Genomic DNA, 71,040 nt, shown 5'->3' on the forward strand with positions numbered 1-71,040 from the left:
AACAAGGGAGCATAGCCTATGTGCTGAGGCACAACTCCAGGAAGAGGTAGCCTGATATCTTGCAGCACCTGAGCGCCAGGTGCAGCCAGAACACAGGGCAGTGATCAGCAACACAGCCACCACCCACAGTTAAGTTTCAAATGCTAAATAAAATCCTTTCTATAAAACAGCATCCGTTTCATAAAGTAGCAGAACAACACGTGGTACCAAAAGTGGCCAGAGGGGAGAGCACGGTCTGGAGAACATTTAAAGGCAGCATGTTAAGGAAAGAGGGATTGTTTCAAGCAGCCTTACATCAGAGGAGCTCCCCCCTCTCCCTGCTCCGTAAACCCACCTCCTCTGTAACACAGACCAAAAAAAGGATAGCATAAAGCCACCACTGGAACTCAGGTTAATGGGGAACATAGAGGAATCCTGGATGAGGTTTAAACACTGTTCTATACATGATGGCAATAGGTGCAGGCTCCTTGAGTGGAAGCCCCAAAAGTAGCCTCATTGCTAACTGTAACTGGAAGGGAAGCTCTAGATCTTTTTAACAGCTTCTAGCTGTCCCCTGAGGACAGTGAAGATTTTGATAAGGACACAGTTTCAGACTCATCGCATTCCTAGAAAGAAAGACAGACACTTAAATCTTCTCCACACGAGTGCAAAAGGAAAACAAAGGCACTGAGGATTACGTCACAGACTTCAAGCATAAGAGAGTCAGTCTTGCATCTTTGGGCCCCTAACCAATTCCTTGATTAGAGCTAGGCTGCAATAATCTAATGCTACAGGAATCTTTACTGAGAGACGGTGACTTAACTTTGGAAAAAGCCATAAACACCTGCAAAGCAGCAGAATAGGCAAAACTGTAAATATGGGCTTTAAGCAAAGAGGGTACCAGGGACATGGTACAGGAGGTCACTGCATAGCAGGACAAGGAGACGCACATACACAAAAGTGATAAACTGACACCAATCAATATAAGAAAGGGCAAAAAAAAATGTCTGTGGAAGGGCCATTCCGAACAAACGTGGGACATGTGGAACCAAACTTGTGTACAAACAATGCCCAGCATTTGGACAGAAGTGCAGTGTGTGTCTCAAGTACAACCATTTTGCTAACCAATGCAGCCAACAGAAAATGATGGATGCAATGCAGGAATATGGTGATAGCTCCAGTGAGGAGCCAGTGTACGTTGATACCATAAAGCTGCCAGTAGACAAGAATTGGTTCATCACTCGTAATACTAATGGCTCACAAATCACATATAATGTAGATACAAGCATGGACCCCAATGTACAACCAGCACAATGGTGTGAACTTTAAAATACAAGACCCCACTGACAAAACAGGCAAATGTCCAGACAGCTTATAATGGACTCCGTAGTCCTGTGGTGGGCTGATGCTGGCTCATTCTCACCTATAAGAAAGAAAAGACTAAATACATCTTTCTTATAGGACATAGAACACCTATATTGGGCTTGGAATCAGGTCAACAGTTGGGACTAATATGCAAGCTGATTAATACAGGACACAACTTGTCACAAGGCACCAAAACTTCAGTAGATACAGATACAGATGTGTTCAAAGGCTTGGGAAAATTGGCAGTCATGCATAAAATAACTTTGAAGAAGGATGTAAACTGTTTAAAACACACAGCTAGGAAGGCACCTGTGGCCCTGAGAGGCAGACTCCAGGAAGAACTGCAATGTCTCCAAGCCATGGAAGTAACCGAAAGGGCTGAGGAACCCACAGACTGGGTGCATCACTGGTGACAGTACAAAAGAAATCTGGATTTTTCACTTGTGTCTCAAACCCAAGGAATTAAACACTAACATAAGAAGGGAGCATTATCACAGACGGACCTACATGAAATCTTGAGAGAGATGGCAGGTGCCAACATTTTCACCCTTCTAGATCTCTTAGAGCTCACGGCTGTGTACAGTACTTATAACTCTCCTTTTGGCAGATACTGCTTCAAACTTCTGCCTTTCGGAACCTGGGCTTGTAGAATGGGGCATGAAAATTAAGAGTGTTTAGAATGTGGTAAGTTGCCTGTAGAGCTTGTGCCAGGGTGTTAGGTACGAAATCAACTTTCTCAGCTTAAGATCAAACAGGGTGCAGCTAAAGAACAGAGGCACCAACAGGTATGGAAGGAAAGAGAAAGATGAAGGCATAAAAATGTACTACTATGACAAAACCATGGTGCCTCAGAGGGAAACTACGCCCTGGGGAATCAGTTAAAATTTGGAATAATGGTTCATGGGGGGATAAGGCTGAGGTGATTTGTCCGGTTGCTCCAAGATCACATGAGATCAAAAGAAGGATTTTTGCTGAGACAGAGCCATAAGCATCTCTTACCGGTACCGGTGATAAACGTCCCGGATGAGCTACCTCCGCATACAGTGCAGGACTTAACAGTAAAACCACCTACACACCAAACTAGAAACATCCTGATAATAAGACCTACACTGAGCAAAGGGATGCTGCCTGCTGGGACTGCAAGGGATGTGGACCTATCAGACACAAGATCATTGGATACCTGGGTCGGTTATCTGGGAGACACGCCGCCTTGACCAAGGGAAACTGATGCTGTTCCAAGACTCCCAGCGGAGGTGAGAACCCATTACGACCCAATGGTCAAAAAAACCAAAAAGACTCATTGAAAGCTACTGAGCAGCAGCAGAATTACATCTCCCCATGGTATGAACAATGAGGGTATTGGTTTGTTTGTTTAGTTGTTAAAAAAAGAAAAAAAAAAAAGGAAAGACGTGGAGTATGCTAATGAAGTCATGCATATGCGTGGCAAGGGCCCAAACCCAGGAAGTGGCAGTCAGACACGTTGCAGGAACTGGCAGCAGGGCAGTGACCAGCAGCCCAGCCGCCACCCCCAGTTATGTTTCAAATGCTAAATAAGAGTTCTTGGCACGACAGAGTGTCCCTGCCGTAAAGCAGCAGAACAACACAGCCCGCAGAGGAGAGCGGGACCTGAGCAACTACAGCTGCATTTCCCCATCAAACTTTTCATTTTTGGCCTTTCGTTTTGTTTTCAGCCTCAGGTATTTTGGGATTCAAATTTCCACTGAAAAATTGAAATTTTCTGTGGAAAATTTAGATGCAGATGATTTTTTCCTATTTTTGCTGAAAATCTCCATGGTGAAACCCAACTTTTCTACCAGCTCTCGGTATGATGTTATAAACAGTGCTCATGGCTGCCCCGTGTAGGGCAACGTGCCCAGTTCGGCCTAGACGAGCATCAAGGTGGGGAGGAGAGAGGAAATGCTGGAAGTGACCCTCTGTTTCACTGTAAGCAGTTGCACTCTACAAGCAGCCCCCATGACACAGATTAGTGCAAGTTGCTTCCCTTCAGTGGAGATTGGGTTAATTAGGCTGAGAATAGACGCCTGTCACACTGGACAGGAATATAAACACACGGAACCTTGGGCGATGATCCAACATATGGACCTGGCTCGAGTTCTTGGATGTGATGAGATTATGGGGGAGTTTCCGATTTCAGGACTATGAAGAGTAACTGCCCGGAGAATCCAGCTGCCTGGGATGTGAAGGCTTCTCTAATGCTTCTTTGTTAGGTTGCTAGAGCTCTTCAAGGCTATCGGTGGGGTCCCCTGCTGCAGAGAGAGAGAACATCAGTCACTAAACTTTTCTAGGATGCAGAAACAACAGCCTCCATTCCTGTGTGTGGGACCAAAGGGATCCTCTCGATCGAGCCCCCGATGCGCTGTTCAGCTAGGGCAGTGGGATGACAGGCCCCAGTAGGTCAGTCTGGGGAATCATAGAATCATAGAATATCAGGGTTGGAAGGGACCCCCGAAGGTCATCTAGTCCAACCCCCTGCTCGAAGCAGGACCAATTCCCAGTTAAATCATCCCAGCCAGGGCTTTGTCAAGCCTGACCTTAAAAACCTCTAAGGAAGGAGATTCTACCACCTCCCTAGGTAACGCATTCCAATGTTTCACCACCCTCTTAGTGAAAAAGTTTTTCCTAATATCCAATCTAAACCTCCCCCACTGCAACTTGAGACCATTACTCCTCGTTCTGTCATCTGCTACCATTGAGAACAGTCTAGAGCCATCCTCTTTGGAACCTCCTTTCAGGTAGTTGAAAGCAGCTATCAAATCCCCCCTCATTCTTCTCTTCTGCAGGCTAAACAATCCCAGCTCCCTCAGCCTCTCCTCATAAGTCATGTGTTCTAGACCCCTAATCATTTTTGTTGCCCTTCGCTGGACTCTCTCCAATTTATCCACATCCTTCTTGTAGTGTGGGGCCCAAAACTGGACACAGTACTCCAGATGAGGCCTCACCAATGTCGAATAGAGGGGAACGATCACGTCCCTCGATCTGCTCGCTATGCCCCTACTTATACATCCCAAAATGCCATTGGCCTTCTTGGCAACAAGGGCACACTGCTGACTCATATCCAGCTTCTCGTCCACTGTCACCCCTAGGTCCTTTTCTGCAGAACTGCTGCCTAGCCATTCGGTCCCTAGTCTGTAGCGGTGCATTGGATTCTTCCATCCTAAGTGCAGGACCCTGCACTTATCCTTATTGAACCTCATCAGATTTCTTTTGGCCCAATCCTCCAATTTGTCTAGGTCCTTCTGTATCCTATCCCTCCCCTCCAGCGTATCTACCACTCCTCCCAGTTTAGTATCATCCGCAAATTTGCTGAGAATGCAATCCACACCATCCTCCAGATCATTTATGAAGATATTGAACAAAACCGGCCCCAGGACCGACCCTTGGGGCACTCCACTTGATACCGGCTGCCAACTAGACATGGAGCCATTGATCACTACCCGTTGAGCCCGACAATCTAGCCAGCTTTCTACCCACCTTATAGTGCATTCATCCAGCCCATACTTCCTTAACTTGCTGACAAGAATACTGTGGGAGACCGTGTCAAAAGCTTTGCTAAAGTCAAGAAACAATACATCCACTGCTTTCCCTTCATCCACAGAACCAGTAATCTCATCATAAAAGGCGATTAGATTAGTCAGGCATGACCTTCCCTTGGTGAATCCATGCTGGCTGTTCCTGATCACTTTCCTCTCATGCAAGTGCATCAGGATTGATTCTTTGAGGACCTGCTCCATGATTTTTCCAGGGACTGAGGTGAGGCTGACTGGCCTGTAGTTCCCAGGATCCTCCTTCTTCCCTTTTTTAAAGATTGGCACTACATTAGCCTTTTTCCAGTCATCCGGGACTTCCCCGGTTCGCCACGAGTTTTCAAAGATAACGGCCAATGGCTCTGCAATCACAGCCGCCAATTCCTTCAGCACTCTCGGATGCAACTCGTCCGGCCCCATGGACTTGTGCACGTCCAGCTTTTCTAAATAGTCCCTAACCACCTCTATCTCCACAGAGGGCTGGCCATCTCTTCCCCATTTTGTGATGCCCAGCACAGCAGTCTGGGAGCTGACCTTGTTAGTGAAAACAGAGGCAAAAAAAGCATTGAGTACATTAGCTTTTTCCACATCCTCTGTCACTAGGTTGCCTCCCTCATTCAGTAAGGGGCCCACACTTTCCTTGGCTTTCTTCTTGTTGCCAACATACCTGAAAAAACCCTTCTTGTTACTCTTGACATCTCTTGACATCATGCAAATAAGCTCTGCTCAGTAGCCAATTCCTTGTTGATGCCTTATGAGAATTTTTCATCTATATTACGAGTCACCCCTTCTCTTGGGTGTAACCCAGCTGGGCATCTCTGGGAGAGCCCCGGGAAGAATGCCAGTCACTGCAGAAGAAGCCTGGACGGGGGTTTAAAAAAAAAATCTCTTCTAATTTAATCAATTCAACGGAGTGGCTCTTACACCCGGCCCAGGGACAGGACACAATTAAAAGTTTAATGCTGCTTCAGAGTCAACTAAGTGCAAAAAAAAGCATCTGAAAATATATCTGAGTGCATGAAATTACCTCTCCGCTTCCAAACTCAGAGAACTCCCTAATGGCTGAACCTGTCTGCTTCAAACTTTCACCCAAAATATGCATCCCAGCTAAGAACCACCCTGAGAAATACCAGCCTAGCTCTTAGCCTTCCTCGCGTGTCAGTGCTCCAGCGCTAGGACAGGTGCTGAAAACTCTGGCAGTTAGTCCAACTTTATAATACAATCAACACAAACAGCAGAAAATCGCGTACAGTTTAATAACAATGTCATTCACTTCCTAGATTCTGCTTTCCTCCTATGTCTTGTGATTTACATGCATTTGTATGCGTATGTCACTGGGGCACTAGGTAGAGCTGCTGTTCTGATTGAGAGCAATAATTACTGAGTCTAGAGGCAAGATGGAAAAATAACAACTGCATTTCAGAAGAGCTGAGCGCTAGAGAGGAACTTCTGGGATGTTCCTTAGAACTCCACCCCCGCGTCTCTCCACCAGGTGGTTGAGTGACACCACACTAAGCCAACGAAACACCAAGTGGGACCTTAGCACAAACTCATTGAGGTGGATGGCACATAGTTCTGAGGCCATTCTGAAAGATGCCTTTTCCGAATTCCCCCTTTCCTGGGTGTCAGAAGCCAGTTTCACATACATTGGAGAGCGGATCACTTGACGATTGCCCTGTGCTGTCAATTCCCTCTGAAGAATCTCGCATTGGCCACTGTCAGAAGACAGGATACTGGGTAGATGGACCTTTGGTCTGGCCCAGTGTTGCCATTCTTATGTTCTCATGAATAGTTCTCGCACATATGGGAAATCCCAGCTTTTGTTTTGCCTGCTTAACAATTCCTAATATATTCAATACAAATAATTCTCCCTCAGCCTGGGCAGGCTGGTCCGCACAGAGCCTACCCTGGAGCTCGGTCTTGCTCAAGGGTTAAACAATTCCAAGGCTGGGGCTTTCACCACTTCCCTTGGGAGGCCTCACCACTAACCTTGATGGGAAAGGTTAGTTCCTATCCATCTTAACCTTGCCTTTGGGCAGATCCATTGGGTGACTTCTTGTTATTCCTCCCTGAACCCCACCCTGCAACATCCCTCCCTTTTATAAGATGGCAGCACAGAGTTCAATTCCTGAGAGATCCAGGCTGGATTTATTTGTAGTCAGTTCACCATGCTGTTGTCTCAGGTTTTCATAAGCCTCCCAGCTTGGACAGGGCCAATGCTGGGACCTCTGCTAACCCCCCTGGCCTATCACCCAGTGAGAGTTCAGCAGTCATTTGCATTTAAAAGCCAAATTGGGAAATGTCTGGACTGTGCTTTCAGCAGGTCCCGGTGAGCATGGTGACCTGTTTCCTACACAGCACGTTGGACGGTCTAGATGGGGCCAAAGTTGTCATGGTTTCCATTGGGGGAGCCTTTGGGTACTCACGGGTGACTGTGCTTTGGAGTTGTTGAGGTGAGCGTAAATCAATACTGCAATGTTGCTGTGACCGGCCTCCAGAGCGATGGCCACGGCGTTATTCCCATCCTAGGGAAGAAAAGGAAAAGGGTTCCTCAGAGAGCTCACAGTGGTACAGTTTCAGTAACACAATACTGAGCGTTCGGAGCTTTCAATGCCCTGGAACAGGCAGCAAACGCCAGGACCTGACAGGCTGGGCAAGTTACTGAACTTCTCTCCCAGGTAAAGGTCCGGGGGCTGGCATAAAGGATGGTGTGATGACATAGGAGACAGGTTCTAAATGGGAACCGGCATGGCTTTTAAAAAGCAGGGCCTGCCAGACCCACCTCCCCTCTTGATTTTGGCCTGGCCATGGAGTGCAGCTGCCAGCTTCAGCCGGGTTGGCCCCCTTGTTGTGGGCTGTTTGTTTGAAGGGGTTTGTGTTTCCATGTGCTTCCATGGGGCAGTTCTCTGGCCTGTGTTGTATAAATCAGACTATGGGCCCCTCTGGCCTTGCAGTATCTGAATGTTCGGGGCACAGCTGATCTTTACAATCCTTGGTTTCACGTGCAAACAAGGGCAAGCACTGTGCTTTATTCCCGGTTAGTCCATCAGGCAGCAGAAACACTACCTGAGGCTGGAGTTGATCAATCAGATGCCATGTCAGGTGACTAGGCCAAGTGGGCGGTTTGTGAGCTCCCGACAGGCTGAAGTTTGTTCACATAAAAGGATTAGTCAAACAATCACTGACAGCAAATACACGGGGAACAATCAAACCCTGTTTGTGGATAATTTGCAGGCCAACAAAGGGGAAAATCCCCAGCCCGGAGCAATTGACCCAGCTCTGTCATACAGGTGGCTGCACATCAGAGTATGCAGCATGATGCAGCAGTGGAGAGAACCCAGCATTGTGGTCCCTGGGGGTGAGTGGGGCAGGCAGTGACTTACGTTATCCACAATGGAGACTTCACAAGCTGGCTGGGCCAGGAGCAGCCTCACGGTCTCCACTCGCCCGTGCTCGCAGGCGCACATCAGGGCTGTGGAGCCTTCCTCGTCCTGCAGGTTGACGTCGGCTCCACAGGCCAGCACGGCTTCGACCATCTCCTGCCTGCCGTGGCTGACTGCCAGCATCAGCGCTGTCTGGCCAGCCTGCAAGCAAGGGGAGAGTGAGGGGAGCCGAATGCAAGCGGAGACTCAGAAGAGACCTGGCCTGGTCCCCTCCAGCTGGGAGAGGGGATATTAGTAGCAGCTGGACCTCTCCTAGATAGACATGTCCCCAGGACCCACAGACTCAGACTAGGCCAGAGGGGGTAACGACTGCAGGGAGAGGACGGGGACTACTCAGCCATGGCTCATGTGCCCCACAGGGGGAGGAGGGATTCTTTCCACTTCCCCGGGGTCTTCTCCCCCGTGGACCTGTATGTCTTTGCCCATCCCCCAAGTCTGCCGGTTACCCTCCTTCCCCCCAAGTCCTGGTTCCCTCGGGGCCCCATGCACGGAAAAGGGGCAGCATCACACAGAAGGCAAATCTCAACAAGGAACATGCTTGGTCCTGCCAGCGACAGAGCATGGGGTGCTCAGCACAGAGCACACGCAGGATCTGGTCCGCAGCTGCTGACAGTGACAAGCGCTATTTGGAAAGCTCTCGGAGACTCTGCAGTAAGCTGGCTTGGCTCGTGTTCCTGGCCCCGTGGGGAGCTGCCTGCAGCCAGCCTGTCCCACCCAGAGATCACGGGGTAAAACAAAGCTTGTTTTGGTCCAAAGCAGGAGTAGCTTCCAAAACTTAGGGCAACCCATCAGGGGACAGAAAGGAGCCATGCCACTCAGGTGAGCCAGCCCATCTGCTCACAAGCTGTTCTTTCCAACAATGGAGGGCAGTGGCACGGCCTGGGAGCTCAGCAGGGCTGAATCTGGGGGTTTCGAGTAGAGGTGACTGTGCTGCAAGGAGCGGCCCTGCTCGCGCTGACCTGGCTCGCCTTGGCATTGACGTTTCCCATGCTGAAGAGTCTCCTGACCACGTTCATATCGTCTTCGTGTTCCACTGAGGCCAGAGCGGCCAGCATGAGGGCCGTGTAGCCGGCTTTATTCTGATGGTCAACGTTGCAGACCCCTGCAGAAAGAGAAGTGGGGGAGTGCTGTAGACCCCAGCAGGCCAGAACGCTCAGCAGCAGAACTGCCCTCGGTTCTGATTCCAAGAGCTCGTCTCAAGTCAAGGCCTGCGGCTGCTGAGCTATTGCGCACTGGGACGTCTGCTTTCTGCATGTGCGTTGGCTGCAGAGCACCTCACGCTGGCACTGCTGGGCCACGGCGCAGTCACCAGACCGCATGGCCCCACCTTTCTCAGGCGAGGGGTCAGACCCACTCGCCGTGGGCTGCTCTGCCGTTTGGAAAGGCCTCGTTCCCTTGACGCTGCCCTACGGTCCATGTTTGCTGGGCACGTAAGGCAAACCCAGCCCCCTCCACAGCTGCGGTCCTGCGGGGAACCCCTTGCTGGGTTCCTAGGGCTGCAAAGGAGGTTTGACGTGCTCTGTGCAGCACGGAGCCCTGCGCGGCTCTATGCAGGGCGTGGAGCAAGACTGGGACGGGAGGATCTGCTGCTGCATGGAATGTCCTGTTCTGTTCCCCACCCTGCCAGGGGTGGGCCACGTCAGGGGCCGCAGAAGCTACTTCAGCTACCTGAGCTCATGACAAATGCCTAATGGCTGCACTGAACAGTGTTCTGCACAGGGACCCACTTTCACATGCCCCTGCAATGGCCACTGCCAGGGCTGCGTCTCGCACTCTGTACTCAGGTGGCACCTTGGACTGCAGGTGGGGCACGAATGAGGGCAGCGAGATCAGGCCCCTTGTCACAGCACAGACACCAACACCCCGTCCATGTGTTTGTAACTGCACCCGCCCTGCAGTGCCCCTGGGCAGCTCTCCTGCATCAGATTCGACCACCGCAGGAATCTGCTGGCAGAGGAACGGGGGACCCTGGGATGGATGCTGAGGGCAGGGAAATGCTTGTGTAATAGGTTCATTTTCAGGCCTAATTCACCTGACATGTCTCTGTAACCACAGGGCACGGGCCAGTGTCGCGTTCTACACCTCGAGCACAGGCTAGTTTCTCGGGCTAGAGCCTGGCCACTAGGGGGCGTTAGGAGAGGGAGGTACGGCTGCCAGGAGGAGGTGGTGGGTCAGGGCTCCCGGGTGGGTGTGTTTCCTGGGAGGGCTCGGGAGCAGCAGCCTAGGGGAGCCCAGGGAGCAGGGCAGCTGTTGCAAAGGGATCCAAGGTCTCAGCTCCCGTCTCCTAATGCAGAACCCTCAGCTGAGCCATCCCCACTTCCCAGGCTCAACACAGGGCCCCAGGGGTAAGCAGAAGGCTACTAACCAGTGTCCAGGAGCAGCTGCACGATCTGGAAGTTGGAGTGTGAGACGCTGTAGTGGAGAGCTGTGTTACCGTTCCCATCCGAGAGATTGACCACGTGGGCCAGCATCCCCGGAGAGACCTCCGTGAAGGCCAGGAGGTGGTTGGCGACCATCTCTGGGACAGAGGACTTCTGGCTGGACACTCGGAACCACTCCTGGAGGAGGATGCTGCTGCTGGACAGCTGGGGAAGGAGAACGGCAGGCCTCAAGCTGCGAAATGCTTATCTCCAAGTGAACGTGCTCATCAGCCAAAGCCCTTTCTGCTCTCAACACTTCCTCTGCTAAGTTTCACCCTAACACAAAGCCCAGGGAGCCAGTGTTCCCACGAGCAGCTGTGGCCCTAGGCTGCGCCATCCCCAGTCAAGTCCTCCCATTGCCTCAAATGCAAAGCAGTGCAATTCCTTACACCTCTCCCCCTCGATGACATGGCACGGATCCGAGCTGCACCAAGGCCCTGGAGGACAGGCCAGTGCTGAACCTTCTACACATGGCGCTAGGCATTCCCTGGGCTGGGAGTGGCCATGGACAGGAAGCCCCAGGAGGGAAGGCACAGATTTCTGGAGACATGGGTAGCAGGCAGCAGCTGGCTCTGTACCTGCCCGCAGGGCTTTCCCAGCATGCTGAGGGGATTGTGTGTGCTGGGTAAGAGAGCCCTGGATAAATCCCGTGGGGTTATGGGGATGCAGAGAGCACAGACTGTTCAGCCTCCAGTCTCTCAGGGTCTGTGATGCCTGGAATGTCAGGCTGAGCCCAGCCAGAAGGAGGGGTTAGTGACTCAGACCATGACTCCAAGGCTGCGTGCAGCACAGAGAAGGACAGGGAGGGGTTGGGGTGGGATTCATAGATTCCTAGGCCAAAGGGACCCACGGTGATCATCTCATCTGACCTCCTGCATGACACAGGCCAGAGACCTGCCCAGAACAATTCCTTCTGCACTAAAGCAAAATACGCCCCCCAACACCCAAAGGGGCGCTCCGGGGCGAGTAGGGCGTCCAGCGTGTGGCATGCAGGGGAATGACTAGTCTTCCTTTGTCCTGGCTCACAGATCTTTTCCTCATGCTCAGTGTTGCCGATCATGGGCACCGCAGAAGTGACCACCTAGGGCAAGCCCAGCTGCTCCACCTCTCGGCACCCCCTGCTACTCACCACCTCTTTGCTCTTCACGGCACTGGGATGGCTGAGGTGGTGCTTCACAATTATGCAGGCCTCTCTCATCCTTGGGCTCAGTTCAAACCTGTGAAAAGCAGCGGTAGGACGAGTTGTCTGCAGTGTTACCACAGAGAAGGAGGTGGCCTGCAGAACAGCAGGGGCAGGCCTCGAGTGGGCGCAGATGCTGGCTAACAGCATGATCCTAGAGTTCCTGACGGACATGTGCATAAACATCAGGCCAGCTTCTAGCCATGCCTCAGGGTGCGAGGAGCAGCCAGGAACTGCTTTTCAATCTCTGGCAGAACAGGCTGGGGGGGGCGGTTGCAGCAGTTGAGTTAGTTGCTCATTAAAGCACAAAATGGGAGGTGTGGGGTAGGGGGAATTCATTAGCAACAGACTCAACAGGTTGTTCGGAGAAAAGAAAACGATCCATGTGCTGCTTCCAGGCATGAGTGGAGACAGCCATGACCTCTCCCTCCGCACGCCCTGGCACTACCGGCCAGATGCATCGGTGGCTCCCCTTGCCAGCGGATTTCAGCACCTCACAAACATTCACAGATTCATCTGCTACTTCCCGTTTTGCAGACAGGAAACCGAGGCCCAGACAGGAGGGCCCACGACTCCCCCAGGGTCACACAGGGAGCATGGAACGGAGTGAGGCTTTGAACCAAAACGTCTGGGTCTTAGGCAAGTGCCAGAGCCACAAGATTATCCTTCCTCTTCTGCAGCAGGGACGCTCTCAACACTCAGGTGTTGGGCATGGGATTCTGACACATCAGACATTGGTAACAGCCAGAGACTGGATCCCAGAGTAAAGGCACAAATATCTGATCCAGTGCAGCAGGGAGGGTCAGGCTAGACGGGTCAAAGGGCCGATCTGGATTCCTGCCTTCCTGGGGGGTAGCCCTTATTATTATGCCGTTATTTCCATCATTCAGAATCCCATTTGTGTTCTGCGCGGGCCCAAAGGCTCCCGGACTGCAGCACTGAGGGAGCGTGTGTTTCAGTCTCTGCTTCCCAGGAGCTCCCAGAGAAATGACTACAGGCCCTAGCAAACAACGACACCGGAATGGAGGGAGTGCCCAGCTGGGTTAGACCAAAGCTCCATCTAGTTTAGCGTCCTGTCTCCAACACTGGCCAGTCTCAGATGCAAAAACCCTAAAGTGGGCAATTATGGTATAACATGGCCACAGCAGAAATGTCTTCCTAACTCATCATTTAGTGGTTGGCTGATGTCCAAGGGGTTTTTTATCCATTCCAAGCTTTCTGGGTTTTTTAATCCTAGCCAATGTGGATGTTCTCATATAAACGTTGTATCTATTTTTTAATCCTGCTGCGCAATTGCCCTCAATTATATCCAGAGGCAGTGAGAGTTGTGTAAAAAGGAAGTCTCCCTATTTCCGTTTTAAATTTTCTGCTTTGGAGGTGTCTTTGTTCTTGTTTCAGTAGTGCCCGATCCATCTTTTCTGTACCATTCATTATTTCCTATACCATTATCATGTTCCCTCTTATTTGTTTTCTGTCTAAATTACATGTATCTTGCACCTTGCCATTTATGAATGGTTTTCCAGTCATTCAGGGGAAGGGCTGCACAGGGGAACACATGCTACCCCTTCTCAAAAGTACAGCAAGGCTCTCCTGGACACATGCTCCCCTGATTGCCCCTGGAGGACTTATGGCTTTTCTTGCTAGGAGCCTCAGCCAAGGGCAGTGCACTTCCTCCCTCTGGCCCTAGGAGCTGTTACAGCACCTTTAGCAAACTGGGCGCACCTGCAGATCAAAGGAGGCTTTCTTTGTGCATGCTTCATCACAGATTTCAAAGGGGCAGACTGCTAAACTGAAATCTGTTTTTTCCCCCAACAGAACAATGTCCCCAGAGTAGTTTGCACCCAGGCCTGTTTTCAACTTTCCACTGTTTTAATGAAACCCTACTCAAAACACCGAGCAGGGAGAATTCCCCCCTGCACCCCCCATAACACAGATACAGCTGGCAGAGTTTTGCTCCAATTTCCTGAAAGATTCACCTACTAGCAGAACCCAACCAGGGCAGATGCCAGCCCCCAAGGGGGAATGTTTTACAAAGCTAGGAGCATGTGGAAATGGGGGGAGAATGCAAACTGTTTAGCAACCTTAGCTTCACCAGTTGCCACAAGTGATGGCTCTAACAGCCTCTGCAGGCAGCGCCCAGCTGGGAGATGCTGGCTTGCCCTGGGGTGGGGTGGGGTAGGGTGGGAGAATAAGTTTCAATGGCCGATCCATTTACTAACCAATTCAGCTGAGATTAGGGCTGGCCGGATTTTTTAAACTCAATTATTTTTCCTGTCAAAAAAATACAATTCAAATGTTTCACCAAATGGGTCCAGTTGTGGCCACAAAGAGTCAGAAATGAGATGAACGTTGTGGCTCTGTTTTGTGGTGTTCACTGGGGGAGGGAAGGAATTTTCTATTGCAAAATTAGAACAAAATCATTTCCTTGGACATTTTCGCAGAAATAAAATTGGCTTTTTTGGCCAGCTTGGGCCCAGATTCCCTGGACGCTGCTGAGAGGGAGATGTTTCTGTGGAAGGGGCTCTAGACAACTCCTCCTCCAGCCCCACTCCCCTCTGTTTCCAGGGGGTTTCGGGCTGGACCGCTCTCATATAACTGGGCCTTTCTGACGAAGCTTGGCTGCTAGTGGGTGCCAGGCAGAAATTCCAGCCCTGCAGAGGCTACCCTGCACTTACTTCTCTTTCACCTCGGTGGGGTCCAGGGCTGGTGCGCTCTCTGTCCCCAATTCGTGCTCCCCTTTTCTCTTCCTCTGCTCTGTGCCAGGCTCTGGACCCTCCATGCTGCTCGCAGTCTCACCCACGTTCACACCAATCTCCTCGTCCCAGGTGTTCGCGTCGCCCTCCGCGTCGCTGTCAGAGCTGGTGGGTGAAATCTTCTCAGAGGAGCTGTCTCCACTGTCCTCCTCCTCCTCCTCACTGGACGTGCTCTCGTACCTGCTGTGAGGGAAAGCAGAGTCAGGGCACTGCAGTGAGATCTGCCACCTTCTCTCACGGCACCCGTACTGTGCAGAGGGAGAGCTGGGCTCACGCTGCTCCCTGCCCCCAACACACACATGGCGTATTGCAATCGGGGCAGCTTCTTGCCCGGCTGTGGGACTGGGACGTGGTTTACGGAGATCTGCGAGTGTTGGAGCTTGCACCCTGGCAAGAGATGGAATGAAGGGCACGTACTCCCCGTTCAGCACCCCAACGAACTGCAGACTCTTCCTCCCGCCCTCGGCCTCGCTCTTTGGAAACCCATCCCGCTTCTTCATGATCGACTTCAGGGCGCCTGAGGAAACAGAGATGGGAAAGTCACACGGCGGAAAGCCTAGCCTCGGCACAGACACAGGGCCAGGGTCTTACTCCACCCACCCCCCTACCCCAAGTTCCTGGAAAGGAGTTTGGGTGGGGACGGGAGGCTGTCCAGGAGAGGCTGGGGGTGAGAACAGGCTGGGTTTGGGCAAGGAGGCTTCCTGCCCAGAGCCTGCTGGGCTGGGGGATTCGTCACTTGTAGCTCCGTCTCCCGCCCCGAAGGCCTGGAATTTGTTCCGCCTTTGTCTCACTAGACAGTAACAAAGCACAGGGGAATCTGCTGCTCCATCCGTCTGGACACCCCGAGCTTCAGCAGAGCCCCGGGCTCGGGCGGCGTCCTGCATGTGCCGAGGAGGGCAGCTCTAACCCACAGCACTCGGGGCTCTATTTCTCAATGGCTGCCTGCCCTGGTGTGGGAGCTCCTAGCCATGCCCAGGTCCTGTGCCCCCAAACACAAGCGCACAATCCCTGCCGCTCTTACCCCTCCCCCCACACACAATGGCTCCACCTGTCCTGCTCTGCACAAACACAGCGCTCCCCCTCCCCAGCCTGCAGATCCTCACTCACCCCACAAACCTCTGGGCTGATTCACTGGGGCTGGAAGCACGTGGTTACTAGAATCGCTGTCACATGACCTATGATGAGCTCATCTGCCCAGATGCCTGATCAACACAGCCTCCTCTCAGGTTGGAAGGAGGGACCCTGGGTCTCCTCTCACTGACACCGCTGAGTAGCTCCATTGAAGTTAATGGGACGGTGTCAAACCGGTGTGAGTGAGTGGAGAACCAGGATCCTGGGGGTTCAGGCTCCAGCTAACAGCCTGGTTTCTGCCCAATTACTGCCTGAAAAGAAATGCAAATGGGCGTGTTCTGCCAGGGCCTGAGCAGGGGCGAGGCTTGTCAGCAGGCAGCAGATGCTGGCGTAAGTGACTCACCAGGCCCAGGACTCAGAGGAGTGCTATTGTCCTTCTCCAAAGGCATTTCCTGTGGTGCACACATAGACCCGTGCACGCCTTTCCTGGAGTCCTGGGGAATTAAACGTGAACCTTGCTCCACTTCCACGGTCCCTGTCCCTCCCCGAGGCATGGCGGCCTTAGTGCCACTGGTGACGACAGACTCAGCAACGTCCATCTGGTTTCCGCCTTCTCCGGCTCCACTGGGGGTTTGTTCAGTCTTATCACCAGCCACACCCTGATCGGTTTCTTCCATTGCTGCATCGATTCCTGCCTCTAGATCAGCTTGGGTATCCTTCTCTTCGTACTGGGCTGCTGAATCTGGACCTACAGCAACTTCTCTACTTTCCAAATTGCAGTTGGCTCCAATGCACAACATCAGTGATGAGCAATCCACACCCTTATCGATCATTTCCAAGTGGCTGCCCACCCCCTGGCTCTGCATTGGTACTGCAGCCTCTGCGTGTGCTTCTACCATCTGAGGCTTGGCCATTATTTCCTTATCTATCAAAGTTCTTGGCCTTCTAGAACAAACCTCTACTCTTAACTCCTCAAGCTCCTTAGTCGCGTCCTTCAAGTGCCCTTCCATCATGGTGATGACCTCTCTCTGGTGGCCAATCGTGTGCTGCAGCAGCTCCATTTCCTTCTCTGCTTCCGTAGGAAGCCCTAACAAGGACTCCACGACCCAAACTGCAGCATCCTTGGTCTCAGTCTCTTGGCCGACGGGAATCTCATGGCATGGCTTCTGAGATCGGTAGTAGAACACAGCCTCCTTCATGTTCACCTCCTCGCCCACACCTACAGACTTACATGCTTTCTCCATGGTCCTTGCGGGGCGGGCAGCCGCACTGCTGGCTCGCACGTTCCTGTCCGAAGCAGACAATTTCTCCGTGAGTCTCCTTAATGCCGTGATTTTACTCGCTCGAGCCTTCACTGACTCTAGTTCCCTTTCCAGTTCCGCAGGAGCTTCCTGGCTTGCCCTGGCAACCCCTGCGCCAAGAGACCTGGGTGGAAAGCTGAAAACAGAAGCCTCGCTCGTTTCGGGCAGGGGTGGCTCCTGCAAACCCGCCATCAGCTTCTCCTTCTCCCGTTTCAGTTTGCAGATTTTCATTTCTAGGACTGGGATCGTCTTGACTTGTTCCTCCAGCTCTTTGAGTTGTTTGAGGGCAGCAGCCATCTGCTCCCGCACATGCTGCAAATGCGCTGGGCTGATGTTGGTGGCTGGGGTGCTCCTTCCAGAATTCAAAGGGCTTATTCTCATAGAGCCCGTCGGAGGTGTGGCTTGGCTGTCCCCATTTCCATTCGAAGGGACAGCAGAGGAGGAGTGTGTCTGGTGAAAAGAAGCGGTACTGGAGACAGAGATGCATGTTTTAGAGGGACTGCTGGGTGGCCCAGTCATCTGGGCACCTCTACTAATCAGCAAATGGAGCTGCTCGAGCTCTAACCTCCTACTTGTCTCTTGCAAGGTTTTCTCCACCTGGGGATTTTGCATGAAGGATTTGGGGGCAGGGGGTGGGAGGAGATTTATAACTGGAGTTGGAGACACGGGGTTAGAAGCCTGTTTGCTCAGGGGCTCTCTCATTTCTGAGGACCCAGACTGCGTTCTGATGTGTGGAGATAATAGGAGCACGTTCCTTCCCTCCTCGCTGGCCGTGGATGCCAGAGACTCGGTGGAGGTCCATCCACTGGTGTGGCCACTGGGGCTTCTCAGGGAACTGGGCTGCTGCTTGGGCCCTTTCGCTTTCCGGTACAATGGCACCTTCTTGAGAGTTTGGCCACTCTCAATGTCATCGACATATTTCAGAAAATCGAGGTCTAGCAGGAAGCCGTAGGGGGTTTCCACAGAGTAGGAGCTCTTCTCCCCATCATCCTGATCTCTGTACAAGAAGGGGCCACCTAAATCTGTCAGGAAAGCCAAAGGGAAACCATTGGTACAGTGAAAAAAGACTAAGTTCGTCAAACCCATCTCCTGTCCCTGTCTCCAGAGGTGCTAGAACTAGGGGGGCTGGGGGAGGGGGGCTGCCACACTCCCTGGCTTGAAGCGATTTCCATCACATACAGAGTTTACAGTTCGGTTCAATGGCTCTCAGCACCCCCACTATACACATTGTTCCAGCACCCATGTGTCTGCATGTTCTCAGCTTTTCCTGCTGGACGCAGGGCGAGTGTTTGATGCCACAGAAAGTTCACGTAGGTGCCCAGACTAGACGAAAAGGCCTGGAGCTTTCTCACCTGGCAGAAGATGGGAAGCAGGGGTCTGGAATAACCCCAGGTGCCCTCTGCTCTGGACCCATGTGAGTGTCACACCCAAATTTGAGGGTGAGGATTAATTCAGGGTCCTTAAGAGGGAGGGGAAGCAGCCCGGTCAGTCCATGGTCAGAGGATGCTGAACTGGGGCACGTTCAGCAGGGACAGAGCCATGAGACAAAGTGACCTAGGGCCTGATCCAATGCCCATTGAGGGCAGTGGTGGCAATAGGTGTGGATCAGACCCAGAGAGAGGTTAGGAGTCTATGCTTCATGAAAAGGCCTTCAATCTGGGGTTAAGGTAGAGAGGAGCAGTGAGGGGGTGCTGGTGCCCAGCTCCCCATCCCTGCCTGGTGCAGCTGCCAGTCAAATCAGGTGTATGGCCCAGCCCCGGAGCATCTGAGGGAAACCCTCTGTCATTAGCACGAATGGACAGACAGCGAGGGTGTCTGACCCCCAGGGTCCACTCTCCACTTGACTCAGGTGTGCAACCCTCCCACTGGATTAGCTCTGAATCCCGACTAGAATCATTGTAGAGCTTGTTGGGAATTTTCTGCCACAGTGATTTTCTGAAACAAAATGCAGTTTCCACAAAGTTGAAGTTTTCAGTGGGAAAATCTTGATTTTACCAAAAATTTTCAATTTCCCATCAGTGATCAATCAAAATAAAATATTCCATTTTGTTTCTGTTTGACCCAAACCAGAATATTTCATTTCGTTGAACTGATCCAAAACAGGTCATTTCAAATCTGTTCAATAAAACATTAAACTGCATTTCCCTAAAGCACAGGGCCTTGTAGTTCAGCCTCTGCCCCCTGCGTTCTCTCCGATGAGCCAACCTCCCTGGAGGACTGCATCTCCCATAACGCAGGGTAGATTTCCCTCAGCCCAAGCTGTGTGGTGCATCATGGGAGATGTAGTCTGGACAGGGAGTCTGGTTCATAGGGAGAATGGGAGCATCAGGCTCCTGAAATCCCATGAGGCAATGCACCACAACAGGTCCACGCAGTTTCATGTTAAAATGACTGGAAAGAAGCATTTCGAGTCATTTGAACAAAGTGAAAGGATTCAACATTTCCAAATCAAAATTTCTCAGACTTTCCATTTTACAAAAAAGTTCAAAATTTCAACTTTTCATCCCGATTTGTGTGAAAACAAATGTTGACACACAGGAATTTCCTGCTGGGTAGAAATGCTGGGGTTTGCTCAGCTCTACCAACAGCCCACAGACAGATACGGCTGCAGCCAGGGGAAGCCTTACATAGGGGTGAACTGGGAGAAAGCCCAGGGTACCATTATAAACGGGGCATCTCCTGAGCAGGGATGCCCCTCCCCCTCCTGCTCTGCTGGTGTCTGCAGCCCCGCGGCTCCTGCCCCCTGCCAACTGTTCTTGGAAGCTTCCCATTTGCTGTACGAGGCGGAGGGAGGAGGGGTGCTGATGTCAGGGTGTCCCTTGCCCCCCACCTATGTACCCCATCTCCACAGAGCGGGGTGTGTGTGTGAGGACAGGGCTCACCAAGAGAGGGACGGAGCTGCTGGCAGCTGCTGCTGTGTCTGAAGGAACCTTCAGACTGATGAGTGCCGCTCTCTTAAAGGTCTCCCACACACTCCCCCAGCTCACACACGCTGTCTCTCTCACACTCATCGCCCCCCAACACATACTTATCTTGTTGTTGTTACTTGTTGGTACTTCCTGCAATGCACATATATTCTCTGTCATTTTATTCTTTCAAAGTGCTGTTATTTTAGTGTTTTGACTGGTCTGTGCATTTCGTCATTTTATTTCTTCTCTTTATGCTTTCATTGAATTCTTTGAGTAGTGAGGTCTAAAATGCCTAACCTGTCCTGGCTGGAGTAATTATCATTATTACTGTTATTATCATATTGTGCTTTGTCAGTCATTATTTAAAGTGGTACAGTCCAATAATAGTATCCTCCTAGAATGTAACTTTAGCTTGTACTAACCTTAGCAGTGCCCGTTTAAAAAAAATTAGCTGAACACAGAACTACAGACACTGGGCAGATGAAGGTCGCTTATTTTCAAATTGTATTTTTAGTTATATCTGTAAAATAACTTAAAATTTGCATGAAAATAAACGCAGTTCCAGCTCTGATACCAATAGCAATGATAGAGTCCAATGTCAGTGAGTCACACACATGATTGTGATCGGTAAACGTAAATGCCAAAATAATTAGAAAATTAAATTCCCTTTCTTAATAAAAGAGAAAAAAACCCTTATCACATATGTTAAAATTATGTTTTTAGTGAAAAACAACTGACTACAGCAGATAATGGGAGTAACACAGATTTTAAGCGGATTTTATTTATTTTCATATATCTCTAATAAAGATAGTGTACAAAGTATCAAACGTGTGTTTCTGATATCTAAGTTAAAGCTCCAAAACGGATACTTCAAGGCTTGGGATTCGGAATATTTTGCAGTCCCTGGAATCATGGTTAAAGTTTCCTCCCCCAAATCTGAAATGGTGCCCTGGGTGAGCCAGAAGGGCCATGGGCTCTGGCAAGATGCAGCCCCCATGTGATAGCGCAAAGCCACATGCCGAGCATCAGGCACCACAAGCCACAACCGCAGCGCAGAAAGGTGGCAATACACCATATGCCAGGCCACCCTTACCTCTGCATGGCTGCTGGTGGCGGCGTTGCCTTCACAGCTGGGTGCCCAGCCAGTATCAGGCCACCCTGCCAGTGCTTAATTTGTGCCAGGGCTGAGGTCTAGCCTCTGGCATCTCTTTCAATACAAATTAAACACTAGGGGAGGCAGCGGGGCCCAGAGGTGATGTGGGGGGGAGGGCGGGGGAAAGCCCAGGGAGCCAGTGGGGGCCAGGAGTGATGGGGGGTGGGGCGCCAAAATACAAGTTCGTCCAGGGTGCCATTTTCCCTAAGGCCAGCCCTGGCTGCAGCCTTGGAGGTGCAGACGGCTCTGATTAGTCTGCAGCCCCTGCCATTTGCATTCATGGAAGAGGTTAGTCACCCCCTTTCATCTCCTTCCGTGGGAAGGCAGGGGGTGCCCCATCTCTACATTCAGAGGTGAGCACTAGGAGAACACATTATCTTGGTACCCCTTAGGTAGGAGCTGCCTGTGTCTTTACCTGGGAGATTCTGGTTCAGGTGTATGGGCTGTGCCATCTTCTCTTAGGGGATCACAAAACCATAGACCAGCGGACTGCAAATCTGAAAAGACAATACAAGCTGGAGTGAATTCCCTCCTGGTAGATGGGTTGTGACTCTCAGCAGCACAGACTAGAAGGAAGCCCATCTAAGCCACCCCAACTGCCCTCCCAGCTTCACACCCCAATTCCACTTCATACGTCAAAACATCACAAAGAAACCCCAATCACAAGGAAACAGCCTCCCGCCACGTCACACGGTGCAACCCACCTCCCTCACAGAGCTCTGTGCCCAGACAGACTCAGCGTTCCTCCTCCTGCAGAGACGGCCTCATGGAACACTCAACGCAGTGGGAGCCAGGAGCCTGCCTTTCTCACCCTCTGTCTTCCTTTCCCCAACTCCATTCCGCAGGATTTCTCTTGGCTCCTGCCCTGGAAGTCTTTAGCCACCCCCCACACACTCTAGGCAACCTGCCTCAAAGCACAGCATAGGAGGGTTAGGGGAAATTGCAGCTAGACTCCGCAATGCATTCTGGGGAACAGAGGGAAGGAGGAGACCTGAAGTGGAAACTTGGAAAAGAAAATATAACCTGAAAGGTAAAGGAGGAGAAGACCCTGCTCGGGCCCCTCCACCCTGAACAGGAACCAATTGCATCAGAGAAAGGGCAATCTGTGCCACGCCCCAGCTTCTGCTCAGGACTTGTCAGCTGGAGACCTTGAAGTAGTATAAGGGCTGCTGGAGAGAGCACTGGACTGAGGCTCAGGAGACCTGGGTTCTAGTCCTGGCTCTGCTGCTAGGTGACCATAGGTGCATGTCACCTTTCTGTGCCTCAGTTTCCGCATTTATAAGATGGGGAGAATGACACTGACCTTATCTGTAAAGAGATCTATTGATGAAAAGCACCATATAAGAGGTAGAGATGATTATTAAAATGCTTTACAATAAAGATCACCTTCCCCAAGATCCCTAATGCAAAATCTGTGTGTGGAGAAAACCGTCCTGGAGACAAGGAGGAGGCTTGAGCAAGAGCCGCGCTATCTGCTGAAGACTGGGAGTACAGGGGAATCTGAGACACGGAGAGAGGAAATGACTCACCCAAGGGCACACAGCTGTTAGGGGCAGAGCTGGGAACAGATCTATGGTGCACCCATCCCTTGAATACTGTGTCCAGTTCTGGTCACCTCATTCCAAAAAGGACAGAGTGGAACTGGAAAAGGTCCAGAGAAGGGCACAAAGATGATCGAGCATATGAAATGGCTTTCATATGAGGACAGTCTAAAGAGACTGTTCAGGTTAGAAAAAGAAATGGTTGAGGGGGGATACGATAGAGGTCTATAAAATCATAATGTGGAAAAAGTGCAAGTTATTTAGCATTTCCCACAATACAAAAACAAGAAGGGTCACCCGATGAAATTCATAGACAGCAGATTTAATACAACAGAAGGAAACACTTTTTCACACAATGCACAATTAATCTGTAGAACTCATTGCTAGGCCAAAGGTATAACTGGTTCAAAAAAGAACTAGATAAGTTCATAGAGGATAGGTCCATCAATGGCTATTAGCTCAGATGGCCAGGGATGCAGCCCCATGCTCTGGTTGTCCTGAAACCTCTGACTGAAAGAAGCTGGGAGGGGAAGACAAGGGTGGATCTCTCTATAGTTGCCCTGTTCTGTGCACTCCCCCAAAAGTTCTAGCACTGGCCATTGTTGGAGATAGGAAACTGGGCTACATGGACCATTGGTCTGATGCAGTATGGCCGGTCTTATGAACACGGGTCTCCCAAGTCCCAGACCAGGACCCTGGCCACTAGGCCCTGAGGCCATAGTTAAGGTAACAAAATGGAGGTGGAGGAGTTTCTATCTGAGCAGGGCCTGGGGCTGGCTGGAGAGAGGGCGGTGAAGTGGGACATGATGCACACACTGAAATGAGCTCTTATGGAGGGGCCATTCTCAGCTTCTCAGTTCCCACTGCAGCCTGGCTCCCTGGGCACGAGGGACATTTTTAGAATCAAACTGTCTGCAAGGCCTGGGGTTGTAAGTGCATTTCTGGAATGTTTTCTAAGCCGTTTCTGGAATGTTTGAAAGGCTTTTTGGCCTGTCTCCCACCTCAAAGGGAGGTTTGCTCTCCACTGCTGATGACACCCTCACCCGCAGCGGGGGCTGGGGCCTTACGAGCATTTCACTCTGTGCCTGTCCCGTGCAGCACATGGACAGAAACATTCAGGCCCAGGACACCATGGCCACTTCCCTCCCCACAGCTTAGGAAAGAACTTCAGGGCGGGCGTGCTCATATCCCAGTTCTCCCCCGCCAGCCCAGGCCTCTCCAGCAGCCCTCCCCTCCAGGATGGCAGCGGGGCTCAAGGGATCTCATTGGTGTCGAGGGGCAGTTTGGACAAGGTGACCTGGAGGTTCGGCGCAGGGCTGGCCTAGGCACGAGCTTTGTGTATTGGGACTTTGCCCTGCTTTAAGGCCTTATGGAGCAGGCTGAGTCTCTCTGTTTCAGCTGGGTTCGGCTGCACTGCAGGGGGAACCGGCTGCTATTGGGTTCCTGGTTACAGAATAGGCTGTAGTTTTCTATACCACTCTGGCTACTGTAGAGGCATTGTTGTGATCAAACTGAGGGACACCAAAAGAGACAGCTTTTACTTCCCAGGTAACAGGCCTGCGTCTGTTCCATTCTCTCTGCTTTGGAGAGGACACAATGTTGGTCTTTTTGGGCTTCAGCAACACACATATTGTAATGCTGCAGTCTCCTAAATGCAGACTGAAGCATGAAGAGGCTGGTGCAGATCTTGGGCTGTCTCCAGCTGGGTTGAGGTTGCTTTGCACCCCCAGTGCAGCATAGAGCAGACTTCCTATTAGGGATGTAAAAGGTTAACCGGTTAACTGATAAGCATTAGGCTTACCGTTAACTGGACCTTAACCGTTAACCCCCGTGGTTGGCCGCGCCTGGCCGGCTGGCAGAACCCCAGCCCCAGCCGTGCCTGCGGGACACCATCCCCGGCCATGGTGGGCGGGCTGGAGCGGCCCCGGCCCTGCTGGGTGAGCTGCACCGTGCCCAGCCCCAGCTGCACCGGGCTGGCGAGACCCCAGCCCTGGCAGGACCCCAGCTCCTGCCTCCCCACGCCAGAGTGACATCAGTGAACGGTTAAGCAGTTAAATGATATAATTTTAATCATTTAACCAGTTTACTTTTTAACCCGATATTTACATCCCTACTTCCTATTATGTAGCTTGGTTCCTGCACCAGAGATCTAGTGTCAATCCAGAAATCCTGCCAGGCAAATGAAGATCTCCCACTTTTCACTTCCGGCCTGTTAGTCTCCCTGCTTCGTTCCCAAGGTTTGCTGGATCTAGGGCATCTCCCATCAGTTGAGGGTTGGGTCTTCATGAGGACAGTTGGTGCCTAACTATGGTTACATGAAGAGTGATGGAGGTTTCCTGGATGTCTGACAGGCTCAGAGCAGGAACCATAAATGGAAGGGTGGCCAGTGGGTCGCTTTGGGCCTGAAGCAGAAGCCAGAGACTGCCCTGCTCCAAGTGTCAATGTGGAGGTCGGTGTGGAGGGCTTTCTGTTCACCTTGTCCACGTCTCACCACACTCAGCAGTCGCTGGTTATCTCTGTTGCAAGGGGCTGTTCACGAGCTCTCCACCGAGCTGCTGCTCTATGAGTCATGCCTGCTAAAATTAGCTGCTTGTACATGGAGCAATTCCATACTAGGTGCAGAAAGAGAGAGAAAGAACGCTGCCCCTGCTCCCCTGATAACACAAGAGGTGCCAGAGATGAGGCCTAATCTCAGTCATTGCCAGGGAGGGTGCACGGGAAGGGGGAAGGGACAGTAGCCAGGGATGCAAGAAGCAGCAAATCAGACTTTTGAGGAGCTTAGGCCACAAGAGGGCCTGGAATTCTTCTCACCCTTTGCATGGCCAGATCGTGAAGATGAGGAGGGAGGAGAAGCAGAGGGGAGGATGAGAGGAGAAAAAGAAGAGGAAGAGAAAAGTAAATGGGTCACGGAGGGGTGCACAGCTGAACAATTTTAGTGTTTCTTTTAATCCGTGTACTTGGCATATTGCCATCACAGTGAAGGTTCATTAGAAGATGCCCCAGAGACACCTCCCAGATGCCCCCATCACCCTCCCCAGCTAGCCACAGGACAATCAGGGTAACTCGTTCAGGTCAGAGAAGCTAAACTCGGAGCCGGGTGCAGATTCCAAGGGTGTAGCCTGGGGCTTTATGGAACTTGCATGCTCGCTGCTAAGGAAATGATTGTCTGGGACCAAGACAGGTTGTTTTATACCCAGCCTGAGGCGGCTAGAATGCAAATGACCAATGACGAGGCTGCTGCCCCAGGGGAGATCACGACGTCCAATGGACTCGGCAGGGTCTGACTAGACTCCCACTTGTCTCTTCCCTGTTGGCTCAGGTGGGGTTCCTGTGTTCTCGTGCCCATGTGACCAGATCACCTGACTAGCTTCTAGAGCACCTGCTCCAACATCCTGCACTGATAAAGGTGGCTCAAGCAATGTCCGACCATTCCCAGTGGCTCCTGGCTGCCAGGGCCGGGAGGGGCGGGCTAGCACTATGCATGGCATGAGGACATGTTGAGAACCACACTCCCAGCGCCAGAGCAGGGGCAGCTAGGAGGAACCTCAGGGCGTGCCACCAGGCAGCTGCAGGGGGTGCGGTCTGGCTGATGTGAGCTAAACTAAAGGAGCGAGAGGCACACAGCCTGTAATAATTTTCTGGTGACCACACCCCCTGAGCAGGAGGGTTTCCACAGGTTCAATGGCTTTCCACTTGCAGCGTCCAAGGTGACCTGCAGCAGGAATGGCTCCTTCAGCAGCGCGTTCAGGCCATGCAGATCTGCGAGGACGGGAATTTCTGGTCGTATGGGACTGAGCTCTCCCGGGCCCCAGCAGCATCCCACCCCTGAGCCCATGGCAGGGAGTGCTGGGGCTGCACAGTCGATCAAAGACAGATTTTCTAACCCGATGTTCAGATGCACATGGCGGGCTGGAGTTGAGAGCAAATGGGGATCAGTAACATCGTAGCCAAGGCCTTGCCTCCTTCCCTGCGGCGGGGGAACACGGAGTGAGGAGGAAAGGGGGCAAGAGCACGAGAGAGAGAGGGAGAGATCAGGGCAGGGAAACTGAGCAGAGCTCCAGAAGCGAGTCAGAGAATTCCATGAAATGTGGGGGAAAAAATCTGTTTTTGAAAGAATTCCAAGAAGTGAGTTAATTAGCTGGGGAGCAGGGAACATGCAGTTGTTCAGCGCTGATCTGCTGGAACATCTGTCTGCATCTGCTGGCCGACTGCACCGGCGCTGCAGGAACAGCGATGTTTGCTTTTGTGGGAAATTGCTGGAACAAACAACCCCGCAGTTTGGGGAGCGAAAGGGAGGGGAGTTTGTAATTCCCAAAACCAAGGCCAGATCGAGCAGCCAGCACCCCAGCCCCAACAGCTCATGATAAACTTCAGCTCCAAAAACAACCCTCTTATCAGATGTGATACATCATTGAAAGCCGCTCAGCCAATCACAGCAGAGATGTACTGCGTCCCACAGGCCGCTGATTAGAACAAGTCCATGCACAGAATGCGAAACAAACCCATCCAAAGTGAATGTAGCAGTATCTCAAACATAGCACAGCCCCAGCTTCCCACGGGGGTCCTCCTCCTCCTGCTACACCTGGAGATGAGCACCAGTCACCAGACTTGGCTCCACTTCTGGATTTTGACTCCCGCAAAGGGCCGTGGGGCTCAATCCAGAGTTTGGGGTGAAATCTGCAGCTAGGTTTGGACTCCCCGAAGTCCAGGGATGCTGAGATCTGGGGTTTGGTTTCAACCTCTCACTAGGAACGAGATGTTGTAACACAGCCACGTGGCAGCATATCCCTCAGCTTCAGAGTCTCCTGAATATGCCAGAGCTACTTGGATTCCCCTGAATTTTCCTACACCAAGGATACGTGGATGTGCTGCTATCCACAGTGACTGCAGAATTGTTCCAAATAATGGTCACGCCAAACATGTCAGTGACATGAGAGACCAATGCAGAGGCGATGGGGGTGTGTGTCATGCAAGGTCATGTGCACCCCCAGATTTGCAGCTCATGAGCATGCTCAGTAACATCTGCTGAAGCCGCTGCCCTTACTCCGGCCCTCCCCTCCACCCCATTCTCAGCAGGTACAGGCCATCTTTGGACTGATGCACGTACAGGTTTCACCTGATGGACGCATACAGAAATCTGAGATCTCTAGGCTCTGGCACACCCTGTCTCCCGTGGAGATCATGGGGCTCCGGCATGCCAGAGGAGAAGCCTGTGATTACAGCTGGGACACAAGAGACCCAGGTTTAATTCTCAGCTCAGCCACAGACTGTGTGTGACCTCAGGCAAGTCACTTCATCTCTTTGTGCCTCCCCTCAGCTCCCCCATTTGTGAAATGGGAACAATGATCCGTCCCTGCCTGGCCAAGTGTGGGGAGGACTAATGATTGTGATGTGCTCAGAGCCTGCAGTGATGTGGGGCATACAAGGGTCCAAAAGGCAGGCTGGGAGCTGCCAGGATAAAAGGGGATAAAAATAAGAAACGGAAAAATGAGGGTGACCATTAGGGAAAGACTCTGCCAGCCACCCGGGCAAGGCAGGGGATGGGAATCTCTCTTCAAGGAGGACTGGCACGGGTTGTGGATGGACTAAGAGATCTCCAGCATTATCAGAGGAGATGTTTATTCTTTAAACACTCTGCAGTATGTTTACAAGAAAAACCCAGTGTTGGGGAGGGGGAAGGCAGGTTTCGTCTGATAGCTGCAATACTTGCAGCTGGCAGCAGGGGGCACCACACTCTGCTCCTGATCAGAAAGGAAGAAAATCAGAGCAGGGAAGCTGCTGACAGCAGGACTGGCATCGGCCTGTGGCCCAGACTCTGCATCTGCCCCTGAGAACAGGACATGCCAGCCCAGACCTTGTGTGCCCCCAGCCAGGTCCAGATGGGGTCAGAGCAGGGTCCAGCTAGGCCGGGGTCCTGTGTCCAGCAGCAACCAGGATCAGGTGTTTCAGAGGAAGGTGCAAGAACCCCCTGGTGATCCTGCTCATAGGGAATGTTTGCTCCTACTCCCTGTCACTTAGTGGTTGACTTATACCCTGAAGCTGGAAGGTTAACAGCCCGTCTGCCTAGTGTGATGATGGATGGGCCCATTATCCACAGAAATGTCAATTCTTAGTTTGAATCCTGCTCTAAGTGATATCTTGTGGCAGTGAGATCCACTGGTCATTGGGTGGGGAAAGCATTCCCTTTGATCAGTTTGCTGATCTTTCAATTTCTTTGAATAGTTACTTTCTCTTGTGTTATATATGGCCACGATGGAGGGGCAGCCAGGCCAAACGTGAGTGGTGCTGCAACCCCGTACACCAGAGCAGGTCCCAGCCACCACTACAGGATGAGTGCAGGGCAGGCACGCTCTTCAGCCTCCACCACCTGGGCCCTCCTCTTCACACTGGGCCAGCAATCCACCATTTGGGAAACACTGCTCTATTAAAGTCACGGACACACAGAAATAGCCCAGGTTTCAGAGTAGCAGCCATGTTAGTCTATATCTGTAGAAAGAAAAGGAGGACTTGTGGCACCTTAGAGACTAACCAATTTATTTGAGCATGAGCTTTCGTGAGCTATGGATGCGTCCGATGAAGTGAGCTGTAGCTCATGAAAGCTTATGCTCAAATAAATTTGTTAGAAATAGCCCAGTATCTGGGACTCTTATCACTGGGACAAACCTGTGGAACAACTATATAACTTCTGCTGCTGAAGCATGTAGAGGACTCCCCGGAAGAGGAAGTCTGGCCCCATGGGTAAGGGCATGAGCCTGGGGCACAGGAGACCCAGGTTCAATTCGCAGCTCTGGGCAAGTTGCTTAACCCCAGCTCCTCAAAGGTATTTTGGCTCTTAACTGCCACTGATTCCAATGGGAGTTAGGAGCCTTCCATACCCTTTCGGGTCTGGGCCTTGGCCTCTCTGCCACTCGGTCACCTCTCTGTAAAACGGGGACTGTGACAGACATGGTGATTTCCTGCATTCTGTTGGAGAAACCTAACCAAAGTAAGTTTCAGTGTCTTCCTAGGTCATTGTATTAACAGTGCAAATGTTGAATGTTATTGTGGGACTGTCTGTAGCCCCTTTAAGGGGGAGCCAAAACTACATAACCCTTGGGAAGTGCTTTGAGCGTCAAACGATTTGTAAAAGAATGGGCCAGATAAGACTGAACTGTTGTTGGGTGAGTTTCCCAGGAAATACTTGGGAGACGGGGAATGAAGATTACTCACCTCTGGTCCCGTTCTTGCAAAGCAAAGCCTTGCAGAGAAACCCACTGTCTGGCTGGTTACTTATTCACGGGCTCTGCAGACCACACACACAAAATTGGATAAAGGGGCGTCTGCAGAGTCATGGGTGGGCTTGTTCTGAGCTAGCAGCTGTTATGAACTTGTGACCACAGAAAAATCCCTGGGTGGGGTTGAAAGAGCTGGTCACCAGCCAGAGCTTGGCTGGAATTGGGAATAAGTTTACTGGCATGGGTGGAGGTTCTTATTGTTTTCAGTGTGGTGTTTTCTCTGTAATGCTTTAACCTTAAGAATAAATGTACATGCTTAGAAAGCGCTGTGAGGTAACTTGTGCCTGTGGGTAATTATGCCGGTCATCATAGCCTTCAAAGAGTGAGCAAAAACCTGTTCAGGCCATCTGTCTTGCTGTGGAATAACACAGTGTAGGCAGGGAAGAATGCAGTGGGGAAAAACCTTGGTCAGGAAGGAGACAGAAGCAGTTCTCCACCCAAGAGAGGGGTCATCTGAGGAGCCAGGGACCTAGAGTGGGTTCCCATGCAGGACCACAAGGGGGAAACAGAGGTGCCATTGCCCAGACTATGCCAGGGCGGAGAGCTCTGTCCTACCGCACAGGGTAAATACATTAAAGATTGTGTGGGGCTCAGCTCCTACGGTGATGGAGCCAGGTAAGTACTTTAGAGGAAATCCCTGCCCCTTTGTGCTAGGTGCTGCATAAATGTGACAGTTCCTGACCCAGGGAGCTTAAAGATCAGAGCCACCAGATCTGAGAGGTCAAGAAGAGCAGGCTTGGTGGGGGGAACAATCATAGCAGGGAGCGGTAGTACGGACTAGCTGTGTGACCCATTCATGGGAGCAAGAAGCCAACCAGCAGCCTCAGCCAGGGGTCATCGTCAATCACCCCCTGCAGTTTTCTGCAAGCATCGGGGCAGGTTTCTAGATGTCTGAGCAGCCTCAGACTGATCTGAGTGACCGAGCCATGAATGAAGGTGCTGGGTCTCTGCGGCTAGCCTGCCTCCTAGTGCCACTAACCATTGCAGTGTGTGAACACAGCGGGGGTCAGGAATTCCCAAAGCAGAGGGCGTAGCAGTGCCCAGATAGCCAGCTTCTTAGCCGTTCAAAGGTGCCTGACCTTGGTGCTGAGTCTGGTTGCCTGCACCCAGGGGCCATGCCGGGCAGTGATGCTGTTGCTTTTGCTGATCAGAAATCTCACACCTCTGCCTACAAGGATTAGTCACTGGGGAGCTAAGCAGCCCCTGGGAGCCCAGATCTCAGCGCTCCCAGTGGGTGGACACGGCACAGCTGCCGTGTGGGCTGCTAAGAGAAGAGGAGGGCTTGCTCTCTGGAACAACAGCCAGCTAACAGAGTCGCACCTGCTTTGGGAATTGCCAGCAGAAGAGCTTCAAACCAGCTCCCTCCGACAGCAGAGAATACTTTTTCAGACACGATGGCAATGAAGTGCCCTGCTCTAAGCCCTATAATTACATGGCTAATTACAGACATTAGACAGCAGCCTAATGCAGCCTGCCAGTTCCTTGAGGAATCAGTCACATTCACAGAGAACATGCATTTGGAGCTTGTGGGTTCCCTTGTTTATAGGCCCCACCTGCCTAGAGAAGGTATGACACCTATGGCCAAAGACAGGAGGTTTGTAACCTTACCGCTGCTCATGGGCATTCATTCTCCAGTCCTGTGCCCCTGCTTGCTCCAGCTGTTCCAATATTCCTTCCAGGCTTCACCTGAGCTTTTCGTAAAGGCCTCCAGCCCAGGGGCTCTTCCCAGGTGCACTGCAGGTGCTCCAGACACACCTGCAAGCACAGTGTAGTAACCGCTATCTGCTATGTTTGCTGGACTCCACCCAAGTCCTCGAACGCATCTGGCACATGGCAGACTTGCCAGTTTTACAGATGAAAGGGCCTTAAACCTCTGCCAAGGCCCTCCCTGACCTTCCCAGCTGCTCAGTGAGCCATGCCCCACACGCAGACATCATGGAAATGGCAAAAGTCACCAGCGCTTGGCCAGGGGAAAATTCGCTTGGGATCGGTACCTAAAGGGGCTCCTCGTCCTGCCTGGACGGTGGGGTTCCAGCCTAATCTGCATAGCATCCCCTGCCCTCCCAGTCTGGGCCAGCAGAGACCGGGAGCCACACATGGGGCCGGGATGGAAGGAGTAGGTCAGAGGCAGGGCTGGGGACACTGTCCCTCTGAACTACAATGCCTGGCAGCCAGCCCTGAGTCACCGTGAGAGGCACACACGGCGTCTGGCACCAGCTCCAGCTCCAGAACGGCTTCGAGGTGCAACCCCCGGACAGTGCACAGCTGGGATCCAGCCTCCAGGGGCCAGGGCTTGCCTGCAGGAGGAAAGGTCACAACCGGCTAGCCAGGTGCAGCTGAATCAGTGCTCTGGGCAATGCTGCTGCCCTGGCAGGTGCCCAGACACTGATCAGTATCCAGGAAGTCAGACGCCCCCAGCCAATAGGGCTGGAACAACCTTTGCCAGACCAAGGTCTGACGGGTACGGCCTGGTGCCACACCTGTGGGGCAGCCCTGAACCTCTCCTCCCCCGAATCTGTGTCTGGGTTTGTTCCGCCCCCCGTCGATTAGCCCTGTTTGTCCAGTCTGAGACCCAGGCAGCCGCTCAGGTTCCCACTTCTCCAGGGGCCTGATCCGGATCCCGCTGGGTCTCTCCACTGACTGCAGCGGGAGTCAGATCAGACCCTCAGCCGGCACGATGTCTCCTGGAGACCACTGCTGCCAGCTCCGGGAGGCTCTTCTGGGATTAGGGCAGAACGACATTGAGCTGAGAGTCACTACTTCAGCCTCCAAGCCCGTCCCAAAGCTCTCGCATGCCGCTTGAGCAGGGCTCGGCCCACTGTTATCAGGAGTGGTGTGGTGCAGACAGACCACGCAGCGTGGAGCTCTGGGCCAGGCACTTCCCCCTCCCAACTGCCAGGCAGCGAGTTCACAAGTTAAAGACGAAAGGCCACAGCCAGCTTTGTACACAAGCCTGTTCCGGATAGACGGAGGCTGAGGGGAGCAGCCAGCGCGGAAACCCACCAGTCACCCTGGATTTTCCCCCAGCTGCTGCAAGGAAACACTGTGGCCATGAGAATAACATCACTTTCCTTCCCACTGCCCCAGCTCCGCAGCCTCGTTCCAGCTGGTCCTGCCCTCCAGGTCAGGCTGTGTTACATGCAGCCCTGCAGAATCCCAGTGCCTTCCGCAGCCAGCCCCAAGCAGCGAACAAAGCCCATCAGTATTCTCCCACTTCGTGTCCTCCTGAGCGACGCAGGCTCCCAAACACACTGGATTAGATTTTGCTCCCAGTAACATCCCCACTGAATTCAAATGGGTCACTTTAGATTTACACTAGATTGACAGCACAGTCCAACTGCACCAAGGCCGGAGCTCCCAAATTTTGCAGGGCATTCCACAATGCAGCTCAATCGGGTTCCCTGTTCTGCAGAGGACAGACCGACCAACCTACCATCCGAATGCTCTGCAGCTTAGGGGAAAGCGCACTGAACTAGGAGCAAGGACAGCTACTGACTGCTGTTCATGTTGCTATGCACTTCCCAGCTCTTGCAATCAGGCGAAGCCCCATGTCCTGTCCTAGGCAGTACCATCCCCTCGTTTGATAAACACACTAAATGAGAGGTTACACAAGATCATTTCTGGCAGAGTGCAGAATAGAACCCAGATTTCTGCCACTCAGCCACACTGCCGTCCAGACTGATTGTACCAGATCTATGTGCGTGGCTGTCCTGTCTCTACCCTAGGTTCCCGGTCACATGCATTCTACTGCTGTCTGGCAAATAATTGTGTAACCCACTGGCAAAGGGAATGTCACACACATCCTAATGGTAAGTCCACAAAGAATATGAGTTGCCCCTTCACCTCACGTGGTAGCAGTCTGGGGATCTGAAAGTCCTGTGTTCAAAGCACTAAGGATGGGCCATATGGGGAGAGCTTACAGCTGCCCAAGACAAAACTTCTGGTTTCCCAGTTTCCTCTTTCAGAAAAACACTGATTATTGCATTGACACAGTGAGAAAACAACAGCTTCTATAGCGAGTAACAGTCATGATCTGGCACTTATGGTGGGCCATGCAACAAAGCTCAGATGGCCCACATTCTGCGCATCTGTCAGATGTTTATCCATCTATCTAAGGTACATATCTGACCCTCTCATCACAATATCTGAGCACCTGCCAGGCAGTACTGTGCTTACCCTCCCAACCACTCATGAGGCAGGGCAGGGCAGATGGCAACTGAGACACAGGGAGCCAGTGGCTGCATAGAACCACAGAACCTCAGGATTGGAAGGGACCTCAGGAGGTTCTAGTCTCACCCCCTGCTCAAAGCAGGACCAATCCCCAACTAAATCAGCCCAGCCAGGGCTTTGTTAAGCCTGACCTTAAAAACCTCTAAGGAAGGAGATTCCGCCACCTCCCTAGATAACGCATTCCAGTGTTTCACCACCCTCCTAGTGAAAAAGTTTTTCCTAATATCCAACCTAAACTTCCCCCACTGCAACTTGAGACCATTGCTCCTACTTCAGTCATCTGCTACCACTGAGAACAGTCTAGATCCATCCTCTTTGGAACCCCCTTTCAGGCAGTTGAAAGCAGCTATCAAATCCCCCCTCATTCTTCTCTTCTGCAGACTAAACAATCCCAGTTCCCTCAGCCACTCCTCATAAGTCATGTGTTCCAGACCCCTAATCATTTTAGTTACCCTTCGCTGGACTCTCTCCAATTTTTCCATATCCTTCTTGTAGTGTGGGGCCCAAAACTGGACACAGTACTCCAGATGAGGCCCTCACCAATGTCGAATAGAGGGGAACGATCACCTCCTTCGATCTGCTGGCTATGCCCCTACTTATACATCCCAAAATGCCATTGGCCTTCTTGGCAACAAGGGCACACTGCTGACTCATATCCAGCTTCTCGTCCACTATCACCCCTAGGTCCTTTTCTGCAGAACTGCTGCCGAGCCATTCGGTCCCTAGTCTATAGCAGTGCATTGGATTCTTCCGTCCTAAGTGCAGGACCCTGCACTTGTCCTTGTTGAACCTCATCAGATTTCTTTTGACCCGTATCATCCGCAAATTTGCTGAGAGTGCAATCCACAGCATCCCCCAGATCATTTATGAAGATATTGAACAAAACCGGCCCCAAGACCGACCCTTGGGGCACTCCACTTGACACCGGCTGCCAATTAGACATGGAGCCATTGATCACTACCCGTTGAGCCTGACAATCTAGCCAACTTCCTACCCACCTTATAGTGCATTCATTCAGCCCATACTTCTTTAACTTGCTGACAAGAATACTGTGGGAGACTGTGTCAAAAGCTTTGCTAAAGTCAAGAAACAATACATCCACTGCTTTCCCTTCATCCACAGAACCAGTTATCTCATCATAGAAGGCGATTAGATTAGTCAGGCATGACCTTCCCTTGGTGAATCCATACTGATTGTTCCTGATCACTTTCCTCTCGTGTAAGTGCTTCAGGATTGATTCCTTGAGGACCTGCTCCATGATTTTTCCAGAGACTGAGGTGAGGCTGACTTGCCTGTAGTTCCCAGGATCCTCCTTCTTCCCTTTTTTAAAGATGGGCATTACATTAGCCTTTTTCCAGTCATCCGGGACTTCCCCCGATTGCCATGAGTTTTCAAAGATAATGGCCAATGGCTCTGCAATCACAGCCGCCAACTCCTTTTGCACTCTCGGATGCAGCGCATCCGGCCCCATGGACTTGTGCTTGTCCAGCTTTTCTAAATAGTCCCGAACCACTTCTTTCTCCACAGAGGGCTGGTCACCTCCTCCCCATGCTGTACTGCCCAGTGCAGGAGTCTGGGAGCTGACCTTGTTCGTGAAGACGGAGGCAAAAAAAAGGTGAGTACATAAGCTTTTTCCACATCCTCTGTCCCTAGGTTGCTTCCCCCAGTCAGTCAGGGGCCCACACTTCCCTTGACTTTCTTCTTGTTACTAACATACCTGATGAAACCCTTCTTGTTGCCCAAGGTCACACAGGAAGTCTGTGGCAGAGCAGGGTCTAGCATCTCAACCATCCTTCCTCCCAGGAGAAAGAAGCCATGGATTTCCACAGCTGGCACCACACGCTGGCAGGTTTGAAGGCTGAGAGGACATTACCACCCAGAGCATCGAACTCTGATGCAGTGGAAGGTGGTTATATAAATCTGAGGAAGGGGGGGTCTCTTGGCACCCCCATGCAGAGTGCTGCTCTGGCTCCATCCTGGGAGTGGAGGGGCCCTGTGCATTTCAAATATGGGCAGAGTAATGCCCTGGGTGAAATTCTCCTCCCCTGCATCGGGCCTGTGAACAGCTTCTGTTCCTTTCAGAGGGTTCAAGCGGGACATACAAGGAGCACAGGACTTGGGTTGGCCCCATGCCCAGGGGTGAACCTCACCCTGTTTGCATCTACTGCATGGGAAAGGAGGGGAGGGAGACAGACATTCTCCGGCAGCCAAGAGACCATACCAAAGCCAGGAGAACTGCCTTGACAGTCCCTCACACAAAGGCTCCTGCTGCCAGGAGTGTGGCTTGAGGGCGGCCTCTGGCTCATCACATACTCCCGGAAGGCAGGACTAGCTGAGTCTCTCTGCTCACTTAGACAGAAAAGCCTGGTGCCATTATCTGCCAGAGCCCCCCGCCAGGCTCTGGGATGCACCGTGAGGAATCAGACACCGCAGGACTTTCCTCCCTTGAGTCACAGTAAATCCAGGCCTTTCAGAGAGCTGCACGGCCTGTGCTTGAGGACAGCAGCATCTCCATACAGCCAGCAGCCTTTAGAAAACATCCCAGAGAGGAAGCTGCTCCAAGCAAGGAAATCTGTGTCCTGGAGACGTTCAGCCTGAGCAAGGCAGTGTAGGAAGGCTGAGGAACTCCACCGACTCCAGCGTGACAGCTTCCAGGTCAAGACAGCACGTTCAGGGTGGAGGGAAGCAGGCAGCTCCTTCCCCCTCTGTCTGTCTTCTGGCCCCATGAAGCAGATCCTGTGATCTAACTCGTCACTAAATGCTGCTCTTCTCTGAACAGTGACTCCTTAAAATAACCCCAGAAGGCTGCCTCCCCACACCTCTGGGCCACATCCACCGACCTGAGTGACCAAAACAAGTGTGTGCTGCTTCTTACCCCTGCTAGCTCTGCCAAGCCAGCTCTGGGGGAACGAGCGGGGCTCTATTCCTGCATGGGGCAATCACCTGGCTTCAGGGCTTCTTACAAATCCAAGCTAATAACAAATCAACCAGCGACGGGCTTACTACTTTCCACTTGCTGACCTGTGCAAATCCTTCCACATCAAAGGGATTGCACAGGTGTCACCAGGGGCCTAGCTTGGCTGCAGAATCTCTGTTACTGGTGATGACATGAAGGCTGGGAGGGCCCAGCTTGACTCTCAGAGGCCAGGCAGACAGAGCCAGCTGACAGAGCCAGCTCTTAAGCTTCCCTCCCAGCAGCCCCTGGTGCAGGAGGAGAGGAGGAGTGGCTGGAGCATATCACAATCCAGCTTTGCGCAGCTTGGTGGATGGTTCTTCAGGGACCACTACTGGCCAGCACGCATTAGAGCAGCTCCCAGGTTGCTCTAACTTGTGCTGGAGCCAAGCAGAGAAACTCGCAGCAGTAACTATCTCCTGAGGCTCCAAGCAGAGCATGACCCTGTATTTTTTACTGGTTGTCTTCATCTGGTGTTCCCATGCTCCCTGCCCTCCAAAGGGCACGTCTGTCTGTCTCTCCAGGCATTTTTACTGCACTCCTCGGCATGGTGAGCGAGTGCTTCTGTTAGTAACCTGGCCACATACGGGCCTTTAGAGAAACACCTGCTTTAAACCTCTTTGGGGTGATTTTCAAAAGCATCTTAGGTATTTAGGAGCACAAATGCCATCAAAAGCCAAAGGGATTTAGGAGCACAGTTTCCTTAGGTGCTTTTGAAAGTTTCCCTCTTTCTACAGTCTAAAAGCATCAGAGCATGCTGGGAAATCACTAACATCCTTCTACTTAGATCTTAACACTTCTTCCTCCAGCAGACTCCAGGGCAGGCTAACCCTCTCGGGGGGTTTCACACACAGAATAAATCAGACCAGAGGAAAAGGGACAGTGACAGACCAACAGCTATGTAGCCATCTCTTGCATCACAATTAATTACCCTGCTTCCTGAGAGAAGGGAAACAGTGGAGCAGCTCCCATCCGCTGGGAAACCTGGCTCTATCCTGTGTGGGGAGCATGCCAGGAAAAACCTTCCGCACTCCATCCCAGACTTCCTGAGGAGCTTCAGCCTTCAAACAAACTGTCTGGGAGACAATCCAGGGCTCAGCCACTCTGCCTTTGAAAATATCCCAGCTGCCCTGTCCTCCCTCCCGCCCTCCAGCCAGAACTTGCATCCATGTCATCTGCCAGCCATGGAGAGTGGACTTCTCCTAGAGTCCAGTCCCATCTCACAGCACTTACAGTCACGGGCAAGGAGTCCTGGCACGTCAGAGACTGCACTGCACATGAAGCTGCCAGGAGGAATCCTAGCAGTCTGTTCTTCTTGGAGCCAAGCTCCAGATGAGCAAGGTACCCTAGCTCCCCCTGCATCACTCTGCTGCTGTGACCCAGTCCCTCCCTGCCCCTGTTGCATGGCGACATTCCCAAAGGAGATTCTGGTCAGCCCCTGTGCAGAGGTGCGAGGGGGTGGTGGATTCCTGGTCCCCTCTCCTAGCTACCCAGGTAGTTGCTAGCAGAAATCGGGTGCTAGACTGGCAGAATTGCTGTAGCCTCAAGGTGCCACAGACACGGTGAGGGCAGCCTTGTTGTGTTTACTCCAGCTGGTGTAAACTGATACCACTCTTATGTGTCGATCAACCCTGGGGAGAAGTTAAATTGACTGGAAGATCATGGCCTGTGTCACAGATCCACAGGATTGGGGCTACGACCCCAGCTTTGGAACAATCTCTAGGAGGAACCCTTCAGTGTGGCAGACCCCCAGGGGCGTCACTCTTCCTCCAGAGTGAGCCACGCCACCCCCCCCGAGACTGGACCTGTGGGACTTCAGCCCTCCTGCGCCACCCCCTGAGCGCCGTTCAGCGAGTCCAGCTGAGACGTGTGCACTCTGCAGGCATTACTGCACCTCACCAAGCATTCGCAGGGACACACACACAGCGCTGTCAAACCCGTCGGGATTTTTCATTACCTGGAAGGCTGCACGGTGAGTCCTTAGCTTAGCAGAGAGTCTATCAGTTGAGAGCCCTGACTACTTCCAGCAGCCAGCTCTGATGCCCCCACCTCACCCCTCCCAGTCCTTTGTTCTCAAGCTTCCCTGATGAGAGGTGGGGAGATCCCCCTCCCCCATGATTGCTTGGTGTCAGTGTCCTGGTGACTGGCTTTGTCATTGTCTTCAGAGATTTTCCACTGATATGGGGTTGGCCTCAGCCAGTCTTTTTCCAATGATCCATCCAGGCTCAGAGAAGTTGGGCGACATTCATACCTATGTCTCTTAGCCTGCCCCGAAAACAAGCAGTTCTGTCCCACCCACTGGATAACAGTACAGCATATAGGGGAAACTGAGGCACACATAGGATTCATGAAAATGTTACAGAAAATTCCCAAGACCTCAGAACCAGGATCACTCATCTGACTTCTTTTGAAAATCAGAACCACGTTTGCTTTTTCCAGTCTCCTGGTAGCTCCGTGGTATTCCATGACTTTTCAGTCGTCAATGGTACAGTACCATATTTCTTAGCGCATTCCCTCATTGTTCTGGGATACACATCTTCTGGACCAGACAATCAAGATGGATTTGAATGAGTTATCATTCTCTGGATGTTCTGTGCTTTCTCTCTCTCTTACCAGGTCCTCATTACTTACCTCGTTGGCCAAACGTCTCTCCAATATTTCTCTTGCTGAAGAGCAGTTCAGCATCTCAGCCACTTTCATAACAATAAAGCGAGAAGGGACCATTGTGATTATCTGGTCTGACCTCCTGCATAACCTGGACCAGAGAACTTCCCCCAGATAAGACCCTTTTGAACTACCCCCGTGGTTTCCAACCTTTTTTCATTTGCGGACCCCTAAAAATTTTCGAATGGAGGTGTGACCCCTTTGGAAATCTTAGACTTTGGGCTTGGCTACACTTGCGAGTTACAGTGCAATAAAGGAGCCCTGGGCACCCTAGCTCACGACCCGTTCACACTGGCAAGGCACGTAGAGCACTCTGACTCCATGGCTACAAGGCTGCTGGTCTCCACCTGGAGAGTGGAATAACGTTTGCTGCGCCCCCGCTGGAACGCTGTGGCGCCAGTGTGAACGAGGTGTTGCATTACTGCGCTCTGATCAGCTTCTGGAAACATCCCATAATCCCCTTAAGCCAAGTCAAGCCACTCTTATCATTCTTTGGAATTGGCTGTAGGAACGCGGAAATGCCCGTTGAAAGCTCTGTTTCTGACAGCCGGCTGCTTATCTGCTCCGGGACAAAGCAACCATTACTGTGGAATGCTGCATGAGAGAGAGAGAGGCAGGGTGGAGGGTCTGCTGCTGTCTGAACTTACAGGACAGCATGCTGACATGCTCTCAGCCCCCCAGAAACCCACTCTCTCTCCCCCCACATACACACAACACACTCCCTGTCACACTCCACCCCCCCATTTGAAAAGCACGTTGCAGCCACTTGCATGCTGGGATAGCTGCCCATAATGCACTGCTCCCAATGCCACTGCAAGTGCCGCAACTGTGGCCACGCCAGTGCGCTTGAAGCTGTCAGTGTGCTCTACGAAGGCTGGTTTATCTCAAAGTGCTCTACATCTGCAAGTGTAGCGATGCCCTTAGCTTCTGGCCCCCCAGAGGTCCATGGACCACAGGCTGAAAACCACTGAACTAAAGCATATTTTTTAGGCCTCACACTGGTTACTATTCTTGGTTAGGTCACTAAGGGCTTGTCTATAGTAGAAAAGTTGCAAAGGTTAAACTACATCTTTTAAAACTAATCTAGTTAAACCAGTGCATGCTCCTCATGTAGATGCACTTGGACAGGTTTAACCCTTTCTTAAATTGCTTTGGCTTGCATGGGTAAATTACTGAATGAAGCTAAACCAATTGAACTGAGGGTTTAGCTGGTTTAAGCCTGTTTGCATTAGGGGTTTTCACCAGTTGATTAGATCTATTTAAAATGGAGATAGTGAGAATGGTCTTAGTGGCTGCTAATGTGCTAGGAAGCTAGGTATATCTAATCATAAAACCTTGCTCTTTTCATCAGAGAATCTCAAAGCAATTTACATACAAGTCAGTTTGTAACAGATGGGGAAACTGAGGCACAAAGTGGTGAAGTCACTTGCCCAGTGTCATTTAGCAGGTCAGCGAGTGGCAAAGCTGCGAACAGAATTTCAGGTCTCGCAAGTCTCAATCAGTGCTCTACCCACTGGGCAGCATCACCTCCCCATAGTTCTGGGGGATACAGGAAGGCCAAATCACACCTGGAGTTGCAGCTAGCAAGAGATGTTAAGAGTAACAAGAAGGGTTTCTTCAGGTATGTTAGCAACAAGAAGAAAGACAAGGAAAGTGTAGGCCCCTTACTGAATGAGGGAGGCAACCTAGTGACACAGGATGTGGAAAAAGCTAATGTACTCAATGCTTTTTTTGCCTCTGTCTTCACGAACAAGGTCAGCTCCCAAACTACTGCACTGGGCAACACAGCATGGGGAGGAGGTGACCAGCCCTCTGTGGAGAAAGAAGTGGTTCGGGACTATTTAGAAAAGCTGGATGAGCACAAGTCCATGGGGCCGGATGCGCTGCATCCAAGAGTGCTAAAGGAGTTGGCGGCTGTGATTGCAGAGCCATTGGCCATTATCTTTGAAAACTCCTGGCAATCGGGGGAAGTCCCGGATGACTGGAAAAAGGCTAATGTAGTGCCCATCTTTAAAAAAGGGAAGGAGGAGGATCCTGGGAACTACAGGCAAGTCAGCCTCACCTCAGTCCCTGGAAAAATCATGGAGCAGGTCCTCAAGGAATCAATTGTGAAGCACTTACACGAGAGGAAAGTGATCAGGAACAGTCAGCATGGATTCATCAAGGGCAAGTCATGCTTGACTAATCTAATTGCCTTCTATGACGAGATAACTGGCTCTGTGGTTGAGGGGAAAGCAGTGGATGTGTTGTTCCTTGACTTTAGCAAAGCTTTTGACACGGTATCCCACAATATTCTTGCCAGTAAGTTAAAGAAGTATGGGCAGGATGAATGGATGAGAAGATGGGTAGAAAGTTGGCTAGATTGTCGGGCTTAGCGGGTAGTGATCAATGGCTCCATGTCTAGTTGACAGCCAGTATCAAGTGGAGTGCCCCAAGGGTCAGTCCTGGGGCCGGTTTTGTTCAATATCTTCATAAATGATCTGGAGGATGGTGTGGATTGCACTCTTAGCAAATTTGCGGATGATACTAAACTAGGAGGAGTGGTAGATACGCTGGAGGGCAGGGATAGGATACAGAGGGACCTAGACAAATTGGAGGATTGGGCCAAAAGAAATCTGATGAGGTTCAAAAAGGACAAGTGCAAGGTCCTACACTTAGGACAGAAGAACTCAATGCACCGCTACAGACTAGGGACCGAATGGCTCGGCAGCAGTTCTGCGGAAAAGGACCTAGGGGTGACAGTGGACGAGAAGCTGGGTAGGAGTCAACAGTGTGCCCTTGTTGCCAAGAAGGCCAATGGCATTTTGGGATGTATATGTCGGGGCATTGCCAGCAGATCGAGGGACGTGATCGTTCCCCTCTATTCGACATTGGTGAGGCCTCATCTGGAGTACTGTGTCCAGTTTTGGGCCCCACACTACAGGAAGGATGTGGAAAAATTGGAAAGAGTCCAGGGAAGGGCAACAAAAATGATTAGGGGACTGGAACACATGACTTATGAGGAGAGGCTGAGGGAACTGGGATTGTTTAGTCTGCAGAAGAGAAGAACGAGGAGGGATTTGATAGCTGCTTTCAACTACCTGAAAGGGGGTTCCAAAGAGGATGGATCTAGACTGTTCTCAGTCGTGACTGATGACAGAACAAGGAGTAATGGTCTCAAGTTGCAGTGGGGGAAGTTTAGGTTGGATATTAGGAAAAACTTTTTCACTAGGAGAGTGGTGAAACACTGGAATGTGTTACCTAGGGAGGTGGTAGAATCTCCTTCCTTAGAAGTTTTTAAGGTCAGGCTTTACAAAGCCCTGGCTGGGATGATTTAGTTGGGGATTGGTCCTGCTTTGAGCAAGGGGTTGGACTAGATGACCTCCTGAGGTCCCTTCCAACCCTGATAGTCTATGATTCTATGATCTGCAATAGCCACATCACACTGTAGAGGCAGCAGTGTTAACCCAGGCCCACCGTTCTTTAGTTTGCTCCTTTCTTTGACTGGATGACACATTCAGGAACAATTCAGAGTAAGAGTGCACAGAGCTGAAACCAAAGGGGGCCAGATGTCACTGAGGCAGGATCCTAGCCCCTCTACCAGCCATTTCAGCAGGTGGGCACAGTACCTGGGGCAGAGACCCCCATCCTCTCCAGTCCTGAATCCAATCAAGCCTGTCTGCAAAGAGTGATTCCTCCCCAGGGAGAGCAGTGATCCATGTGTCAGACACGTGGCATCGGCTGCCCCAGTGAAACATTAACCAGCACGGCCAAGAAAATGGAACCAGGCCAGTAGCTCTGGCGAAGTCCCTCTCCACCGCGCAGCTGCCTTTTCTGAGGAGGGGTGACCGCGCCCAGCCCGGCACCTCCCCTTATTATCCTCGAGCTCTGTTTCAGTAGCAGCCAGTCCCCACTGCATGGTACAATCCCTGCCCCAGTGACCAGTCTAGTTTACACAGCAGGATGGGCAGCAGAGCCAGTGAGTGCACCAGGGTCAAGCCCAAGGCCAATGGCAGAGCCAGGATTAGAACCCATGTCTCCTGAGTGCCAGCCCAGTGACTCATTCTTTGTGTAACTCAGGTGGCTCAGTCCCTCACTCCCACTGGGGAACACAACTGACTTCAGCAGAGTTACTCCCCATTTAGCCCAGCAGAAGCAAGAGGAGAACCAGTGCCCTGCTGGGAGGCCTCGCCGAGTCGCTCCTTAGCACAGAGGTCGCTGCATGCTCACCAGTGCCTCTCACCATCACAACAGACTGGAAGGGGATGCCACCGAACCGTGCCTCAATCGGCATGGGGGGATATAAGGGGCTCGCTCATTTCAGAGACTTCCTTCTCACCTGGGAGGAGTTCTAGGCTACGCTTTCCAAGGCTTAGCATCCAGGTCTTCAGGTGCCTACACAAGAGATGAGAATTTGAAAATCTGGCCCTTCATCTTTCAGCGCACACACACTGGCCCTTCCCACCACCCCTGCTGCATCTGAACAAACACCCCTGGTTTGGAAGAGTTTCCTGGCCTTAGCTCTCAGCACGTCTCCTCTCTAGAAATCACCATGAATGCTGGGAAGGTCTGTTCTCCAGTTTCCTGCTGCTCCGGGGTTTCTCACACAACAGCACTAAGTCACCTCCAAGCCCTTCTTTGGCACTTCCCATGGACCCTGCTAGAGAGGAAGCTGTGCTGTTATTTTTAAATGCAGGGGTGGAAACGGAGCCCCCGGCTCCCCCAGACACAAGCACGTGCTTTGCTCGGCTCTTTCTCCTCATTTTGGATGTTTAGATGGGGAACGACAGGGCTCATCAGCTGCCCAAGCAGTCACTAGCTCTGGGACTGTGCTGCCCTTCTCTGGCCTTTGTGGGGACAGTTCATGGACCTCCCCCTGATTTTCCAGTCCGTCCCCCCATGAGTTCAAAGGGCTGGACTGTTCTTGAGCAGTTGGCCTTGGCTATAAAAATGAAAACACTCTGTGGCCGTCTGTGCAAAGCTCAGGAAGCAGGGCCAGCTCCATACGGCATCGCTGCAAACCCTCCCGGGCCAGGCAGCGGAGAATTCAATGCAGCCCAGCTCCCATAAACACGTCCACCGTGAGTCACATTCCCAAACCATGTACAATGGCAGGAAATGTCCAGGGAGCCAAGACTGGGGAATGTGCAAGTGGAACAGAGCCTGGACACAGACTCTGCATTTCTCGCCTGGTAAGCAGCAGGTGTGTGGAGGAATCTGGGGGCTCCTGGGGCCTGATTCCAAATCAGTCGAGTGACACTGGCACAAAGCACTCTGGACAGAGCAGGCCCGGTTCTCTGTCTTTATTTCTCTGAATGTTCCTTGCTGTGTTTTTAATGGCCACAAGTGAGGTCCCAAATCCTTTGCAGCACACTGCACCTAAGTTATGCAGCAGGCTCCCACTTTTATATGGCACCCCCCCCCCGGATTTGTACAGCCTCACAGGAACCTTCCGCAGCTGTGGCAGGAACAGAGAACTCTCCTCCTCAGCCCATGGCAGGTCTGCAGCTGGAGAGGTCCTGTGTCCAGCTGAGGGGACAGGGGAGCAGCCCTTGCCCAAGGGACAGAAATAAATGTGGAGCCATGCTCTAGGAGACCTTGCAGGCCCTTTGCCCATGTGCAGATCTTCTAAGGGGGAAGGAGGAGAGCGTCCCAGGAGAAGAACACAGGGTGGAGAGGAGGGAGTCAGAGGAGGCGAGAGCATTTGTGGGAATTGACAGGGCAGCGAGCGGCTTTACTGCAGACACTTGAAGATAAGGAGAATCTTGTGGCCACATGCACAGCTGCAGAATCAAGCTACATGTGGAAGGCACTGACCTCAATGAGACCTTCTCCTCCACTCCAGCTCCCTCAGCATCTGCCTTGCCTGGTCTCTTGCTCGCTGCCCTGACACAGTCTTATCCTCAAGGATCCCAAAGGACTTAGAACGTCACCTGATTGCCTGTTACCGTACATGAAGGACTGAGCCCACCCTGAAATGCAGCCATGTTGCTATCCAAGATGGAGCTGGCTCCCAAGTTGGGGTTGCAAGGAAAAGACCGGCCATTACTCATAACCATGTGTGGTGAGATGTACCAAGCCCATCCAGGGGATGGCAGTAAAAGCCTTAACTCCTGGAGCAGAACGAAGACCTAACCAGGGATCATTCATAGAAACTGTGTGAACTGACACCCTGCCTGCCTCCTGCCCTACTGGTTTGTATTGGTTTCTTGCCAGGTCCAAACCTTGGCTGCACAAAGCCACCCATTGTCCTTTTTTGACTAAGATCAGGTAGGCGCCAGGCTGAAGGAAGCTGTTCTCAGAGTCTCTGTTCAAAACCCTGACTGAGAAGATTTACTGTTGTCAGCTGAGGGCCAAGGCCCTGGAACATTGGCCCCACCACACCTTCTGTCTAGCAGAAACAGACTGCAGTGCTGCCAACTCTCACAATTTTATCACGAGTGCCGTGATATTGGGGCAAAGCCCCAGCTCCTGGAGCCAGGTGAATACAGGCAAAGCTCAGCTTATATTTATGAAAAACATTTCTAGCCCTCCTGGCTGTGGAGTAAAGTTGGACATGTGACCCTAGACAGTGCAACCTAAAAGCTCAGAAAGCTAAAAAGAAAAAAAATCTTTAAAAATCTCATGATGTCAAAGCCACTCTCATATTTGAGGGCCTGACTCCTGGTTCTTGAACATTTGGGATCAGCCATACTGGGACTGGTTCCATTCGACTCTGCTGGGTAGTCTCTAGTTGGACTATAAACACACCGGGGCAGGTGCTCTCTCTCACTGTGTGTGTACAGGGCTTAGCACAAGAAGGTCCTTGAGTTCAGCTGGAATCTCGAGACTCCAGCATAGTGCAAATAAATAATACATAATAGTGACCGTGCCCTTGGCTGGGCTGCTGGGTCCGTGGCTGATGGCTTTTTGCCTTCTCTTTCAGCCTCTCATCCTTCTCCTTCTGCCTGCTTGTCCATCGTTTCTCTCTCTAGGTTTCCAAGCATCCCTCTCCCTCGTTCAGTAAGTGAGACAGAATCACTGTGGCTGCCTGCAAGCATGCATACACCAAGGCTGCAAGCTAAGCTGCACCCAGGCAGCCTAGGGAGTAGAATGCAGGGTTCTCTGCTCTCCATCACGTGCCACAGGACAATCTCCACTAGCACCTAGATCTCACTGTGCATTAAACACATGCAGACAGGAGACACCAGCTGAGAGCAGCATGAGAGCCCGTAGGTATCCTCTTGGTAAGCTAGCCCAGCGTATGTCCAAGCCCAGCAGGGGTCAATGGTATGTATGTGGGCACACACACACACACACACACACTTTGCCCTTGCTACATAACAACCAGATAACAACTCTGATCGCATCACACCATTCAGGATTCCATCGAACAACACCACAGTTGCATTAAAGAACCCACAGTTCAGATAGACAGTGGAACGTAAGTCCAAACAGAAGGTTCGTGAGCCAGCACAAAGCGTTTGAAGGGGGGGGGGGCTCACACCAGCTGCAGGATTAAACTGAAATCACTTCTGCGAAGGAGGGCCAGGAGTGCGGTAGGGAGAGCTGAAACACCCCGTATTTCAGCAGAGAGTCCTACAGGGCCACGGCTCTGTCACCAGCCATCCCAAGGCTCAGTGGCAGAATCCTTAAACGGCAGGAAGGCTCCGAGCTCATGGGCCCATCGGAAAGAGGCTGCCATGGCAGGGGGACAGCACAGACCTCGTACAGAATGTCCAGTGGGATGGGAGCTGTAGATCTCAGCTTAGCACAGGGCTGGGCAAGTGGGATGAAGAGAACTGTAGGTAACAGCTTGACACAGGACCAGGTGAGATAAAGCCGTGCTAGGGCTGGTGAGTGGGAGGGAAAGGTGAAAGCACGAGCTCAGTGTTATACTCCTGGTCCAGGGATGGGTTTAAAACTGAGCAGCACTCAGTCCTGCTCAACAGGATCAGCAGGCATCCTTGGTCCAAGGCTGTCCCACTCCAATGGGACAGGAGCCATGCCAGGGGCTCTGTCTGAGGGATGGAGTGGCAGGTTCTCTGGCAGGTGGGAGAAAAGGAGGCGGTCTCATGTTTCAGCACATTGTGATAGATGGAAACTTAACTCTGAATAATCTGGCTTTCCAGGCTGCAGCAGGTCTGGGTGGGCTCCGTGTGTTTTGGGGGGAGTCTGGAGTGTGTTGTCAGATGGGGTGTGGGGTTATGTGGCTTTTGTAAAAGCTTCAAATTCCTTTAAGCCACTTTCCAGAGAGGTCACTCTGATGTTTGCTCCCCCCAGCGGCAGCACAGTCTGCTCCTGGGAACCCGGGAATGCTTCTCTAGGTGATTTCGAGTGGGATAAGTGACCGAGAAGTGGGCTCCAGCTGATCCTCGCTCTCTGCCAAATCATTGAGGTCATCAAGAGCGTGAGGGGGACAGTGCCCAGAGCAGCCCCAGGCTGATTTATCTTTGCAAAGCACATTTCCCCTTGAGCTGGGTCATGGAGATAAGCTCTGAAGATCCAGCACTGAGGCTGTTCCAGAGTTAACCACTGAGCAAGCAGGCTGCTTCCTCTCCCGTGAGCGGGAAGAAATCCTCACCAAGAGCTGCCAGCGCAAGGCTGGGAGTGCCAGGCCCCAGCCAGGTGAGCCAGCCCCGTACTATCCTCTGTGAATCTTGGAGATGAATGGTCCTTTTGATGCTCCCAGGATACCACATCCTCCACACAAGACAATTGTTTCCTCCCTCGTGTTCTCCTGCCATCATCTTCCCCTTCCATTGGCTGTAAACATGCATCCCGCTGGACCTCTTACAGTGCACTCTGCGAATCAAGTCACTCTCCAGAAGCTCTCTGACTCATGTCTGCACAGTTCCATGGTTAGGCTCCCCAAAGCAGTGGCCACTCTTGGAAACACTGGGCCCAAGTGTGTAAAGGTCGTTTACGCCGGCAATTAGTTGGGGCTTAAAAGTGCACTCCCCAGACCTAGAGGCCCATGATGTAATCTGGAAACGTCCTGTGTGTCCCTCACCATAGAATTCATTGTACTCCACTGGAGAGCAGTAACCATGCTGAGTGCGCAGCAGAGAGGTCCTTCCGTCATGCCCAGACCTCTGACCCGAACGCCTCCCTGAGCAATTGCCTTGTCAGCTGTGGTAGCATTGGACCTGGTGCTGAAGTTACAGGCTCATTTGTCAGTAGTTTCTTGTTCCATCTTAGAGGCTGGTTCCACACATGGCCTTCTCCATGCACCTCATTTCTCACCTCTTCTCCAGGAACCACCAGTGAGCCTGACACACCACATACCAGTCTGCAGGGGAATGCTCCCTGCTTTGTCTGACTGACAGCAGGAAGGTAAGAGTGGTCTCAGAGGCCCACATGTGGTCTCCAAGACAACCCAGGGATGTACATCCCAGGCATGTTTGTTAAGGTTCTCAACTATTCCAAAGTGCATTCAGGAGCCAGAGCCACATCGGAAGGGGTGTAGCTGGTCTGACTCACTGAAGTCAGGACTGGAGGGAAGGAGACAAGCTTGAATACCCTCAGTCGTCTAATTCCAGGGTGAAATAATGATTTATGGAGTTCTCATCGTCACAATCTAACCCTCTTCCTTCTGCAGGACAGTGGGCCTGTCTACACTAATGCAAAAAAGGCTCTGCTGCAAAAGGATGGTTGGACCATCCTGAGCTTGTGACACCTGGGCCAGATCTTCAGCTGGTGTAAGTGGCATGCTGATTTACACCAGCTTGGATCTGGCCCAACATTTCAAGTTATTTAGTTTTATGTATGCACATGGTCCAGTAAAACGGGACATCCATCCATCCCCCTCTCTGCAGGCTCCTGTCAATTCCTGGAATCTACATATAACGAAACAGACAATGGCTTGAACCTGAATCAATCCAACAGCAAAAGCACAGTGAGCATCTCCCACCGACGGGAGACAAATGAACGGGCTTGCAGCAGGTGACCCAGGCTACGTGAGATCAGTGGGAGAGTCAGGAGTAAAGTGTCTGTAGATGAAATGGTTACATTTTACAAAAAGTAAACGCACACTGTCAGCCGGGATGACTCGTGATTTACATTGCCTGAGTCAGAATGTGCGCACACGATCTGTGAAAACCTGCACGTTTGTATATGTGTGGGCTGGGCACATGTATGTGTATTTGTATTCATCTGAGAATGCCTCGGTTCAGCAGGGCACGTGTCTAAAGGTGTGCTTGCAGTTATTACTACGTGGGTTCACATATACGTTTGCACGTGCACACACTTCCTTTGAACGCATGCAGGTACGTTTGCATACCCAAGCTGGGTTGACACATGTGCGTGTTTCTGTCTCCAGGCACATGTAGTGTCTGTATGCCTGTATACACAGTATAAACTCTAAACTGCCAGCCATGTTTTCATTTTCCTTTTTCTTTCCCTTGGGGATGAACGTTCATCAGACTTTACAACTGTGTTTAATACCCAATAATTTAACTCTACCACCAGGAACAACTGTACAAGTCCAAACAGGTTCCTAGGCTACAGCTTTCCAGCAAGCAGGTTTTCATCAGACACTAGAAAGAGTATGCCAGCGAACCCCACAGCCACGCATTTCCAGCAGCCCTGAATGGCCCTGCTGCTAAATTATACTTCATACAACCAGGCTTGAGTCAGAACTCACTAACCCTGGGGAGAATCAGGAGTAGCCTCGTTGAGAACAATGGAGTCCAACCTGTGTCAAATGGGGGCAAGGGGTTCAGAATCAGGCCCAGTGGTTATGAATTGATACTGTGATTGGCCTAGGATTCTTATGAAAGGGTGGGGCAAATTAACTGCTGTTTCACAGTCCGAGACAACATGTTTGTGCTTCAGCAATAAACCTACTGCAGGCAACAATAAAAGCCCTTGTTCTCTCTTCCTATTACTGAGCACATTCCCAAAGCTCTGGGAGGACCTTAGCTAACCTCTCCTGCCTTTGTGAGAGAATCTCTCCTTTGCTATGATGTGCACCCTCCCCACCTGTATCCTCATTAGGCACGAAGGGCTTAGCCCAATGAACTGTGCAGCCACCGACATGGGCCGCACCACTGCAATATCTGAGACCTCGTGTAGGGAACCTCACAGGTACCTCTCATGCAGCCGTCCGTACAATGCCTTGAGAACTCCAGTGCTGTGTGCGTTCTGACTAATAACGGCGTCGATGGCAGATGTATGCACTTATGGCAGCTGGCGTGTCTCCAGGGAGAGCAATTATCCTGGGAAAGTGAATCTGAGGTGGTTCAGTGGGACATAGAGGCCCTTCATGGCGGGACAAGGTAATCAACAGGATTGGAGCTTTAGTACAGGGGAAATGGCGGCCTGTCCACCCTGCAGAATTCAGGTTCAGCCATAACAGCTGAGGCCATTCAGCCCATAACAACTCTCTCCTCTGTAGAGGATAAAATCAATACAGAAAAGCAGAGCAATTTGGTTGCAACCCAGATACCTCGTGGGATCTAAAAGGGTTCACTCTTAAAGTGGGTCTGGCCTGTTCCATTCCTCTGCCTCTTGGAATCTACATATGTTTCCTTAAACACAGCGGCCAGATTTACAGTGTAAATCAGCATTGCTCCTTTAGCTTCAATAGAGCAACAGTGAGTTACACCATTGGAGGATATGGCCCCACAAGTCTAACCTAACAAGCCTTGCATTTGGGTTCAGTATGGGAAGATCTCCCCCTTCCTGGGGTGGGTATTTCCAGTGGACATTCCCTTACACTAGGGCCGTGTCATTGTAGTCTTTTTAAATGGTCTTCCAGAAAACTGGAGAAGAACAGATTCTTACCCTCACCGTCTTTCCACTTTGTTCCTTTTATTACTGCTTAATAACAGTGGACACAAAATCATCAGCCTTTGCAAATAATCCATTTTTCTGGTATCGTTTGCATCAGACAGACAAGAAAGGACAGAGCAGCAGAAGGTTCAGACTGTAGCTGCAGGAACCTAGGCAGTTATGGGAAGCTGGGGATCAAGTCGCTCCTTGCCAAATTCCCACACTTATAGATTCATAGATCCTAAGCCCTGAAGAGATGACTGATCATCTAGCCTGGCTGTGTGTATAGCGCAGGCCACAGAACTTCCCCAAAATAATTCCTAATACCGAGCTTTTCGAATAACGTCCAGTCTTGATCTAAAAACGGTCATTGATGGAGAATCCACCACAACCCCTGGCAAATTGTTCCAGTGGTTAAGTACTCTCCCCATTAAAAATGTACAGTTTATTTCCACTTTGACTTTGTCTAGCTTCAACTTGCAGCCACTGGATCACTTTCCACCTTTCTCTGCAAAACCACTCAGAGCTGCCACACCCCAGAGTGAGCTCCAACTGACAGGGTCCTTCTGGCAAGATTCCAATAGGCGTCTAACAGAGCCACTGGCCCAGGGCAGGGAGGGCATTTCTATATGAACCATAGATAAATATGGTGCCTAAGATAGTATTTCATTGACATCCGCACTTCATGTATGGAGTGGCTAATCTGGACACAGCGAGGCACTTCTGTACAAGGTGCCGTAGGAACGTCAGTCACGTGAAACCTGGACAGAACCTATCTGCCTGTCTTTCCTCCTCCCTGCCTTTCAAAAGTGCCCACCGCTGTGGTGTGAAGGCCCCATGGACATAAACGAGCTGCCCTATGAACTGGGTGTGAGACAGGATCTCATCTCTGCCCCGCTCCACACAGCCATGGCCAGGGATGGGAGCTCCCCATGGGCAGAGCTGACTGCTCTTTGGGGACTACCCCCGGTCTGGGGCTAGCATTACCGAGCCATTCAAAGCAAAGGCAAGGAAGGAGGAACATAGGCGCTGGAATTAGGGGTGTGGGGGGGGGGTGCCGCAGCATCCCCTGGCTTGAAGCCATTTCCATTATATACAGAGTTTAGTTTGGTTCAATGGCTCTCAGCACCCCACTATAAAAATTGTTCCAGCGCTCCTGAGGAGAAACCTCCAGCCCTGGGCTCCTCTCAGGAGCTGGGGTTTGGGGATGGAGCCAGGGCTCTGCCCCAGCGCCCCCGCCGCGGCGCTCACCAAAGCAGCCCCCGGGAAAGCCCCTGGGCGGCTTCTAAGCTAGTGAGGGAGGCTCCAAGCGGGGGCCATTGAGCGGGCAGCCCGGAGCCCCCGATGTCTGAGCGCGGAGCCAGGGGACAGGCTCCCAGCCCTCCGGGGCCCGTCCACACCTCAGACACGGACCCACGTGGGGCACCAGCCCGCGGCTCCGCCAGGGGCCGGCTGGGAGCGGAGCCCAGCGGCTCCAGAGCGGCCAGCGCCTCGGGGCGCCTGGCCCTGCTCAGCCTCAGGACCGGTCCCCGAAGTCAGGCGCCGGCGGGTCCCCGGCCCCCGCTGCACCTGTGCAAGCGGGGCTGGGCTCGGCGCGGGGCTCGCCGGCTGCCAGAGCCGCGCCCGGCTCGCCTCGCCTCGCCTCGCCTCGCCCAGCAGCCCGGGGCCCCGGCCTGCCCGCTCCCCGCGAACCCCGCGCCCCGGCTCTCCGCGCCGCCCCGAAAATCCCTCCTGACCTGCCGCTGCCGCCGCCCGTCCGGCCCGGCGCGCCCCGCGCAGCGCCCCGCGACACTGGCTGCGGCTCGGCCGGCCCCGCCGCTCCCCTCCGCTCACATCTGGCCAATTGCGCGCCAGGGGTGGGACCGCCCGGGGGCGCCGCCTGCCAGGAATGCGCCGGGCCGGGCGCCGAGCCGGGGTCCGAGCGGCGCTGGGGGAGGGCGCTGGGCATTGCCCCGCAGCCGGCTCCGCCGCACCCGCGGGGCAAAGCCGCCGCGACCCCTGCAAAGCTGGGGAGCCCGCGCAAGCTACCGCGGAGCTCGCCCACGGCGCTGCCTGGCTGCAGCCTCCCCGCCGCCCGGCTTGTCAGCGGGGGATTAGGTCTTTGTTTGCATTACAGCAGCGCCCAGCGGGGGGCCGGGGCCCGCCTGTGCTAGGCGCTGTACGAACCAGGCTGGCCTTGCCCAGACAGCCAGCGATGGACCTCTGGAGTGTCAGCTCTGGGCGCAGGGACTTTGCAGCGCCTGTTCATTGTTATTTGCATTAGGGTGACACCTAGGGGATCCCAAGTGAGATCAGGCCCCCATTGCTCCAGGTGCTGCAGGGACACAGCAGGCTGCGGGACACACCACAGTGATTCTTCCTAAGGCCTTGTCTGCAGTTAAAAGTGGTGCCAGCATGGCTATGGAGGGGATTTCCACCCCACCCCATATAATTGTGCTGGCAAAAGGCAAGTGTAGCTTCATGAGACAGCTCATGGTGGTCCAGAGACATATACACGGAGCGCATGACGGGACCCCGCCAGTACCAGGTCGAGTAATCGAGACCGGCAGTCAGGGAAAGTAACCCACTTCCTTCCTTCCCTGACAAACCAAGGGACGCACCCCACCCACGTCCCTATTCACTACACCAACACCGACTTGGACTCTAAATACATTCTATGGGTGGCATACCTGAGATCACTTATCCACTGACGTTTTAAAACTCCCACACCCCAATCTGGGTCTATGCTGGTTATGTACTATGAATGTGTCTTGTGAACCTTGTAACCAACTCTTGTAATCCCTCATAACCCAAGCCTGACCCCAGATGTACAGTACCTTCCTTCTTAACTTGTGTAAATTTGATTTTAAACATTAACTTTAATAGAATTTTTAAATATGAATGTAAGAACGGCCATACTGGGTCAGACCAATGGTCCATCTAATCCAGTATCCTGTCTCTGGAAGAGGCCAGTACCAGATTCAGGAGGAGTGCACAGAACAGGGAAACTGGAGTGATCCCCCTCTGTTTTACCTTCCCAGCTTCTGGCAGTCAAGGGTTTAGGGTTGCCCAGACCATGGGATTGAGTCCTGGTTCATTGATGGACTGGTCCTCCATGAACTTACCTAGTTCTCTTTTGAACCCAGTTGTACTTTTGGCCCCCTTTCATCCCTATTTAAAGATGTTCTTTTAATGGAAAGTGCCCATTCTCATCAGTGCTGGAGTTTCACTCTTGGGTCTTGTGCTTCCAGGGTGATACATGGTAGCAGGGTTTGATTATAGACTATTAGCCCATGCCTATGACTCTAGCTCCTGGAGTCACACAATGTGCTGGAAGTGGCCCACCTTGATTATCATACACATTGTAGGGAGAGTGATCACTTTAGATAAGCTATTACCAGCGGGAGAGTGGGGTGGGAGGAGAGAAAACCTTTTGAAGTGGTAAACACCCATTTTTTCATGGTCTGTGTGTATAAAACATCCTCACTGCATTTTCCACTTTATGCATCCAATGAAGTGAGCTGTAGCTCACGAAAGCTTATGCTCAAATAAATTGGTTAGTGTCTAAGGTGCCACAAGAACTCCTTTTCTTTTTGTGAATACAGACTAACAAGGCTGCTACTCTGAAACAATGAGATGAGAATCTCAGCTTTATATTTCTAATCCTCCTCATGGATACAAAGAAAAGCCTTTCTTGTCAACTGCTGGAAATGGCCCACCTTGATTACCACTACAAAAGGTCCCCCCCACCCGCTCTTCTGCTGGTAATAGCTCACCTTACCTGATCACTCTGGTTACGGTGTGTATGGTAACACCCACTGTTTCATGTTCTCTGTGTATATAAATCTCCCCACTGTATTTTCCACTGAATCCGATGAAGTGAGCTGTAGTTCATGAAAGCTTATGCTCAAATAAATTGGTTAGTCTCTAAGGTGCCACAAGTCCTCCTGTTCTTTTTCCTAAACTGAGTGTAATTGATACCTGCTGGAGTCTGCTGACAGCCTGAAACAATAGCTTGCAAGAGGTATAAAGGGCCCAGTTCATCTTAACTCTGCAACCTGCTGCTACCCGAAGGAGACATGGGGCAACGGTACAGGGAGAGAGGCACAACATGAGGTAGAGGCGTGGGGCCCCCCAGATAGCCCAGGGGGTATGTTGAGGACCATGGGTGGCTGCTGAAGGATGGAACCCTTGTATCTCAACATTTTTTTGATCCTTTGAGTGAATTGTCATTGTTAGTATGAGGGGGCACGAAAAGAGAGGTCCAAACCAAGCGGTAATGTTCTGGCACTGCGAACTGTTTTTGCAGCAGCTCTGTACCTATGAATAATTTTAGTTAGACAGTTTAAGACAAAACAGACGTTGCTGGTGGTATGTGATGCTTCTCCGAAGAACCGCATTAGTGCTGACTGATAAGCATTACTGTAATTTTTAACTCCTATAAATAAGCAAGACTTTCTGAGATAGCGCCATCTGGTGACTCCCAATAGTATTACACAGGCAAACGTTACCAGTTTTGCACCTACTCTTAAATTCATAGAATCATAGAATATCAGGGTTGGAAGGGACCTCAGGAGGTCATCTAGTTCAACCCCCTGCTCAAAGCAGGACCAATCCCCAACTAAATCATCCCAGCCAGGGCTTTGTCAAGCCTGACCTTAAAAACTTTGAAGAAAGGAGAGGCCCCCACCTCCCTTGGTAACGCATTCCAGTGTTTCACCACCCTCCTAGTGAAAAAGTTTTTCCTAATATCCAACCTAAACCTCCCCCACTGCAACTTGAGACCATTACTCCTGGTTCTGTCATCTGCTACCACTGAGAACAGTCTAGATCCATCCTCTTTGGAACCCCCTTTCAGGTAGTTGAAAGCAGCTATCAAATCCCCCCTCATTCTTCTCTTCTGTAGACTAAACATCCCCAGTTCCCTCAGCCTCTCCTCATAAGTCATGTGTTCCAGACCCCTAATTATTTTTGTTGCCCTCCGCTGGACTCTTTCCAATTTTTCCACATCCTTCTTGTAGTGTGGGGCCCAAAAGTGGACGCAGTACTCCAGATGAGGCCTCACCAATGTCAAATAGAGGGGATCGATCACATCCCTCGATCTGCTGGCAATGCCCCTACTTATACAGCCCAAAATGCCATTGGCCTTCTTGGCAACAAGGGCACACTGTTGACTCATATCCAGCTTCTCGTCCACTGTCACCCGTAGGTCCTTTTCTGCAGAACTGCTGCCGAGCCATTCGGTCCCTAGTCCGTAGCGGTGCATGGGATTCTTCCGTCCTAAGTGCAGGACTCTGCACTTGTCCTTGTTGAACCTCATCAGATTTCTTTTGGCCCAATCCTCTCATTTGTCTAGGTCCCTCTGTATCCTATCCCTACCCTCCAGCTATCTACCTCTCCTCCCAGTTTAGTGTCATCTGCAAATTTGCTGAGAGTGCAATCCACACCATCCTCCAGATCATTAATGAAGATATTGAACAAAACCGGCCCGAGGACTGACCCTTGGGGCACGCCACTTGATACCGGCTGCCAACTAGACATGGAGCCATTGATCACTACCCGTTGAGCCCGACAATCTAGCCAGCTTTCTATCCACCTTATCATCCATTCATCCAGCCCATACTTCTTTAACTTACTGGCAAGAATACTGTGGGAGACCGTGTCAAAAGCTTTGCTAAAGTCAATGAATGTTGGAGGGATAGCTCAGTGGTTTGAACATTGGCCTCCTAGACCCAGGGTTGTGAGTTCAATCCCTGAGGGGGCCATTCAGGGATCTGGGGCAAAAATTGGGGATTGGTCCTGCTTTGAGTGGGGGGTTGGACTAGATAACCTCCTTTGCTCATTTCAAAGTGAGGAAATTAGAAGGGCCAATAATAGAAGCCATCTCTCTGTGTTCTTAATTCCTAAATTCAATTTCTATTTAAATTTTCCTAAAGCAAATCCCCCCATCCACCCATGCCATAGACTCAGAGCTCCAATGTTATTTCTAAACACAGGTATTTTGGTTATTTAAGAAGTAATATTTTAGTCTAAATCTGCAGCGCAGTTACTGGTCGTTGCAGCTGTCAGCCTGCCAAGGTTGGCTTTTGGACACTGAACTGTTTTTAAAATTGTCCTAGGGTAAAAGACATCTTAAGAGTGACCCTGTAATGATGGCATCATTACGTCCATGTTTACTGACTTTCGGTAATTTGCATATAAATGCACTGGCCAGCTTTGCACTCAGATCTGGGACCTGAAAGTCAAGCTGGGTTCCTTCCTTCTTGCAGAATAACTGTTCTACAGGCCAGGTTCTACCCCCACAGATGCCCAAAGAACACGGCTGCCTCCACTGTGTTTGCACATGCTGCTGACATGCGTTAGAAGAGCCCAGGAGAACAGGCCTGCCCAGAGAATCAGGGAGCTGGTACCAGTTCCCTGACAGCTGACCTGGTTCTCTCAGCTGAAGGAGAGAACCAGGCACAGCACTGTGTTTATTCAAGGTGCACCTGGAAAGAGGTCTGTTATCTTCTTTGAGTCGTTGCCTGGCAGTTGGAGCTAATCAGGGATTGTTTATGCTGCGCTGCACCCACCAGGGCCTCCAGCCTGTCAGCCCTTTGGGGACTGGCTCTTCACTGCCTGGCACCCTGCATCCTCACTGACTGTATAAAGAGCGGTTTCAGAGTAGCAGCCATGTTAGTCTGTATTCGCAAAAAGAAAAGGGGTACTTGTGGCACCTTAGAGTCCACTGAATGCATCCGATGAAGTGAGCTGTAGCTCACGAAAGCTCATGCTCAAATCAGTTGGTTAGTCTCTAAGGTGCCACAAGTCCTCCTTTTCCTTTTGTATAAAGAGCATGTGAAATGCGGCCATTCGGACGTGGTTACATTTCACACTTACTGTGCACAGGTGTGAATGGCCACGCATGTGGGAGGAGGGGAGAGTCAGGCCCTATGTTCTGTGTCTCCCCCATCCCCCCGATGGGAAAGCCTGTGCACCTCAATAAATAAACCAAGGCGAGCAGCAAGGGGGGTTTCTGGTCCCCTGCTGAGCTGCACACGGGGTAAGCCCTGAGCGGGATGTCTCCTGCCCCTTGGTGTCTGCAGGCTTGGGCAGGGGGACGGATGGGACACTTGTTTCCTGAGCTGCAGCATCCAGCCTCGAATCCCTCCCCTCAGGAATGTAGCACCAGCTGCAGAGCAGTGTTATTGAACAAGCTCATCCCCACAGTGCCCCGTGCGCCAGCCCCCCAACCCCCACACAGTGCCCCGTGTGCCAGCCCCCCAACCTCCACACAGTGCCCCGTGTGCCAGCCCCCCAACCCCCACACAGTGCCCCGTGTGCCAGCCCCCCAACCCCCACACAGTGCCCCGTGTGCCGGCCCCCAAACTGCCCCAGCCCCCACACAGTGCCCCACGTACCAGCCTCCAAACTGCCCCAGCCCCCACACAGTGCCCCATGTACCAGCCTCCAAACTGCCCCAGCCCCCACACAGTGCCCCATGTACCAGCCTCCAAACTGCCCCAGCCCCCACACAGTGCCCCATGTACCAGCCCCCAAACTGCCCCAGCCCCCACACAGTGCCCCACGTACCAGCCTCCAAACTGCCCCAGCCCCCACACAGTGCCCCATGTACCAGCCTCCAAACTGCCCCAGCCCCCACACAGTGCCCCATGTACCAGCCTCCAAACTGCCCCAGCCCCCACACAGTGCCCCATGTACCAGCCTCCAAACTGCCCCAGCCCCCACACAGTGCCCCACGTACCAGCCTCCAAACTGCCCCAGCCCCCACACAGTGCCCCACGTACCAGCCCCCAAACTGCCCCAGCCCCCACACAGTGCCCCACGTACCAGCCTCCAAACTGCCCCAGCCCCCACACAGTGCCCCATGTACCAGCCTCCAAACTGCCCCAGCCCCCACACAGTGCCCCATGTACCAGCCTCCAAACTGCCCCAGCCCCCACACAGTGCCCCATGTACCAGCCCCCAAACTGCCCCAGCCCCCACACAGTGCCCCACGTACCAGCCTCCAAACTGCCCCAGCCCCCACACAGTGCCCCATGTACCAGCCTCCAAACTGCCCCAGCCCCCACACAGTGCCCCATGTACCAGCCTCCCAACCCCCACACAGTGCCCCGTGTGCCAGCCCCCAACCCCCACACAGTGCCCCGTGTGCCGGCCCCCCAACCCCCACACAGTGCCCCGTGTGCCAGCCCCCAAACTGCCCCAGCCCCCACACAGTGCCCCATGTACCAGCCTCCAAACTGCCCCAGCCCCCACACAGTGCCCCATGTACCAGCCTCCCAACCCCCACACAGTGCCCCGTGCGCCAGCCCCCCAACTGCCCCAGCCCCCACACAGTGCCCCATTCACCGGCCCCCCAACTGCCCCAGCCCCCACACAGTGCACCATTCACCGGCCCCCCAACTGCCCCAGCCCCCGCACAGTGCCCCATGTACCAGCCTCCAAACTGCCCCAGCCCCCACACAGTGCCCCATGTACCAGCCTCCAAACTGCCCCAGCCCCCACACAGTGCCCCATGTACCAGCCTCCAAACTGCCCCAGCCCCCACACAGTGCCCCATGTACCAGCCTCCCAACCCCCACACAGTGCCCCGTGCGCCAGCCCCCCAACTGCCCCAGCCCCCACACAGTGCCCCGTGCGCCAGCCCCCCAACTGCCCCAGCCCCCACACAGTGCCCCGTGCGCCAGCCCCCCAACTGCCCCAGCCCCCACACAGTGCACCATTCACCGGCCCCCCAACTGCCCCAGCCCCCACACAGTGCACCATTCACCGGCCCCCCAACTGCCCTAGCCCCCGCACAGTGCACCATTCACCGGCCCCCCAACTGCCCCAGCCCCCGCACAGTGCCCCATGTACCAGCCTCCAAACTGCCCCAGCCCCCACACAGTGCCCCATGTACCAGCCTCCCAACCCCCACACAGTGCCCCGTGCGCCAGCCCCCCAACTGCCCCAGCCCCCACACAGTGCACCATTCACCGGCCCCCCAACTGCCCCAGCCCCCGCACAGTGCCCCATGCACCGGCCCCCCAACTGCCCCAGCCCCCACACAGTGCCCCATATACCGGCCCCCCAACTGCCCTAGCCCCCGCACAGTGCACCATTCACCGGCCCCCCAACTGCCCCAGCCCCCACACAGTGCCCCATGTACCAGACCCCAACCCCCACACTGCCGCATATACCAGCATCCCAGTCCCCACACAGTGTCCCATGCAGCAGACCCCCAACTGCCCCAACCGCACACAGTGCTCCTTACACCAGCCCCCAAAACTGCCCCATCCCCCACAGAGTACCCCATACACCAGCCCCGCAACTTCCCAAATCTCCACACAGTGCCTCATACACAGAGGTGAAAGTAAGCTGGTCCGGTCCGGTACAGCATACGGGCAAGAGCCGGTACACAGCCGACCGTACTGGCAGGGGGCAGCTTCCCCAGGCCAGTGATTTAAAGGGCCCAGGGCTCCCGGCAACCACCGCAGCCCCCGGCCCCCTAAATCGCCACCAGAGCCCAGCTGCCGGAGCCCCGGGGTAGCAGCCGCAGCCGGGAGCCCCGGGCTCGGGCAGCGATTTAAAGGGCCCGGGGCACCAGCCACTGCGACCGCAGCAGACCTGGGCCCTTTAAATCTCAGCCCGAGCCCCGGGGCTCCTGGCCGCCGCTGCAGCAACTGCTACTGGGGGGGCCTGCGGTGATTTAAAGGGCCCGGGGCTCCCTGCCGCCACTCTGACAGCCGGAGCCCCGGGCCCTTTAAATCTTTAAAGCCCCGCCTCTTCTGGGTGAGGCCCCACACCCCTGCTCAGGACTCCTGTGTACTGGTAAGTCCTTTAAGTTAATTTCACCCGTGCCCAAACATGAGCCCCCCCAACTGCCCTCACCCCCCACAGTGTTCCCTAGACCAGCCGCCCAACTGCTCCCGTCTCCACACAGTGCCCCACACACCAGCCCCCAAACTGCCCCAACCGCCATACAGTGCCAGATACACCAGCCCCCCAACAACCCTAATCTCCACACAGTGCCCCATGCACCAGCCCCCCAACTTCCCCAACCTCCACACGGTGCCCCATGCACCAGCCCCCGAACTGCCTGCATCCCCACACAATGCACCTTACACCAGCCCCCCAGCTGCCCCAACCCCCACACAGTGCCCCATATACCAGCCCCCAAACTGCCCCAACCATCACACAATGCACCTTACACCAGCCTCCCAACTGCCCCAATCCCCAGACAGTACCCAGTGCACCAGCCCCCCAGCTAACCCAACCCCCACACAGTGCCCCATACACCAGCCAGATCATCTGTCCCTACCACCCCACAATGTTCCACATACCAGCCCTCGCCCCGTACCCACGCCCCACACGCTGGCTGTGATGGTCTGACATCTGGCGTTACCCTGTCCTCACACAGGCACCAGTGGCCGCGTGCGGGCTGAGTACGGGTCACTCTCTCCCCACCAAAGCCCCAGGGTGAGACACTGCGCTGTCTGGGGGCAGGTACAGTCCAGAGCTTCGCCGAAACGTGCCGGGCCAGCTCCCCGGCTGGCGTAACTCCCGCGGAGTCCACGGGACTACAGCGGGTGCTGTGCTGGGCTGAGGCTTCTCATGAAAGTGGGCCAAGCCCGAGCGCAGTCTGGCCTCCTTTGCGAGGGTTTCGCAGACAGAGCAGGGGGCCGAGCGAGGCCGTGGGGGCAGGGCCGGGTCCTGGCAAAGACCAGCTGGTAGGTCTGGTCTTGTCTCCATTAATAGGTGGGACGAGGGAGCAAAGCAAGCAGCAAGGTAACAGTGCAGGGACGACCGTGCCTGCCCAGGAGGGCAGCTCTGGCCTTGTCTCGGCAGCGCAAGCCTGGGAGAGGAATTCGCCATGCCAGTGCTCTTTGGGGCAGCTGCCGGATACTTCTCTTCAGCCCTCCCAATTCAGCACAAGAGGGTCTGTGCAAGTTCTAAGCTCGTTCCCACAGACAGGGGTGTGTCTTCACTAGCAACGCAGAGCCTGAACGTGGCTGGGTCCTCACAGCAGAGAGCTGGGAGACAGGCCCCCCCAGCGCTGTAACCCACCCCCAGTGCTTTTTCACAGCCCTGAGTGAGAACATGGCAGCACCGTCAGGTGGCAGCGTAGACAAGGCCTGAGTGAAACCACGGCCCTCTGGGGCCTGGTTGGGGAGCGCGTCAGGCTGTGGGGAAGATGGAAGAGTCCCAGGAGCTATTGGCCATGGCGGGGAGAAGGGAGCAAGACCAGTCCTGCCTCCCCCAGGAAAACAGCACAGGGGCAAGAGACTCAGACGGGCCTGAACTCAGACCGGAAGCTTTTCAGAGACAGCTCCCTATGGGCGGGCCAGGCTGGCATTGCTGGGAGCTGGATGATTCCTCCTACCCCTCTTTGACCTTTACAGAGTCAGCCTGAAGGAGCTGGGGGCCCAGAGAGGGACAGCCGCCCTTGAAAAGAAGGAAAGTGGGAAGCTGATGGTAAATTGCTGGGGTAGGCCATGGTCCCTCTGAGATTGCCTCTCTCCTGTGTCCTGCTGTGGTGGTTGCGGGCTACTGGGTCAATCTGGATTCGTGCCTCAGGGGCTGAGATCTCTAGGGCATTCTCAGAGGCGGCTGTGGGGGATCTGCAGCTGCCTGTAATGAATACTCTCTGCTCTGATTGCTGTAGGAAAAGGTGGGGGTAATTCAAGAAGAGGCTGGCTACATGTAGGAAGAAAAGAGGACAACGGCTTCAGAGAGCCACGCAGCTCCCAACACTCAGGAACAATGCAAAAGCCACATGCTGTGAAGTTCTATCTCCAACACCCAGCTGAACTCCCCAGAGGGGTTTTGGGCAGCAGATCCAGCCCAGGAAAGGGAGAATGCAGACTTCAGTGGGCTAGGCTAGGATAAGGATAGAAGGCGACTTCCAGGGAAGGTAGACATGCCTGCAGACCTTTTGTTGTTTTAAAACCTTTTTGTCTCATTCTATGCACTGTTCCTATGGTTAAACAAACAACGCTTTGTTTTCAGAAGATGGTTTTGGGTCAATGCAGTGCTCTGGTCGCAGACTCTGAAGGGAAGAACTGCAGGAACCCTGTAGAAGCTGATGGATAAGCGTGGTTCAAGAGTGGGAGAATCATAGGAGTCCACCCTGAGAGGGGAAGGCAGGAGGCCTGAGACCTGAGAGGGTGAATCCAGAGAGCCCAGAGAGGTGCAGCTAGCCCTGTAACCATGCCAGGGACCCTCTCCCCTGGATCCCGCTCCCTCCCACCCACCAACCAGGCCCCCCATTTCAGAAATGGCGGGGCTCAGTGTAAGAGCTGTTCAGCCAGGACTCTGAGATCAGTTTAACTCCAGCGAGCTGGGCTAGGAATCTTGCTCTTGTGTCTGGGTTTTTGATAATAACTCTTTCCTCTTGGCTAAGAGTCCAGGTGCCGAGGCGATGGGGCTATTATAAACTGCCCCTTCTCCCCTCCCCCAGCACAGGCAAGGTCCCCATTCCTCCTCTCCCACTATAAGGGAACACCCCCAAAAATGCTGGCATCAGTCCCCATCCCCACCAAGCGCTGAACGAACATGTGCATTGGGGCCCAGTTAGTCTCACTGTGGGAACCACCTGATTTCTGTGACTTCACGTGTTCAGTCTAAACAGGGCATTACCACAGCATTTGCAGGGTTATAGAGCAGACAGAGACAGTGGGACTGCTCCTGTATACTGGTGTTGGTGCCAGGGCTGGAGGGGGAGTCGAAGCACCCTCTCATTTCCCTAGAGTTATTTGGACAAACCTTCTGCAAACAGACCATATTCCCCTATCTTCAGAAGGCTCCCACCATGAAATTCACCAGTCCCTAGCACAGCTGCTGAACTAGGGTGACCAAGGTCCCGTTTTTAAAGGGACCTTTAAAACCTATGTTTTTAAAGGGACAGTCCCGTATTTAAGCCCTCCTGCAGGTGTCCCAGCTTTTTCTTAAAAACGGGCAAATTGTCCCATATTTTCTGTCTCCCCCCAATCAGTACTGGCAAATCCTGCTGCTGGACAGTTCCCTGCTTGCCAGCCGCCCTCCCACCAGCAGTGAGTGGGGGGGTCCAGTGGCTGACGATGGGGGTGGGTGTGCAAGGCTGGTGGCGGGGCAAAGATGCAGCATGCAGAGCCAGCCGCTCCGCCTGCCGGTCCGTTAGCGCAGCCCCCGCTGGTGCTGGCTCTTAGCGAGCAGGGCCCTGCCCCACATCCCATTTCCGGCCGGCACTGGTTGTGCTCCGAGAGCTGCGGTGGCTGGTGAGTGCAGGCAGGCGCCAGGCAGCAGCCAGTTACATGTTGCCTCTGCGGCTCACCCATCAGCCCTTTACGTGCTCCCCCTCTCGCTGTCCTCGCCCTGCTTTGCCCCTTCGCCCTCCGCAGCTACACTGCTCCTCCATATCTCCCCTGGTGGGGCATGTCCCATTCCAAGCGCTGTGTGGAGAACCAGCCCCTGGTCAGAGCACTCAGCTCACCAGCAGCCTGGCCTGCAGGCTCCTTCCTTCCCCCACTGCCTCTGGCTGGGCCGGTGCCCGGGAAAGCCCAAGAGCCTCTGGCCCGGGGCGCTGGCCCAGCGGAGCTGAGCCCTGCTTGTGCAGAAGCCCTGCACAGCACTGGCATGGGGAAGCTGCTCCGCCCCTCAGCTAAGCTTTGGAGTGGTGGCAGTGGGAGGGGGTGGGGGAGGGGGTTGGAAGCGATTTTCAGCCTGTTCATGCCCCAAATCTGCAGGCTGCACAGCAGCCCCCAGGGCAGGGGCTTAGCACCTTCTTCACCCCCCCAACTGAAGTCCTGCCCCCAGGGAGTGTGGGGCTGCTCCGTCCCCTAGGCACCCTCCCCTGCTGAGCCACCTCTCTGGCCAGTTTGCTGAAGACCCTGCAGTCAGGTTCCCTGGGCCCTGGTGCACAATGCATCCTTAGAGCTTAACCCCTTCCTACCTGCGCTGTAGCTGGGGGGTGGGGAGCGGGGGGACACAGGAGGCGGCTGAGTTAGGTGGGTGGCCAGCAGCAGCCTGGAGGTGTTAGTTGCCTTTTGACATTGTGTGGACAGGAAGGGACAAGCAGCTTCCAGCCGGGGGGAGGGGGCAGAAGAAGAAGCGATGAGCTCTGCAAAGACATGGGCCAGGACATCCCTTCCTGTCCCTTCCCAACCGCACAGTGCCAAAAGGCTGCTGCTGGCCACATTCTGGTGTGAACCCTGGCAGAAATCGGCGGTGGGGTGGGGTGAGAGGGCATGTGACCCTGCGTGCCCCCCCACGTTACCTTGGCAAGATGTGGTGCCAGGTACCGGGAAAGATGGATCTGTCGCGGGGGCCCAGCCAGGCATGGAAGACAGAGAGCACTGGGCAGGAAGGATCGAGTCAGTCGGTCACCCCCTGTGTGACTGAGGCGTAAGGAAGTGTGCGTGTGTCTGTGTGTCGCCTCTCCCCGTGTGTGTGTGGGGGGGATACGGGTGGTGTATCATCCCCCCCGTGTGAACCCTAAAGCCTTAAAGATAAGAAGGTTAATAAAAAGAATCCAACTACACAGTATTTCTTTTTAGCAGGGGCTCAGTCAGCTTGATGTTAATTTGAACGTTTGTACTGCATAGTTCTGATTGATTGCCATTGAACTCGCTTGAATATGAGTAATTTCCCATATTCAGCATCGGGAAATATGGTCCCAATGCTGAAAGCCCCTGTCCTTTTGTTACCTTCCCTCCAGTTCCCACTGATCTAATCAGCTGCAGGTGGCATTTCCTGCTGGCACAGTGGAGTGAGTGCAGCCTTTTAGCTCAGTTAATATTTAGCCCACTTGGCGAGTTTCCCAATCAACAAATGGGAAAGGTTGGAGGCTTCTCCTTTGTTTGGGAAAAGTTTTATTTCAGCCTTATCAAGAGTTTGGAGGGAGCAAATCTGAGAAAAATGCCATCTGTGCTTTTCAAGTCCAGGGTGTTACTTTGGCCAGTCTCCAGCCCCAAAGTCAGCACTGCTCCGCCAGCTCCCTTGGCCCGGGCAACTTCCTGCCATCGATTTGCCATAAACACGCCGAAGCCTTGGGGGGAAAAGCCTGCATGTAAAACAAGGGAAACACGGCTTCATGATGGGCGTGCAATGCCAGAGAGCCCAAAAGCAATAGACCAATCGCTCAGCCCCTGCTGTGCCAGGGTCCAAGCCTTGGCTGGCAATATGTTAGACACTCCCTCATTGCTTGTGCATGCCCAGGAAAGACTCCATACTGTATGCTAATTCTCAAGTTTACATAGCCATCCAAGCTCCCTAGCTCCTTCTGTCTGAACTTCCTCAGGAGGGGCCCTGGAATCCCACTAGAGGGGGACAGAAAAGGCCTATCAGACCTGCTGCTCCATCTCCTTGGGGCTAAGGCACAGCTGTCCCCCGACATGACGTTGCTGAGTGTTGTGTCCAGTTTTGGCACCTCCCTCCTTTCCCTGGGGAGGGATTCTCTCATCTGATACCACTCCTTGCCAGGAGCCACTTCCTTATCTTCACCCTGAATGTTCCCTTTCTGAGGGTCTTCTGAGCTGTGACGCTCCAGGCTTTAAAGGCTCAGCACATTGTTGGCTGGCCATTCACTTCCTGTCTCTGAACTGCCCAGGCCTTGTGGAAGAGACACGGTGGGTGAGATAATGCCTTTTGTCCACCACCTTCTGCTGATGGAAGAGACGAGCTTGCAAGCTCCAGGTCACCTAAGGGCCTGCAGAAGAGCTCTGTGGAGCTTGAAAGCTTGTCTCTTCCACCAACAGAAGGTGGTCCCGTAAGAGCTATTTCCTCACCCCCTTTGTCCCTGTAATAGCCTGTGACCAACACAACTATGCTGCAAACAGTCCCTGTGGCACATTTTGCCTGGGGAGGGGGCACAGGATGAGCTAGTTCCTGGAGCACGCTCCATGATTGCCAGTAGCCCAACCCCAAGTGTTCCAGAATCACGAGTCACCAACCCCCAAAATCATGAGATTTCTACAAAATAGTAGCTGTTGGGTGCTGTTTCTTTGGGCCTTTTCACACTCCTGCGATGTTTTCAGGCTTTCGCCCACAATCACAAGGGCTAGAAATATTTTTTTTATTAAAATGAAAACTTAGATTCTCCCAGAATCACAGGACTCCAGAAGCTGGAATTTAAGAAAAAACACCAAATATTGTGTGAGTTGGCCTTTGGTTTCCCATCTTTCACTTCTGCTTCAGCCTCTTGGCCTGCCCCTGCAGAACAAACCCCTCCCCAGCACTCTGCATCTGTTGCATCTGCCTAGCTAACCCTCCGGGGCACCCTTCAATGATGCAGATGCATATACTCAGCTTGGGACACTCTTGGATTATTTGGCAGCTGTTCTCGACTCCATATGATGGCTCTGCATCTGTTGGAACTTGCCAATGGGCAGGATCTCTGCTGCCTTCCTGTCCCCGAACTCTCTGGTTGTTTGCCATGCAGGAAACTCTCTTCTGATAACGTTGTGAGTCCCCACCTCTAACTTGCCTTAAATCCCTCCTCTGTTTCACAACAGCTTGTGAGTCTGGAATGGGGCTGGCACGAGCTGGATACTGACAGAGATTTATTTCTGTTAAACCATGTGAGGAGCCAAAATGTGAGGAGAGCACTCAGCATTCACCAGGAGCACTCGGCCTGCAGAATTAACACAGCAACACAAAGAACAAGGGCCGTGAAGAGAGACAGCTCAAACTGGGAAGGTTTGGTCACAGCTACCAGAGCTCCCTCCTGACAGCTTACTATTATGACTGTATCTGTCATGTCAGCGTGGCTGCCAGCAGAAGGACTGGGGGATAAAACAGATGATTAGCAGAGCAGCTGCATGAGAAAGGAAAGGAAAGACCCACCAGCTAATTACACCATCCCCCCGTCGCAGTAAATGCAATAGGGCCATTGTGGACCCCAGTCAGCACCTGCGTTCTCAGGAGTTGGGTGAACTTTTCACCCACTTGGGGGTGGCTGAGCGGGTGGAACAAATCAGCCCGAGTTGGGGTGATGGTGTTTGTTTGCCGGGGGTTAGGCACGGGGTTTTCTGTTGGGCCGGGCAAGAGGAGACTTGGTAGCTGTAGACCAACAAGATGGCCAGGGCCAAGAGTCCAATAGTGCATCGCAAGCCCAAAGGTCAGGCCTGGTGTTTTCTCTTGGGAGCAGGGGATATCGGGGTAGTGACCGTGTTCTGTCTTTTGGATTGTTAAATGTGGCTAACAAAGTTGTAACCAACCATGGAACAATTAAGGACAAGGCCTCTGACTCTGCACTTGTAACACACTTGTAAAGTCTGTGTCCTATCCCCGCATTGCTGCTGATCATTAATGTCCTAGATACCATGCTGTGCAGGGCCCATCAAAAATGTCATGTTCCTGTTTTTCAATGAGAAGTTTAAATTTTCCATGGGAAAAAAACCCATTTTCTCACCAGACCTGGTGCTTTGCTACTACCCTTTGTGACGCTGGCAAACTAGGTCAGTCCCAGGCCACAGGTCAATTCACTTGTGTTAGTGTAGATCAAGGCGATTGTTAATGTATAAGTGTGTATTCAGATGTTTAAACTTCATGAAAACTAATGGATCATTACTTGTATTGTTAGCTAGTCTTATTATAATGCAACAGCAAACATTTACATTTGTGTATAACCCTGTACCTAAATTACCCACCAAAGAAAGCTTGTGAAATACTAATGAAGGACTTAAGGTCTTCAACAGAAAATGCTAATTTCAAAACAAATGGCCATTGTGTGTGATGATCCTGGTCAAGGACTCTTAGTGCATTCCTGAGTATCAGTCATCAAAGAAAAAACCCACAAGGGTACAGACACTGTCAGTTTTCTTTCTGTGTGAAGATATTATTAATATGGACTCAAAGAAAGTTCCTTTATCTCTGGACTGCTTGGATTCTAACAGGGCAAAATAACTGAATGAGAAGATGTAGATCCCCAGAATTATTCTGGGTAGCTCTGGAAAAGACTCCTGGGAAACTGGCAATGTATTACATCACTGCCACCATTTGGAATTACAAACTGTGACACACCTGTTATTATATTTAATCTTCTTTAACTGCTCAATAACTCTCATTCTTTTTTCTCAGCTAATAAACCGTATAGTTAGTTTACTATAGAATTGGCTGCCTTTGGTGTAAGGTCTGGAGTACTAACTGATCTGGGGTAAGCCACTGGTCTCTTGGGCCTGGGAGCAACCTGGGGTATGATTTCAGGTTTGAGTAACCTTTTATCACAAAGTTCAGTTTGTCTGGGTGGCAGGATAGGCTGGAGGGCCTAAGGGGACTGTCTGTGACTCCACGGTAAGACTGGGATAGTGACCAGGAGTTCACATTTGTTACTGGTTTGGTGAAATCTAAGTATAGAACACGCTGCCAGCTTGGGTGTCTGCCCTGTTTTCTGACAGCCTGCCCTGAGGCGGACACTCACAGCTGTGAACCATTCCAGACAGTGACACCCTTCATGCAGGCTTTGCAGGGCTCCTCTTTACTGGGATCCTTTTTCTGAGCCTTGTGCCTGTCTGCACACAGTTCAGTAAGATCATCTGCGGGTAGCCACAGCTGTGTTTTGATGTGTGGAAGGATGGCCCAGTGGTTAGGGTCTCTCTATAGCACGGAGCCACTCCCAGTTCATCTCCCTGCTCTGCTACAGGCTTCCCATGTGACCCAGTGTAAGTCACTTAGTTCTGCTGCGCTTTATATCTCCCATCTGCACCATGGGGATGATCACCCTGCCCCCCCTCACAGGGTGTACCACTGGAAGAGTCTCAGCTCCTTAGATACTGTGGTGAGTGGGGCCATGTAAGGACAACTAGACTTCCCATGGCTGGGGGTCCTACCTCTCCTTCGGTGCTGGAAGCAGCCTAACGAGAGCTGGATTAAGTCCAGTCTCTGTTATGAATAATTCAGGCCTTCGATGTTAGTAGCTTCCCTGTGCACCAGCGTGTTCTCAGTGCGCGCCTGAGCCGCGGCGTGTCTGGCGCTCTGATTAGAACTGGCTATAAGAAAAAAAAGGAAGAAAGAAAAGGTCAGTGCTGGAAAATTGCGATTGATCGATAAATTGCAGAGGGTTTAGAGAAAGGCCACAAGATCTGAGGTCTGCAAAACCTGCTTGTCTGTGAGAGACTTTTAAGGCACTTGATCAGTTTAGCTTCTCTGAGAGCATGCTAAGAAGTGACTGCGTCAGAGTGTACAAATACCAACAGAGGGAGAACTTTTCTGATACTAAAGGGCTCTTAAACCTAGTAGACATAATCCTAACAAGATCCAGTGGCTGAAAGCTGAGGCTAGGTACACTCAAACTAGAAATAAGTACAATTAATCATTGGGAGAAATTAACCATTGGAACAACTTTCCTGGCCAAGGTAAATTCTTCATCTCTTGGAGCCTTTACATCAAGACAGGTCTTTCTAGCAGATCAATTCTAGTTCAACCGTGAGATGTTGGCGTCAATGCAGAATCAGTAGGTGAGGTTCTCTGTCCTGAGTCTGCAGGGGTTCAGACTAGATGATCAGGACAGACCCTTCTGGCACTAAATGCTATGAAATCCCAGCTCTGAAGAGGAGCTGGGAGACTGGTGGTTCAGTTTTGTGGCAATT

At 52.5% G+C, this 71,040-nt stretch overlaps 1 protein-coding gene across 1 annotated transcript; it reads right to left on the minus strand.

The window, feature by feature from the left end:
* Positions 1-1,207: 1,207 nt before the first annotated feature.
* KANK3 (KN motif and ankyrin repeat domains 3) lies at positions 1,208-21,927 on the minus strand. Its single transcript, XM_077842091.1, has 11 exons — positions 21,824-21,927; positions 21,535-21,616; positions 16,160-18,079; positions 15,103-15,202; positions 14,608-14,868; positions 11,882-11,969; positions 10,698-10,917; positions 9,292-9,434; positions 8,273-8,473; positions 7,316-7,414; positions 1,208-1,402 (listed from the first exon to the last, which is right to left on the minus strand). Exons 2-11 carry the CDS (start codon positions 21,569-21,571, stop codon positions 1,352-1,354), a joined length of 3,120 nt encoding a protein of 1,039 aa, XP_077698217.1. The 5' UTR covers positions 21,572-21,616; positions 21,824-21,927; the 3' UTR covers positions 1,208-1,351.
* Between the last annotated feature and the right edge of the window lie 49,113 nt (positions 21,928-71,040).

The sequence above is a fragment of the Eretmochelys imbricata genome, chromosome 25 (genome assembly GCF_965152235.1).
Source record: "Eretmochelys imbricata isolate rEreImb1 chromosome 25, rEreImb1.hap1, whole genome shotgun sequence".
Lineage (NCBI taxonomy): Eukaryota > Metazoa > Chordata > Testudines > Cheloniidae > Eretmochelys > Eretmochelys imbricata.

Bases quoted from the DNA above. Each gene is read 5' to 3' on its own strand.
- KANK3 (XM_077842091.1), bottom strand. From the start codon at position 21,571: ATGGCACAGCCCATACACCTGAACCAGAATCTCCCAG. The intron at 18,080-21,534 runs GTAAAGACACAG...CTTTCCTGACAG, and splicing joins CCTGAACCAGAATCTCCCAG to ATTTAGGTGGCCCCTTCTTG. The intron at 7,415-8,272 runs GTAAGTCACTGC...TTTCTTCCCTAG, and splicing joins AAGTCTCCATTGTGGATAAC to GATGGGAATAACGCCGTGGC.